Source organism: Uranotaenia lowii, chromosome 3 (genome assembly GCF_029784155.1).
Source record: "Uranotaenia lowii strain MFRU-FL chromosome 3, ASM2978415v1, whole genome shotgun sequence".
Taxonomy (NCBI): domain Eukaryota; kingdom Metazoa; phylum Arthropoda; class Insecta; order Diptera; family Culicidae; genus Uranotaenia; species Uranotaenia lowii.
This window is the reverse complement of record NC_073693.1, coordinates 272,735,580-272,807,668: the sequence shown is the minus strand read 5'-3', so window position 1 is coordinate 272,807,668 and position 72,089 is coordinate 272,735,580. Positions and strand designations below refer to the sequence as shown.

Below are 72,089 nucleotides of genomic sequence, written 5' to 3'. Positions count from 1 at the left end.
AAAGTGCTATGCAGATTAAAACAATATTACAATAAGACTCTTGAATTAAGATAATGGACAGGAGGTCAAAGTCATAAGAAAAATCAGTGTGAAATATATTTAACATTTTGAAATATGGATCGAAACACTTTGTGAAGTTTGTCAATGAAGTTTTAAAATTTTGAGTCTCGCTTATAGACGTTTTGTATTATAAAAAGCACGAGACCTGACGAATTTTCTCACTTATAGAAGTTTCGCGCTTATTCAGGTTCGTTTGTATTACTTTTGTGTTTTATTCATGCCTGTTTAATGTTTCATTTCATTCACTCTATTTTTTTAAATTTTGCGTGAATTCTTATCAGATTGTAGCTTTACCACAGAAAACAGATGTACAAGCTCGAAAAAAAAAACCATCAAAAAAGTGTGTAAAATTCCAAATGCTATCACCAAAAAACTACGTTAGAAACTGACTGCAAACAGTGTCATCTATTGCGCCGTTCAAGAGTTACAAATCAACTTTAAAGTGACCAGTTCTCGAAAAGGCGTAATCGTAGCCAAAAAACAAAAATTAGTTCAAAAAGGGTGTTGGGACTTTTACACAAGTTTGTGGGCTAGCTTGTACGTCTGTTCTCTGTGGCTTTACTTAATTGTGTTATGTGCGTATCAGTGCTGCAAATTTTCAGTGTCAGCTTTCAATATTCAATTGAATTTATTGCAGTGTATCGGCGCAGACACCAGATACCCAGACTGACCACTGAAGGCTGATTTTGGCGCTTGTTCCGCAGCGCTATCTACGGATTATCGTGAAACTAACGGCCACATACACAAAAGGAAAAATCTCGATATATCACACACACATTTGTATTGTGCTATTTGTTTTTCTACATCCTAGCGATGAACACGGTCGTTTTTGATTACCTACTTTTGATAGAAAAAAAATAACACGATATATTTCGAAAACCACTAAGAGCAAGTTCACTGGTTGAGATGGAGTTGGAAATTTCGAAGGTTTACATCACATCACAACACATTTGCCGTCCACCGGTGTTGGGAAAATCAGATATTCGAACAGTTTCGCGCTGCAAAATTTGTATCGTATAACACTTTTTGGCGGAGGGTGATAGAAAAACACGATGTTTTGCAACACCGAACCGAGTGATAGAGTCGGCGTTGCAATACAGTATTCGTGCATGAAACGCTTCGGTGCTGCCATCTAAGTTATGCTCAAAACCTCAGTTGAGGGGAAAATAAAGGAAATTGAGCAATTTCAGGATTTAAACATAAAGTGATATTTTCTTTTTTTTTAAATCTTTTATCACTTAAATTGATACGATTTGCAATGAAGTTAATCAACTCTTTCAAACTTACAGCCAATTTTTTTCATGCCCTTGCCAATCGAATACATTTTGAGGCGCAGAGATGCCAGATAGCTGGGTGAATAAATAAATTCTGTTTGTTTGTTTTGTTTGAGCGGTTTTCGGGAGTAGGTAATTGTTTCGTTTTTTTATTTGAAAAAGATATTCCGTCGGAATGTCCGATAACAAGTTCGGAACGCCGCCTTTAATGGATCCATCATCTTCAGAAAACGAAACCCTCGCTGTTAATTCGACAAGTGTCAATCAGATCAAACGTAGGCGTTGAATCGGGAGTGAAATTCAGCTTGTGTCTGAATTACCTATACTTTTTATACGTCACTTGCTTAATTATCACTTTGAAAATGATTTAGGAAGAGTTCAAAAACTTTATCAACTCATGTAATCAAATGCACTCCAATACAAACCCCTTATTCTGCAGAATACAGTTTAATATTGGAATGCATTATAACTTAAACAATACTTCCCAGCAAACCATTAAGCACTACTATAAGCTAAATATGAGCTGCATATCAGCATTTCAGTGTCTATTAGCTGTTAGAAACACTCACACATGCCAATAGGCACTGCGACATTCAAATGTCAAATAAGCCTTGTGTAAGCTAAGAGAGTCAATCTTAGTGCCAATAACCGGCTTCATGCATGACATTTTGAAAAAAAAAAACAACAAGTATTAGAAGAGATACAACAAGTGAAAAGAAGAAAAAATCCCCGATCGAGCTGCCTTCTGAACCAGAGGATTTTACTGACAATCAAAATTTTATTCGATTTCCTTACAAAAGTTGGTGATGGAGCTGTTCCTGCGGTTTTGGGAGCAGAATACGAAGCAGTTGAATCTAAAACTAGCCAGCAAAGGTACCGGTGGATCTCCCTCGAGCTGTTCAAAATTCTGTTGGACCAAGAAGATGTTGAATTGAAAGTGGAGAAAGTGGAAAGACCTACGAAAATTTTAAAGGAGGAAATGTCGGAACCATCGGATGTTCCGAAGAATACCATCCAACTGGCCCAGAAGAAGCAGAAAAAGTAAACAATGTGCATTGAATGATGAATTTCCTTTCTAAAAACTGATATAAGAAATATAGCGTTTGAAAAAATGTATTGTGCCATGAATCATTTAAATAAATTTATAGTTTTCCGAATGGATTGCATTGGTTGTTTTTCTCTTCGTTTATCAATAAAGTTGTAATTATTCACTTTTTGTAGCAACGTATGATATCATTTTTTGGAAACGGTTTAAGTATGACAATTTTTCAAAGATTAAGAAAAAAACTTAATAGTTCAAGCAGCAGAGGCGCTGATAAATGCTCTGTAGTGGTAGGTCGAGAGTTCAATTCCTGTTTCTGTATCAAAAAATGTAGTCGACTGAAAAATCCACAAATTGAAGTAAGATGGGATGAGGGAGATAGGAAAATTAATAGCTAAGGGGATAAAGGACAAAAAATAAACATTTTTTTTTTGCTTTTTTATCCAGTGGGTTGTACCCACTGGAAAAATGTTTTGACAGCTTTCTATAAGCCGTATATGAGCCGATTTGCAGGCCAAAAGTGGCATTTAATCAGCACTGAGGTAGAATTCGGAGCCATTCGGCTCTGTGAGGTATTTTCTATATATCACTATAATGCCAGATAAGGACCATGTTTTACGGCTTAATGGTTACTTGGGTTGTTCATACATATATATAAATAATAAAATTTTCATATTGACACTAGGTACTATTTCAAGTTAATGATCAAGTAAAATGAATTTGATTTCAATTTTCAAACGGTGAATTCAAAATAAAAAAAGTCAGGAAAATTACTGAAAAGCAAATTCACTTGGCATCGCTGGTTGCTTTCGATTTTATACCTTCGTATTCTATCACACCGGTGGACGGCCAACATTTTTGGTCTATATTTCACGATAGAAAAATTCCCATCTGTGCTACAGCTGTCAAAATTCCTACCACTTTTTCCCAACACCATTGGACTTGCTCTAAAGAACCGTTTCTGAATTGGAGCGCATTAACCAAATGTGGTTAGAATTCAACCATAAAGCTTATAAAAAATACATCGACTTCGACAGAAATGAAAATTGAATGAAAACTTGAGATTGTCTGCTCCACTTCCTTATTGCGTTGTGGTTGAAAAATAACCATTTTATGACATCTTTGGCTTCATTTGTGAAGATCACTGCACTTTCAACTGCAAGATTTCGTTAACCCCGAAACCTCCGTCAAGGGTGAGGTCAAGTTTCCCGAGTAGAAAAATATTGTGACAAACCCAATTATTTGTAAATAGTTATAAAACGATCTAGGACTTGTTGAGAAAACGACAAATGACATCGTAAAACATTCCACTGATTGTATATTGCAAAACTACAGTATATTGAATGTGGCTATAAATTATATTACTGTTTAGAACTGTTAAATCAGTTGAATGGACGAGATTCTTACAAAACCTTACCTGGCCGAAATGCCGCATTTATAGAGGTTTACAAAAACTGAATACAACAAAAGTAGAGGTGATATTTACAAAATTTGTAAAGCAATGTTTTATTAACAGAAGAAGGTTAATGAAAATCGCAACAACAAAATATACCATTAAGTCACCATCTACAACAAAAACCGGTGTCAGATTTTTATTTACTTTTTTCTCCATTAAATCCTAAAACTTCCTTTTCTATGCAAAATTTAGTCACATTCCAGAAATGTCTTCTTTTCCAAATATCTAACTAAACTTGGATATCGTACTAGCCCTTTTACCGCCCACTAGAAGAGGCAGTTGTGGAAAAAATATTTTTGGCTTCGAGATGATGCCTTTTTCGCAAATTTAGTACAATTTCTAACAAAGTGCGTTGGTTGACATAATGATGATTCCTGACAAACAATCTCAATTATCCGAGTCTGTTTAGTAAGAATAGCTTAGCTTTTCCTGTTCTGTTGTTAAGTTATTTTTTCATTATTATTTTTTTAGGTTAATTTCGAACCATTTTTTGAATATAGTACGAGTAATTGATTCTATCCATGGGTAAAATAAAACAAACGTGAACTCGTCACATAAATATCAAAACATTGAATGAATTCACTCACACAGCCATACGATATTTGACATTCCATAAAACGACAAGAAAATAAAAACGACTTTCGTTTGCATCAAGATAGCACTGTTCTTTTACCATTCAAAATTCGTTTTGGTGGTGTGGAAAAGCATTGAAATCGATATCTAAGTTTAGTTACAGCGAAGTTATTTCTTATTTACTGGGCATCAGTTAAGGAACATTTAAATGACCCTTATTCAAAATTATAGTTTTTTGAAGAATGGATTCATTTAGTAAACTAATTACTTTCGAAATATGGTTTTAACAAATCTTTGAATCAAAGAATTTGGTTGAATGTTAAAGTTGAAAACATTTCGGAAGCAAATAGAGAAATATTTGAAACATACATTTTGAAATATTCTAAATTCAGTGCAGTTTTTCAACAGTTTTTTTTTTCGAATAAAAGATGGGGAAAAAAGTCTAAAAGCATGATCGCTTTTAAGGTTAATTTTCCAGTCCAGTACAGAATTATACCAAAATATCGCGTGAGCTTTCATTACGTCGTATGAAACAAAATGTAAACAAACAGTTTTATAACGAAAAAAAAACAAAAATTGACTTAAACAAGTAGCAACTTCTTTCCATTTAGAATATTTGTATCATGGACAACATATTCTATATGTGAAATACAAATTTTAAAGTTGTTTTGATAACTTTTGAAGCAATTTTCGGTGAATTTTAAAGATGTTTCATACGGCGTAATGAAAGCTCACGCGAGATGGTCATTACAGTTGTTTTTTGACATTTCTCACGCACATTTGAGCATCAGGGAAAAATACCCGGTCGACAAACACGGTCGTTTCTGGGGTTATTTTTCCAAAAATTATAAGTTTTAGTGAACTACCAGCATTATATCACGAACACTTACAGCGGCAAATAGGATTAAAGATCTTATCAATACATTCATCACATTTAAATTATTCAATATATGTCAATAACTTATTTCACTCCTCAAACCTTTTTTTTGCCAGGAATTTACCACATCGTGACATTCTTTCCTACGACTTCTCAAACCTATCTAGATACGAGCCAAAAAACAGTTAAGATAAATAATTAGAATTCAAGTTTTTCAAGGAGTTATGTATAGTTTGTCTTTTTGGTCGCAGTCAACTTTTCATATTAAGACGAACAATTCCGAACTCAATGAATTATTTATAACAGACATTATAATTTTCATACTGTTACTCAGCAGGATAAATTAATTTTTAAATCAAAACTGAATCGCAAACGAACATTGCGTTTGTTTTTTTTTCCATCTCAATCGATCAACAGTCATTGTTTGTATAACATTCATCTCTTATAATACAGTAAATTAAAGTAATTCAAATGTTAATTGCATTGAAGACAAAAACGATAATGAAAATATTTGAGATAGAATTTCAAATACTGATAGGTGAATCAATCAAGACGGTTTTCATTTGGCTTGTTAATTATCAAGTGTAATTTTTTTTCTTGATGAAGCACAGTAGTTTCACGATGCCCCGACAGATGGCGTATGATTCTGGGCGACTTGTAGTTGTATGGATTCAAGCGCCACTGATCAGTCTGGGTATCTGGTGTCTGCGGTATCGGTCAGTTCAATTCCAACTGGATTCATACGAGAATGAACAGAAAGCTCAATCCCGAAAGCAGTCTGCACACTCATTCACCAATCGGAGACATCGATTGTTAGTATACATTCAGGCTCTTTGCAGGTTCATGAGACTAGCAAATCTTCATTTTCAGTTTCAGGCAAACAATGCTGATAGTGATGAAAGCTTCATTTCAATATCATTAAGTTTAGTCGAATGGTGACAAAGCTTGGGCGCATCGACTCGCTAGGCTTGCGGAAGAAACTATGTTCACGACGATCAACGATGACATTAATTATGAAAAAACCTTTCAAAATTGCGTTTTTATTTTAGTAGTCAGTCGCTTGCATGCGATGTCAATCTTTTATATTGAATTTTGTGGAACTTCTCAACATTTTGTTTTTGAATTTTTATTCTGAAACTTATCAAAACAAACTACGATTGCAGGTTAATATTGTGGAATACTTATGAATTTGCTAGTAAAATAATCCGAATGCAATAAAATTGATTAATTAATGAGGTGGTCAAACACTATGTGCAGATAATTCGTCATAAAAATAGACAATATTATTTGTCATTCAAGTCATTGTCGCCAAAATACTACCCTTGGGAAAGTTTTAGTCAACTCTACATCAGTAAGAAATTTCTAACCTACGAACCACCCGTCCCTCATCCGAGAAATCGTTTAGTCATAGCGGTTTACAAATTGTGTTTTCATTTCAAATTCCAATTGTAAAAATGGCAAAAACAAATGTCTACCGAAATTATCAGCAACTTTTGCTGACACTGATTGAATGCTAAAGCTGCATTCACTGATCGAATACAAAGAGCGAAAATCGCTATCGTAGCAGCCGAGTGAAACAAGTTTGTTCTGGTTCACGAATGAGCTTTCAACTGACTGACAGCTATATCGACAAAGCTTGACGAAAGCATGAGAATGACTGAGCCGATCAGAAGCTTTTGAATTTGTTGACGTCTCGGCTCCATTCATGTCAGCTTGAGCTTTCTACACTGATAGAAATTCAAAGTCATTCTCATTTTGTGCTTTCAGAAAATTGCAGCACTGGTGCGTATTAATTTTTGTTCCAAATGATTTAAATATTTGAAAAATTCAACTTTTAAACATTTGTACTACATATTTAAGAAAACAGTTCAGCTCTTCATACCCTTGAATGTTCCCAGATTTCCAACGCACTTATGATAGGAAAATCTGAATCCCATAAATCTGCAGAAGCGCGTTTGTTGTGACAGTGCCAAGCTGTCAAACCAATTTCTACGCCAAGCGTAACGCAACTAGAGAACCAAACCACTTGACACGTGTATGCATCCCATACATTTCCACCTCTCCGGGGTGAAAGAACACACAAATCGAACCCAAGCGAAGAGTCCTTTCTCCTTTTTCATCGCTAATGGGCTGTGACAGCATTTCTTTTCCAGCAGCATAAAACATCATAAAGCATACACAGCCAGCAGCAGGGCCACATATTTTAAGCTCGGTTTTTGCTTCTAGGTTTGAATCCGTACATTTTCAAGTAGGTATAAGGCAATGTGCAACAAATGGCGCCTTAAGATGCGCCGAAGCATTGAGGGTTGAAGGAAATAAAAATTTTATTCGTTTTCCGTGCCGTTCGATGACAACCGAAGGAAATTTTTATGACCTGGACACGTTTCTTGAGGTGATTAATACCTACCTTCTCTCTCGATTTGGTAACTGTACGTGGACCAAAACCGAAAAAGGATTAAAAAGAGTGGCCGGAGGCTGCGAGACAGGAATAGAAATAGTTTTGGTGATTTATGTCGCACCCTCAGTGTGTATGCTTCAGGTAAAATGGACGAGCGACTTCTTGTTTTACCTTAATTATTTGGTTTTCTATATTTAAAGCATTTTGGGACATCTATACATAAATTTGAAAAGGTAATCGATCATCCTGGGAAGAATGTTCGGACCATCTATGCATACAATGCATGTTGGAGTGATCCTAGACAAAAATTCTAAACTGATCGAAGTCAAGTCCAAATAAGCCACAAAAAATTGCAAACGAACCAATTAAAAATGATTTATCGAGCTCAGAAAGGATATAGACTTTAGTTCCCACAAGCTAAAAGACCATTCTTATTTCCGAGAATCTATCAGTGTTTCATATAAGGAGTTGACATCTCACTTGCAAAGACCTCCTTAACAGGAATTAATAGATTCATTCTGCTAATATTCTGCACTCAACCACTGAAAAGAGCAAGGGGTTCACATAATAAAAGCTTGACACTCTGTTATACTTTTTTATTATTAATAAATAGAATAAACGTGACAACCAATCACCTTTTATTGGCCCGTTTTTTCCTAATTAATAAAGCCCACTTTGGGGGCCGGAAATTGAAACCCCATTTGGCAAAATGGTTTGACAACTAATTTAGTGGATCGTAATTTACGCTTTTATTGGCACTTGATTATCACCGCTGCGCGCGCCTTATGGATTTCGCACAACAAATTAATGTTTTACAATCCGCCGCTAATCCCATAAAATTGAGTTAATCGAGCACGAAACGATGCTGGGCCGAAATGGGCGCGCCATACTGATTAGTTTTCGATTTGCGGTGCTTTCGTTGTGAGTTTTGTTGAACCTTGATTTTATATTGGGTATTTTACAGTTCAAAATTAATTGTGAAAGAGATTTTTAATGTAGGGGAGAGTGGGGTAATGTGAGCCACTCTGCTTCTTTTATTTATCAAGCTTAAAAAAACATAACTTACATAGTTAAACAAGCACCCACCAATTGCATCGGTGGGGAACCTAAAGTTCCTAAAAAAAATATGCTTATACGCTTATGATCTTTGTTTTTTCATGTTCTTTCACGTGAAAAATGTTTTTTTATTGAAACATCAATAAGTCACACAAATGCAACCAATTTGCAAATCATAGCTTGTGGGGAATCGTAGGCCACATTTTGTGGGGTATCTTGGGCCTCCTAAATTTTGGTGTTTTTATACACTTCAGAACCTTGAATACGTTTTTCCTTTATGTAAAGTTTTATTGTGCCAAATGACGAGGCATGAAACATATTTTGTCCATTTTTCCAATGTGATAGACAAGAACATAAATCCTATAAAAGGCATTTTGCCGAAACGTTAGCGAGCCAGGTTTTCGAAACCATTCGATCATTCATGACTCTTTTTATAATTTCCTAATCTCTATCTAGTCAATTTGGATTTCGTGGCCCACAATTCCCCACCATTAATCAAAACCCAGATTTTCGGAACTTGTGGAAATTAATTTATTTAAAAAATAAAAAATGCTTAATGATGATACTTCAAAACTGTAGAAAACTTGACAATTTCTTTTTTTCTTTTATCTTTTATAATGAAGAAGTTATAAAGCAAAGAAAAAAAGTGGCCCATGATACCCCACACTTCTCTAGTTTTTACTTACAGGGTGGCCAGCGAGTTTCGATTTGCAAATTCCCGGTTTATCCAATTGAGATTGAATGGTTTGCTCTGTTTCAAAATGCGCAAATTAATAAGTTTTTCAGGTTTTTTTTTTACCAAAAATGTAGATATTTTTATGCAAGTTGAACGCTAAAGTGTGAGAAGAATTTATTTTTTTAGTTTTATCTTGAAGCTCAAAGGTTTTTCATGTTAATTCCATTAGAAAATAATCCCAGGTGTCCTAACCTTAACCGAAAATTGTTACCTTCTTTACAGTCTTTCACACCATTTTCGCCATAGTATTATAAGGGAAATGCTTTTTTTATTTGCATGAGACAAAACTATATTTGATATGGTGCCATATTTATAATACTTTCAAATTTTCAAGTTGAAAAACTATATTTTAATGTAGAAATCTTGCTTCTGAATTCTGGAATTTGAAACATAATAATGCGCGATTAATTTCGTATAGAATAACCGATCCATAAATATACTTAATTTCAAATTTGGATTCATTATTCAAATTTCAATTTTAACTTCTGACGCTTATTTTATTTTCGGAATAAGAAATCTAGTTTTATTTTATAGCTTGGCTACTGATTGATATTCTAATATTTTTCTTCTAAAGTTCTTAAAACAGGATCCGATGAACTTTATTCATGCTAAGCAATCTGAAATTTTATTTTGGTTCTCATATTGAATACTGGATCATGTTTTCTATTGGATACCTATAAATTTTATTTGAACATGCGCTGAGTTCTAGATGCCTGAAACTATTTACTTGAATTCTGGTTAATTTATCTAAATTCCTTGTCTGGATTTCAGTCCTTTCTCATAAATGCATGCTTTTATTCGATTTTTCAATTTAAAATCCTATTGGATTAATTGAGAAATGTATACAGGAATCACACAAAAACTTGCTTTTTTGCAATATTTTCTCCCTTCTGTGCGTTTACTTATTAACAAAATAAAATGCTGGAATCTTATTTTATTTTTTTGTTTCCGAAATTTTTCCCGCGTGAGAAATTGTCCCAATCGTCCCCCGATTCGAGTTAAAATTGAACCACATTAGAAGACAATATTTTCGAAACCAAATAAGATAAGAACTTCGAGATTATGTCGGTTGTCGGAAATTTGAAGTTTGATTTTTGAACTTATGTTTTGAAAGTATTTGACAATTTGTAGTGTGTTAGTACATACAACACAAACAAAGAAATTAGATTGTTATTAAGTATTTTATCAATCAAATAAAAACTTGGTATGGTTATGATTATTTTTGAATTTTGGTAAAGATAACGTAAGCTCAAATCAAACTAGCTGAAAATAAGGAAAGTCACGTTAAAAAAAATCTCATCGTTCAATTTATATAAAAACATCATTTGATCATAAGCTCTTTGTAAAAATAGCTTTTCAGAATATTGGTTGACCGAGTAAGGACGGTTAACTTAATTCATATCTCTCTTTTATCGTTCTATTAACTTTCAATTTTTTTCACCAAATTAATTCGATATTTTTGTATTAACTCTTCAAAACAACTCCTCAAGTTTATAAATTTTCGTTAGATTTCTGCAATTTTTTTCTTGTTTCGTTTCAGCATAACCTGTGAAAAAAAATGAGCTCCTGATGCAGATTCGAACATCATCAATCCTGAATTTGAATTTAATTAAACTCTATAAAAATTAGGTAGGACCTAACGTTTCAATACTTCTCAGTTGTGAAATGGTTATTTAATTTAAAAAAAAATACATTCACTGCAGTGCATAATATACGTGAGCTGAGAAATAGTTAATGGTCGAGAAATTTTTCTTCGACGATTCTTTGCTTGACAAATGTATGGGCTAAGTTCAAAAATCTATTTTTTAAAAGAAATTCCCGACTTTTACCTGCATTTTACTCATGAATATAATATCACGACATTTTCCCCCTCTTTCTTCAGAATCCTGAAATAAACGACTATGGATTGAAATGAATGAATTTAAGGATTTGATAGTTTTATATATGGGAAAAAATAATTCATAAATAGTTTTCCCAGTTTTGATTTTAAATTTTGGATTCCCCCAAATCTTCAGAGGAGCTAAGCTTTCGGTTTTTTTAAAGTTTGTTTATATGTTCAATTCGCGCTCTCCAACGCATTGGAGAGCCGCAAATTCGACATCTTAGCGCTGCAAAAGGTATGCTGGAAGAGCTTCAGAGTACCAGAGTTGCGGCAAAAAACGCGCTTGGAACAGCTTTTATAGTGATGGAAAAGATGCAAAATCACGTGATCGGGTGGTGGTCAATCAACTCACGAATGTGCCGGTTGAGAATCAATGGCCGGTCTTTAACATCAGAATCGTCAACGTGCGGAAGTTCCGGTAACGACAAGGACGAATTCTACGCGCAACTGGAGCGTGGATACGACCGCTGCTTAAAACATGATATCAATATCGTTATCGGGGATTTTAACACTCAGGTCGGCCCTTAGGAAGAATAACCGACAATTGTAAGGTTTAGTGCATATCAGCTGACCAACGGAAACGGCCTCAGACTAACAGGTTTCACCGCCTCCAAACGAATGGCCGTACCCAGCACCGCCTCCCACACAAGTACACCTGGAGATCACCGTACCAAACGCAATCAGAGATCGACCCCGTTTTGATTGACAGCCGGAACTTCTCGAACATCATCGACGTCAGGTCCTGTCGAGGTTCCAACATCGAGTCAGACCACCTCGGTTAAATATCGCACGACTGAAGCAACCTGAGGTCGCATCAGACTACGCGCAATCGCTCCAACCAGTGCTGCCGACAGAAGGTGAGCTGAAGAAGTCCCTCACGAGGACTGTTGCTAATTGATAAACTTTAATTTCTGAACCTCTATCAGATTAACACTGTCAGTAACGTCAACAACCGCATTCTAGATCTTCTTTTGGTAAATGAAGAAGCGCTTGCTCAATGTTCTATTGAATCGCTAGTACCCTTAGATTCTCACCACCCTGCCACTGTCACCGCTATCAAAAACGTCCCTATACCAGACTTTCATGATAGCTAGCCTTCAAGTAGACTTTATTTCAAAAGGTCTACTCCACTCAGCTGAATGCAGCGCCGATGAACATCGATTGGATACCAATCTACCAGACTCACTATGTTGACGATGCTGTTTTACATTTCACGAGTACCTTGATCACTTTGTTTGAACAAGTTGTTCCGAAATCCACAGTTCCAAGAAAACCATCATGGTCCAATAGACATCTTCGCGAGCTGAAACACAGGCGAGCATCAGCATTAAAGCATAATTCCCAAAACAGCAACTGCTACACGAAATCTGCTTTTACTAAGGCTAGTAGTGAATATAGGAGGTAAAATCGAGTTCTATACTCAAGGTAATTACTACGCATGCAACTGGATTCAAAACAGCACCCTCAGAAATTTTGGTCTTTTGTCAACTAAAAGCGAATGAAGAAAGGCCTTCCCGAAGAAGTGTTTTTAGAAAGCTACAAATCCACTACTACTGCTGGGTTATGCGAACTCTTTGCAGGGACAGGGGCTAGCAACTCCTTTCGTTAAGTGGTTGCAATCATACCTCACTGAGAGGCACGTGTCGGTGAGGCTGGGTTTCAGCGAGGCATCAGCATTCAGTAATTGTTCCGGCGTGCACCAAGGCACCAATCTTAGCCCTCTGCTATTCTCGATATTCTTCAACGACGTGCTGATTACTCTAGCCATCGCTTCCACATGTGCTTACGCCAACGAATCGGACATCTTCGCCCCCATTGGAAAAAATCGGACTGTTAACTTCTGCAGAACATCATAGACCTTTTTAATACCGATTTTCAACAGATCCAGTCAACTTATCTGCTTTGTCGATGACATTGATATAGTCGGCAGATCATCTGCGGCGGTGAAAGACTTCTACCGCAAACTGAAACGCGAAGCAGGAAGGATTGGGTTGATGATTAATACGTCCAAGACGAAGTACATGCTGGCCTGCGGATCCGAGACCGACCGAACCCGCTTGTCCAGTAATAACAAGGTCACGATCGACGGCGACGAGTTGGAGATAGTCGAAGCTTTTGTCTATCTCGGCTCACTGGTGACCGCAGACAATGACACCAGCCGTTAGAGACGGCGCCAAATGATCAGCGGAACTATGGAATCTACAAACAACTACGGTCGAAAACACTTAGCTCTCGCACGAAGTGCAACCTGTACACGACGCTCATTAGACCGGTTGTCCTTTACGGGCACGAGACATGGTTATTGCTCGAGGAGGATCTGCGCTCACTCGGAGTATTCGAGCCCACGACGAACCCAGTTTCCAGAAGGTGACTGCTTGACACTTGGCTGGTGATTGTTTCCATCTTTCCTAGTCTTGGGATGCTTTACTTGGTTTCTTTCAGGCATATACATATGTTCTATGCGGTTGCGCTAGGAGGACAATGGTCACTAAGCTTGATGATGCCAATTTGGCACAACATCTCATATGAATTTTTCAACACCTCTAAGCCGGTTCTACTGGCATTTTTTTCGATTTCCGAATCAGTCAGGTTAAGTGTATCAAATATTTTTTTGTTAACCAAAAAAAAAACGTATCAATTCGTTGTTATAAAAGAATCAACTATTAGGTTTATGTTATCGACCGTTTTTGATGTTTATTCTTTAATTTTTGGCTATTTTTCGGTCTTGGATTTCAATCAAACAACTTTTATTTGTGAAATGCCCGACGTTTCGACCATTTTTGGTGGTCTTCCTCAAGGGTACTGGAATTTTATTAGTTTCAGCGAAGACTGGATACCTGAACGTTGGAAAAAACGAAATCTGACAAGAACAACCATTAGACAAGTGAGTTTACACTCTTTTAATCAGACTCTTAACAATGCTCATTGTAATTTTTGAAACTAATAAAATTCCAGTACCCTTGAGGAAGACCACCAAAAATGGTCGAAACGTCGGGCATTTCACAAATAAAAGTTGTTTGATTGAAATCCAAGACCGAAAAATAGCCAAAAATTAAAGAATAAGAATCAACTATCTTAAATTTGTTTAGAATTCCAGTAACACCAGAAAACTGTGTCAGTTTCAATTCCAGAAGCAAATAAGACTCCATTAAAGGTTCAGTATCTGTAACCCCAAGATAATAAAGTTACACTCTGCCGGGGTCCAGTTCCCGTTGACATTTCTGAGCTTTTAGGTTTGCCCTTTCGCCCACTTATACTAATTCTCTGGAAGCAAAACTATAGCGGGAAACCCATTTAACTGCATATATGCTAATCAGGTGACGATGATAGCCAAGCGCGCAACCGGGCAATCACAAGACCAAAACAACACTCTAATAAATTTGTTGACAGTCATCAGTAGGTTCGCGGGGAGGGGGAGATGTGGGGGCAGCTCCATGAACCTTAAGTTCAGAACTCGCGCCAAGAGACCACCAACAGACAAATTGGACCGACGACCGACGACCATATAAACATAATCGCCCTAGCTGAGTCTATAAAGTCGAAAACGAGACATTTCCCCAAAAATTCGTAAATCACCGGCAGGAAAAATCTTCCTCGCCAAACGATCGTCGCCGTTGTTGGCGGCTGCTTTGCTGAAAAAAGACACGAGATGCTAGACGCGAAGAGACGAGAAGCGTTGCGGCGCGGCGTGTGTTTGTTTGCTTGTGATACATAATCATGTCACACTTCTAAATCACGAGAACCGTTTTGCTGCTTAGATCGCGACCGTGAAATGAATCAGACAAGATCCGGTGACGACGGGTGTTATTTGTAGACTCGTTTTGTATCGTTTCTGTTTTTTTGGCATTGGCCAACACCACCGCCAGCAGTTGGGCCTTAATTGGAAGCAAGAATCAGAGGCGCGCGCGTAGGCGTTTCGTGTCTAGTCACGCTGAGAGTGGTTGGTTAACAGTTTGGTCATGCGGCTGTCCGTCCACCCACTTGTTGGGAATCTTCTCAGATACTTAAGTAGTGGCAGGAATTTCCCGATGGAACCACATGATGGATGCATAATGCGATCGGACGTCAAAATAGTTGCAGTTTACCATGCAAATATTTTTAACAAAATTGGAATTGCGGTCAGTTGATGGGTTTTTCAGCGATGGTTACGTGCAATACGGCACATCGTTTAGTTTGAAAAAATAAAAAAAAATAAACTAATTGAGAGGCGTATTTTGTATTGACGATCAATTCAGAATGATGTGATTCATTGTTGTCGAGAAAATCCAATCATTGATTTACAGCTAGGCCAATAAGAATCGAAGCTTAGATTAGATAAAGCATAGTTCATCTTAAATCCGCATTACGCATTGATGCATTAAAACGGCTCTATCTCAGAGCTATGCAAATAAAATAAAAATGTTATATACTCAAAATTTAGTTTTTCATTGCACTTTAAAGGAAAATAAAATATTCCGATGTGTTTTTCATGAAATCTTGAATTTTTCGACGAATACCACTCACCATAGTTTGGACACCTTGTTCGCTGACCTCAGCGGCCATTTTGTTTCACCATCTATTCATCTTTGTTGCATCCCGAGTCTTCCTATCATTCTTTTTTATCTTCTCCTTGACAATTGTGCAATATTTTACGATAGGGCGGAATTGAGGGCAGTTGGGTGGCTTGATGTCCTTTTCGACAAAATCCACCCCGTTGTCTCGATATCAGTGGCTGTAGTGGCAATTTGCCAAATCTTGCTAAAACTTTACTGGTCTTTTGTGAGATCTAATGTACGAAAGAATCCGTTTTCTCCTCCTCCTTGTACATTTTAGAGTCAATGGTTTTGTTTGTCACAAAAACCGGGGTTTTTCGCAAATACCTTGCCAGATCAATCACTTTCTTGCAAACCTATCGACAAAAACGAATTTGAACTTGCCGGGGACATCACCCCGACCAGTGGCTTTATCAAATTTTTGGCTGCCCAAAATCCATCTTCCCATCATCCATTAGGATGCATCCGTCGTACTTCGTTAGAACCTTGTTGTATAACTTCCGGGCACGTCCACTGGCTACTACATTCTGCTTCAATGTCCGGTTTGATTGCTTACTGGGTCGATAAGATCGTATTCTTTCGCGCAGACGAATCCTTCTGACAGTGCACCGGTCGTTGATCGTTCTCAACATCTTCAAATGTAGTTTCTGATCCTTAGTTCCATCCCCAAGTAACATAGATTAAGCCAAGTAGCATTAGGAAGTTTTATTATGGTTTTGTGATGGTATTTTTGAGGGCAGCTCGTTTTATGACGGATTAATTATGGCCTTGAAAAATGCTTATATTCTTGTTTCGACCATATGTTTTCAGATAGTTTTAAAAACGCTAATAAAGCTTTTATTAATCATAGATGCCGTTTTTTGATATACTTTAACCTATCTCATAGACGATTCTATTACAATCAATAATAGTATTCAGCGCTGTGCGATCTTAACAAGCTATTTAATGTACTGTTAAACGATTCGACAATTTGACATAAGATGATTACGATATTACTTAGCATAGGAATTGCATTATTAACAATTATTTATCGATTAAGATAAACTCAAGAAGTGACTTTGAATGACAAGTGCGAATAGATTGTTTAAATTCCATTATACGATGTTCCCACAATTACTGTAAGACCTTTCATGGAAATACAATGTCATCATAGATCGCAAGCATGAAAGATTGCTTAATTGTACAGTGGGATTTAATATTGAGCTTAACACAATTCTACTGCGATTCAAAACAACTTTATTAATCTTTCTATACGATTAACAAAATGTCATCGTATATAATGAACTATACAAACCATAAACGATAAAATATAACTATAATTCCAATCTAAACTGGATGCTTATACAATCTACAATGAACACTACTTTACGATTTCTGGTTATCTGGGTAACCGCCACTATATGGGTATTGGGTGAAAGGGCTACACAAGAACAAGTCGAATTAGTCCTTTCCGACGCTATCTAGAAAGCCGAAATGGCGGCTTCTGCTGAACTATGACATGCTGTAAATCACTGGAAATCAAATGAAACTCCCACAATTTGAGTATTGAGAGAAATAGCTAAACTAATAGAAGTCAAATTTCTCTATCTGACGCCATAATGAAACCCAAGATGGCGGCTTCTACTGAACTTTCAAATGCTGTAAATGAATAAAAATCGCATGAAACTCCCACAATATGACCGTGTGCATACCCAAGTAACCATAAGCACCAAAACATAGCCCTTAAACAACACTATATTCCCATATATAACTCTGAATTAATGCTTGTTTTGCACTATATGCGTATATAATGCAGAATTAATGCTTAAAAGGCGAAATAGCGGGCTGAATAAATGCTATTACAACATTACAACATAGCCTTTAATAAGCAATACAAATGCTGAATTAGAGCTTCATTTTTCTCCAACCGTATAAAAACATTAACAATGCATACCTTCTAATTATTTAATTGATTGGGAAATTATTCTTTGATTAATTAAAATAAACAAAAATTAAAAAATAAAATCATTATCTACAACATCGATCAACCTCGCCAGAACGAATTTAATAGACTCCCTTCGGGCCCGAGGAAAACCACCCTATGTTCCACTGAGAGATGTGCTGGCCGTGATAGACTTGGACTACATGTTCGAAATATACCTTTTCCTAAAAGCTATTGATCTTCGTCTATAATTCTTTTTATTTTCACATTTCTCTTTCTATCCTCCTTTTTCTTTAAAACTATGGAAAAAAGTGTTAAGTTGAAAAAAAACTTTGTAAAGACAAAAAAGACTTTGGCTCCTTAAAGCCTAAAGGTATGAGCCGTTTCAAATAGAGATATGATTAAAAAAAACAATCAATCAACCTGCTGAATGAAGGATTATGCCTGCTTAATGAAGGGTTCTGTGAAATGAGAAGTGATTATAATTGAATTATGAATTACCTTTGATGAGTCTCGCACCGAGGACCCCGCAGCAGCCTTCATCTTTCCTTGCGCCTTTACCATTTCAACCACTCTTGATGCTGATAAGGTAGGTGAAAAAACCCGTACTTCAAGTACTGTTCGGGTCACACCACTTTTTTATTGCTTCTATGCATTAATAAAGCTGATTTAAAACTAAAAAGCATTATGAATGTTGATATAATGCTAACTTTGAAATGTTGATTTAATGCTGATTAAGGGTTATGGCTGAATGCTTATGGTTACTAGGGTTTAGTGCTACAGTCTTAATGCTTGTTAACTTTATAAAGTAGCTCTATATGTGCATATAGTGCTATCATTAGTGCTAATTTTGTATTGCTTCTATGCATTATTAATGCTTATATAAAACTAAAAAGCATTATGAATGTTGATATAGTGCTAACTTGTATTAGAAATGTTGATTTATTGCTGATTGAAGGTTATGGCTGAATGTTTATACAGTTTCTTGGGTAGGCCTAGATGGGCCTAAATAATCTCGAAAGATCAATATTGAGACTTGATTTGTTTTTGACTGCAAGATAGTGTTGCCATCAACGACTTGAACGTAAAAAAATGTGATTTACTGAAAAAATATATGTTTTTCTGATAAAAAAATAACCTTTAATGTTCGTTAAATCATTTCTCGTCATGGTTATGAAAAAATGAAGCAGTTTGATAAAGAATTATCTCAAATGTCAAATTTCTTGAAGCTAGAGGAAAGTCTCTCAAAAACCCCTTTTGAAACCTCTACTGCCGTTCTAAGCAAGATTGTCCCATGTGGAAAAACGTGCAAACGAGAAAAACGCGATTGAAATATCCGCTATATTTCCAATTTTTCTCTAAAACTTGAAATTCACCGACAGTTTTTTCGTAGTGAACAGTTCAAGTTAAACATTTTACAATGTTTTGCCAAAAAAAATTACATTTCCTACAAAAAAAAAAACGGCAAATTAGAGCCAAAAATGCTCCGTGTGACACTTTTGCGTAGAATCAGAACGCATGCCGATGCTAGTTCTACGAAAAACTGTCACACGGCTACAATTTTTCTATCATTTTAAAAGCTTGCGTAGTTTATTTTTTTCCCAAAAACTCATGCTAAACCGTAATTTAAGAAATACGTTCCTCTTTGTTTATAAAATTGTATAATTGAGTATGGATCCTGTCAGTAGTGCCTACCGAAAAGTGTTTAGTGAAAATTTCTCAGAATAAAACACTCAAGGCTTCTCGCTCCTCCTTTGCTCTCTATTTTAATGTTCTTTTCAGTAAATAACATTAAATTCAAAAGTTTGAACTCATCTTAAGACAATTTTTTGATAAAATACGCATTTCATAGAATTTTCTCTAGTGTGACATTCTTGCGTAGAACTATCAACATATAGACAACCACCTTGATGAAAATTTCGTATAAGTTCTGAACAAAGTATACTTGTGTGTGTTTTTATTCGAAAGTTAACACTAAAAGAGACCGTTTCCAGCAAAAAAGTGCAAATGACCCAAAAGTCACATGGGACATTCTTGCTTAGAACGGCAGTCTAGAAGACTAAAAAACGCCTAAAAATACTGTTATCTCTTCAAATAGTTTGTAGAAGCATTTTTATTCACTTTTACACAGTAAATGTTATAAACAATTTGGATTTGGTAGAAAAACATAAGGGGTACTGTTCTTATTTCGCACTTTTTACATATTTTTGGTCCTCAAAGCCAATTGCTTCGTCCAAAAAAAGTAAACTCATGCTTGATTCATCCGTTGATCAATTTAAAACAAATTGAAGAAGAAAATTTTGAAGATTTTAAATCAAATTTTAACAAGCAAAACACATACCTAGTTGTACTATTCTTGTTTCGCTCACTTTAAAAGAGATACTCATCAGCCTAATCTGTCAGACGTTCCTAGATCGTAGTTTTAAAAAGTATTCCAAAACCTTTAATCGGGTTTTCAGATAAAATCAAACAAACCTAATGGATCAGAAAGTTGTTCAGTGAAATAAAAACAATGGGATGGACACCGATACTAACACTAAACTAGCGTTTTTTATGTCTATTTTTCACTTTCAATCAATCGTAAAACTGATGATCGAAATTACCAACAAAAAAAATGGAAGCCCCAAAAATGTCTCAATGCAATAAATCTTATCGAATTTGCCACAAAACACGGGCAAACTCGTAAATTACGACTTGATAGATGCTCGATTTCGCGGCTCTTGGGAGCGGCGCGTTTCTTCGATTGATGTGTGCGGATAGTTTTCAAACTGGTAAGTATCAAACGGTCGTAACTCCGAGGCCGTGATCTTGAAAACTCAATGGGCGTTAGAGAATTCGCGTCAAAATCGTTCATCGCATTTTCGGTTTATTTCGATTTTTTCTGATTCTTGTTCTGAGGGGAATTTTTTTTTGTTTTCCCCAACCGGCTTCATAAACACCATTTTTTGATGGATTCATTGTGCGTTGATTTATATCACATCTCTTGAGGGCGAAGCGCACGTTGTCTAGACATCGTTAATTTTTCGCACCCCATTCTAAGCTCAACGAGATCGAACATTATGCAAATGCTCTAAAACATTTTGTTGTTGTTTTCGATACCAACATTAAGTGTGCCGATAGTGTTGAGTTGGATATTATTACGAGCTGTCGACATTACACTTTTGGATTATTTTCTGGTGTTTATCTAAAGAAAAAAACTCGAATAAATTTCCACAAAAATGCCAATAATTTGAAAATGTTTAAAATGTTCATTTCAGATTCCATTTGAATTTTCCTAGAGACCTTCTCCAAATAAGAATGCCGTCAAAATTTCTTTTACATTTTCAATAACAAACTCGCGACACTATCAGAACATGAACAGAACATTTGAACTTCTCGTAAAAACCAGTCTATAAATTAACACATCTGTATCGAGTAGAGCGCCATAAAATTAATTTATGGAAGCACCAAAAGGTTCGGGGTTTCGGAAAAAAGGAGCGGAATCTTCAATTTCACTTCAGCCGAAGAAAAGTGTTGATATGTGCTCTTGTTTGTTGTGGGGAGGATTTTCTTTCAATAAAACACACTTTCTCACGGCTTATTAGTTGCTAATGTATCGAGAAATGGAAATTTTGGGTCCCTTTTCTTCGGAGCATCCCGCAACACATCTCAGGGAATGTGAGAAGACATACACCGCGACATGTGCACCAGGAAAAATTCCGGTGATGTCCCCCTTGTGCTTTACTCTTATTGGGACAACTGGCTTCTGATAATTGAAAACAAAACCAATGACACAACATAAACGCTTTGGTGAGGGGAATAATATTTCCTTCCTTGACATATAAAGGATATTGCCTTTTTTCCTACTCCTTAAGACAAAAACATGACACACTTTCCACTTCTCGCTCAAGCTACAGTTGGTGGTTGGAAGTATTTTCCACATTTTCCGATTTTTGGGATGAAAAGTTAATGTTTCGAGATGGAAAAATGAAGAAATAAACAAATAATTAACAGCATTCTTTTCGGAACGTCAAGACTGATGGGGTCGTAAGGGAATTGTGTTACTTCCGAGGTTATGTGTTGAAAGATCGAGTCAAAGTCAAGGGTACAAATAAGGTTATTTTTCACTCAGACTTTTCACTCGTAGACAATATTAGATTTCTTCAAAACAATTGAAAATAAAAATAAAAATTTTAATAACCCTGAATAAAATCAAATCGACTAAATGTTCTCTTTCAACATTTAATTTCCTCACAAACCTGGTCAGTTAGTTTTCAAAACAAATCACAATAAACTGCAACTTACGATATCCATTTTTGCTGCATCGGTATTCTTATACCGTTTTTTAAAAATACCCTTCGGCGCCGATCGGACATTCGGAATTGACTTGTTAACCAGTTTGTATTCACAGCTTTGATTTATTGAATTGCAATCGTTCCGTGTTGGGTTCCTTGTTCAGCCTTTTGGCACTTTTTGCATCGAGGATTCACGAATGATTTTAGTCTTTCGAAAAGACCCGGACCCGGATGAGCCTCTGATTTTTGGGGCTGCTGTTACTGCCGATTTTGTTTCAATCGGAAGGGCCTGGCCAATAAAATAAATATTAATAATAATACGTATTGTGTGCGGTGGCTAGGATGAAAAATTGATCCACATTTAAACTCTGCATGGTAATGTAGGGTATAGCTGAATGAAGTTATCAAATAAACATTCTTGGGAACAACTTTCTGAATATTAGGTGTTATGATGCCAATGTGGCTTGGTAATTTTATTACATAAAAAAACCTTTAAAATTAACTCCAAAATCCAACATTTTACCGGGGAGGAAACAAACATTGTGAGACTTTGTTGTTCTGAGTAGTCAAAGTTACTCGCAGTCTTTGAGAAAGTTGATTATTGGTGTAAAACTTTGAATTTAATTTTTTTTCTGTTGCAAAAAGTGAAAAAATCGTCAAAATGTCTTGTGATGGATTCTGGCACTAAATTCCGAAGGTTTAAAATCGTGGGATTTGGGATTCGGTTGAAAATTTTAAATTCAAGGCTGAATTCGAAAAGCTGACGTATCAGTCTAAAGTGAATAATTGAAATGTTTGGTAAAATCATGGACACTTGAAATAACCGAAATAACTTTCTCTCCAATACAAACATTAGCATTATATTTAAAAAAATTAAATCAGGGACCACAATTCAAAAATCGTATAAAAAATTTAAAGTCAGCATTGAAAGATCAGGAATAATAAAAAAGAGATTGAGTGCTTATCTAAACTCGTGAGACAAATTCTGATTAAATACCCAGCTTCACAATAAAATTTTAGTTGGAAAGTTAAAAGTCAGAAATGACAGAATTATGCTTTAGAAATGAAATGAAGCATTAAATTTAAAATATTTTGAAGAGTAAAAACGATAAAAAAAAAGAGTTTCTCCAACAATTTCTAATAAGTTTTGATAGAGATGCCAAAATGATACCATGTATTGGTATCAGTATTCTTTATCACAATTCAGAAACGGAGTTCAAGATCACATTCCAGATTAGAAAGATTTATTATAATTTCAAATTCATACCTAGAAATTGAAGTTTTTGATAACATTTAAATAACATTAAAGGTGTTTTTTTTAATTCTCCATGAAAACTCAAAATTATCATTGAATTAAAGCACATGAATTCAAAATTACATTTAAAATTGGAAATCTGTTGATGAATAAAAATATCAGATAAAAACAAAAAAGAATTGAAAAATTATAATTCGAAATCAAATTCAAAATATAAATCCGGTGTTCAGAATTTGGTTCAGTCATCTATCTAGGTAAGAATTAATAATCACACAATTTTTTTTAAAAAAAAGCACAGACATTGAAACTCAGGATTAAAAATGGAAAAAAAATAATCTGAATGAGAGCGTCCTAATTTTTAAGTCGAATCCCTTAGAAAACAACCAGAGCCATACTTTTAATCTAGTGAATCAAATGTTTGCAATCTTTTTACAAAGTTGAAAAAAATCAATGTTTTCAAAATTTGTTGTCTGATTTTAAGATATTCTAGAAAGAAATCTTCTAACCTGAGTTCAGGAAAAAGAAATTAAAGAATTAAGATTGATTCATTGATTGAAAAGTACAGTTTTTACACCACCTTTTTTACATTTTTCGTGGCCATGGTTTCAAAAATGAAAACAAAAATATATCCTTATGCGCAACGTATATCTTCTTACTTCAGCTTTATTGGACACTGAGTGACATTTGTTTTAGCATTTCGTAGCTGATTTATAGTATTTTTTACAAAGCCTGTTTTTCGGATTTTGAAAAAAAATTGTATATAAGGCATCGGATTATAGAAAATGAGTTTCAGCAAAACAACGCCAGAACACGATGTTTTCGGAAGTAAAAATTTTCTGCCACAAGTTTCGGGACAAAGGTTTTTAACCTTACACTAGTCCTCTTGATTTGTATTCATCATCTGTAGATAAGTTTATTCTCAACAATTTCAAACATTATTGAATCAGCTCAAAACAACAAAGCTGTCGGGAAATAGCATTTCTTAAAGAGATCACCTATTACTGCATGGACAATAGACTGAGTCGATTTGGGGTCATTTTTGAATTTCTCAAACCCTGGGGTCTAAAACGCTTTGTCTTGGTCCAAAACTCATCCATGATTTTTTGTAGAATTTTTAAGTAACGTTTACATGAGTAAATTTGAACTTTTAGGATTGTACGGGAAAATTGAATATTTTGTACTGAAAAATCAACATCATTTTTGTTTCTTCTGTAGAACCGGACCAGCTAATGGTTTTTGTGCCAATTTATAAAATTCCTAAAGAAAATTTTTCGCTGAACAATTTTGTCGAAGATCGTAACTTAGTATCTTATTAGGAAAAAAAGTTATTAGCTGTTTTACAGGGGTATGTCTTTTAGCATTGATAAACAATAAATTCAATTAGCTGGTCCGGTTCCACAGGAGAAACAAAAATGTTGTTGATTTTTCAGTACAGAATATTCAATTTTCCCATACAAAACTAAAAGTTCAAATTTACTCATGTAAACATTGCTTAAAAATTCTACAAAAAATCATGGATGAGTTTTGGACCAAGACGAAAGTTTTTATACCCCAGGGTTTGAGAAATTCAAAAATGACCCCAAATCGACTCAGTCTAATGAACAATGAACTCGCTGAGAAATTGTTTTTCGTCAACGGAAAGAACTTTATTGACCTCTAACTAAGCCATTTTAAAATCAAATTTGTTTTTTCAATAGTTTTTTATTGTTTAAATAGTGCTTGAAATGAAATATATTTTTAATATCTTTTTAGGGTTTTATGATTGTTAGTTTAATTTTTGATGTATTGAGATTGTTAGAATGCTTTTACAGTACTGAATTTTGCTAAAGAATGTGGAAAAAAAATTCGAGGACAAACATTTTTTTACCTCTTATTTTAAGTAGGGTAAATGATCTTGAGCGGAACTAGTCGAAATCTGAGCTTGAGCGGAACCATTTACTTTTCCTAAGATCTAGGCAAAGTTGATTTATGAATCTTATCGAAATGTTTAAAAAACACTTTTTTATACAAGATTTGTCATTTTAGCTAAAATTTATTAAATAACATAATGTTATTAGAAGCTTTAAAAACATGTACATTTCTGCTGCAATTTTTACCAATCAATACTATCTTTGAAAGTCAATTTATGTAACCGGACCGTTATAAACTGATTTTTAGTGAATACAATGGTAGAAAAATTCATAAAAATAGCATTATTCGGGTTTTTGTGATAAGTTTTCCATCAATATATTAATTAATCGCGTAGTTTTTAAAAGAAAAATATGAATTTCACAGAAATTTGAGCTAATTTTCATCACAGAATCTGTATCACAGGACACAGAATTTTTATGTATTCACAAAATTTTTGAATTTTGAATGGATTGCCAAGAGTATAGACTGATTTTTAGTGAATACAATGGTAGAAAAATTCATAAAAATAGCATTATTCGGGTTTTTGTGATAAGTTTTCCATCAATATATTAATTAATCGCGTAGTTTTTAAAAGAAAAATATGAATTTCACAGAAATTTGAGCTAATTTTCATCACAGAATCTGTATCACAGGACACAGAATTTTTATGTATTCACAAAATTTTTGAATTTTGAATGGAGTATATATAAAATTTAGGGTTTTAATTTTGAATTAGAGAAGTATGATATGTATTTCAATGTCAACTGATTGTTCTCAACTAAAATATAAAATTGATCCAAATTATTATGAATTTTCAGTGAAATAAAAGGAATTAGCATCACAGAAATCCATCACAGAATTTTTGGATAAAATCACAAAAAATCAAAATTTGTTTCTCAAAAACACCTGGATTTTGAACAATGTACAGTTTTAATAAGCAAAATTTGTAATCCCCCCCTTATGAAAATTTTTTCCAAGTACAATTTTAACCGTAAAAGGTGTTTAAAAATAAGTGTTAACAAACAAGTCAGAAATTGGGTCTTAAATTTAGTCTTAAACCATCCTAGGCTTGAGACATGTCATTTTACGACACTATTTGACGTTCACGAATGGAAACTAATTTCTTATTGTAAATTTCGATTTGCAATTCAATTAACCTTTTGTATTAAAACTTTAAACTTTAAGAAGTGTTACTAAACAAGATCAGAGTATGGAACGAGCCATTTCAACCTCAAAATTAATTAATCAAATACTAATTTCATACATCGACACGTTGGACACCATGTAACAGGTAGCAACCTCTCACGATGGTCCACAGAATTAGCAAAACAAATCTAAAATCTAATATCGTCTACTTTATCACAAAAAATATTGATTTAAGAAAAAAAATCATTTATATTATTAGAAATGTATGATATGATATGATATGATATGAAATAATTTTCCAGAAACCAATTTCAGCCTCAATCAAACAAATTATTTCTTGTTCCTCTCAATGCTCAACATCACATTTAAAAAGGTTTTGATAAATTACTCAAGGCCGTGAAATTAACATTTTTCCGAGGTGCAGTTAATTTAAACGTAGTTTTAACTAATTTGGTTGCCCTGAATTTGTATACGTTTTTTTATCAGCTTTTGTTATTGTAAGAACTTTTGAAAATAGGTTTAAAGAAGTTTAAGAAAGTTCTGCACTTTTTTGACAAAACTTCAAAACAGTAATAACGTCTTATAAGTTTTAAATCAATTATCAACTTTCCTGAAGACAAGTAATTTGAAGTTCTGTGGAAAAAGTTCTAGAAGTTTTCTATTTTTTCCCGTTTGTTCTATTTTTTCCATTTGTTGTATTATTTATTATTAATCCTTTTAAAATCAAAATGAATTTTAGATATTTTTAAAGCATAATTCTCATCGTTTGGCAGATTTCAACAAATTTATTAAATGAAATCAAGATTTTTTTAAAGTTTCTGCAGTAATGTCAATAATACTTATATCTAATCATATTTTTCTAAATTAAGGAAAAACCGTTGAATATTACTTTGTAGGATCATCATTCAAGTAATATTCCTTATTTGAATAAAAAAAAATCTGAATCAAATTTTTCTTAAATGTAGGTTTGATAGTTGATCAGTTATCAATGATTGATTTCACTTGAAACTGACACATTTAAAAACTCCTTATCACAAAAAATAAATGTGATAGTCCAAATTTGACAAAATATTCGAGTTTAAAACGCTAATACGTACCAAATCAATTATTTAAATATATGCATCAAAATGCTTCTCCCTTGAGTTATCAATAAGCTTCTTTAAATAAGATTTTATAATGGTAAGACGTGTTTATTGAAAAAAAAAATCATTCTTAAATGGAAAAAAATGTTTTTTTAATCTTTACATTTTATTTTAATTTTCAAATAAATGTACCGAATTTAAGGGTACAGTGTTTTTTCAATTTTGAAGTAAATTTACTGAATATTAAAGTCAAACTATTTTTATTTTTGGGAATATTTTAATAATTATGTCTATGTCTTTCAAGTCAGAATTCTTGGTTTTCTAAAAACATTAACCTTTTATTTTTTACCTAATTAAAAACTCAATTGCGATTTATTTGGTTTCGAATTTCAAAAACTCCAGCGGATTTTTTTAATCAACCCAGTTGAAAATGTGGAAATGAATGTAATTAATCATACTTACATAAGGGCCCAGCGCCGATTGACCGACGCATAGAGCTGAGATAAAAGATCCCCACTGCTAGCGACATTAAGATGAACAATAAATTACAATAATTATTTTCCTAACAATTTATCATGGTTAATTTTTTACCTGATCTGACATTTTTTCAATATTTGTTTTCTAAATATGTGTTGTGAGAATATGTATTTCAAATTTTGATACTAAACTGCTTACAATTTATTTTAAAGCCAATTTTCAGTTCAGAATAAGCAACATCATTTAGAAAATTTTATCAATGACTTACCGAAAATATCATCGATTTGAAACTTTCAAAGTTATTTTTTTTGGAAGATTTATTAATCAGTAAAATTTATAACTTTTTGAGTTTGTGTGATAATTGTGAGTAAAAAATGATACTAGAAATTCATTTGCTTATTAATTGTGCATTTTTGGTATTATTGTTATTTTTAGCTTAATTTGAATTTCAAAAACCACCTCCTCCCCCGCCCCATGGACGGGTCCTTCGCACGGGCCTGTTAGAGTTATTAGTATATTTATTTTAAATTATTCTACAAATCCGCTGAACTAAAGAAAAACTCTTTCGGATATAACCCCTATCCATACCGCTTGATCAACTTTTCCGAGCTGCGAATTGAGCCATTTAGTTCCACTGAAGATCATTTACCCTATGCTATAAGAATCAAACTGGAGATTAACACTAAACATACCCACCCTTTATACATATATACCTATACCGCGAAAGGTCAAATGACGGCAAACACCTTTTCTGCTCAAACTAAATTTTAGTTTTGGAATGCTCGTAATGTGACTCAAATACCATGCTCAGACAAAATTGAGCTACAATTATTTTTCTCGAAGTTATTCAAAGTCGAAGAAAAAAAATCGTAAAAAAATGCCTCGGGGAAAAGGCTATAAATCAGTTACTATGTGCTCGAAAAATTTTTACTTAATACATGAAAATACAGCTAAAATAAGATGATATACAGTACCGTTCATAATTGTATAGAAATTGGAAGAACGCGCACTGTTACTTCGACTTTGAACTTCCATAACTTTTTACTCTGATGATATTTTTTGATCTAATTTTTTGCGTTAGATACATCAACTATCACACTATTATATCACAAAATTTGAGCTTTCTTAAGTTTTTGTGGCCTGAGAATCAGTAATTCTACGAAAATCGGACTTTTTGGACTTTTCTCATTCAAACTGCAATATCTCAGAAACTACACTATATTTTTTATTGAAATTTTGTAGAGTGATTGTTGAAATATAAAGCTAGCATATTTGAAGTTCTAGAAAAGTTCTATCGATGGAATCAAAAGTTACGCGAGGTACAATAATTTAGGTATGAACCTAGAAATGCGATTTCTATAGAATTTTGGACGATTCACGAGAACAATATCTTTTCCATCCACATATCAGTCAAAAAATGTCTGGCAAAAGCAATGAAGAAAACAAAAAATGGAATAAACGATTTATTTATGTTTTGAAATCAGAATCTCGCGATATTGTTTTGATTTTGTGATTGAAATAGATTTACTGGTGGTTAAACATGAAATAGGATTTTTCTATGGAAACAAACGTCCAAAATTCTATAGAAATCGCATTTCTAGGTTTATGCCTGAAATATTGTACCTCGCGTAACTTTTGATCCCATCGATAGAACTTTTCAAAAACTTTAGACATGCTAGCTTTATATTTCAACAATCACTCTGCAAACTTTCAATAAAAAATGTAACGTAGTTTCTGAGATATTGTAGTTTGAATGAGAAAAGTCCATAAAGTCCGATTTTCTTAGAATTACTGTTTCTCAGGCCACAAAAACTCAAGAAAGCTCAAATTTTGTGATATAATAGTGTGATAGTTGATGTATCTAACGCAGAAAATTTGATCAAAAAATATCATCAGAGTAAAAAGTTATGGAAGTTCAAAGTCGAAGTAACAGTGCGCGTTCTTCCAATTTCTATACAATTATGAACGGTACTGTATGTTGCACATATGGAAATATCGTTTAAGTTTTTTTTAAAGATCATGCCCACAAACAATGTGAAAAAGTGGTGCAATAATTTCAATCAATCAACCGTATTAGCTGTTCCATTCAAAATTTGAAGACTGTACTATGAAAGGAAAAAAAGATACAGCTATTATCGTGAAAAAGGGAAATTTGAGAATGCTTCACAAAACTCGCTGTATTTTTTATAATTTTCAATGAAAATGCTTAAAATATGGCCTTAAGATGTAAAAATGTTTGGTCTAGTACCTGGACGAGTTTCCTCACAATCGACTGACGCGATCAAAAACGGGACCGGTTTGAAAATGAGGTTCTTTATCGCTCAACAGGAGGTTTCATCCTTTTTTGGACGAATGTTTGTATGGAAAATATCGTTTTTCACGAGAATAGTATCTTTTTTAACAGTCTTCAAATTTGTTGTTGCTTCTAACTTCAGCTTTCTTATGCACTAAGTGCAAGTTTTTTCGAGTTCTTAATAACTTGTTCATAACCTTTTTCACGAAACCTGGTTTTTCGATTTTTTTTCTATGACTTTGAATAACTTTGAGAAAAATAATTATAGTTCAATTTTGTCTGCAAAAAGTATTTGAGTCACATTGCGAGCTTTCCAAAACAAGAAATTTAGTAGAAATCGGTTGAGAAACAAGAGAGTTTTAGCGGAAAAGATGTTTGCCGTCATTTGACCTCTCGCGTTATAAATTGGTATACCACATTAGGCTGAGTCGATTTGGGGTCATTTTTGAATTTTTCAACCCTGAGGTTCAAAACACTTCGCTTTGGTTCAAAACTCATCCATGATTTTTTGCAGAACTTTTGAGTAACGTTTACATGAGTAAATTTGAACTTTTAAGTTTGTATGGGAAAATTGAATATTTTGTCCTGGAAAATCAACAGCATTTTTATTTCCTTTGTGGAACCGAGCCTGCTAATGGTTTTCGTGCCAAATTTTAAATTTTCTAAAGAAAATTTTCCGTTGAATAACTTTGTCTGAGATCGTAACTTTGTATCTTATTAGGCAAACAAATTATAAGCTGTTTAACAGGGGTATGTCTTTTAGAATTGATAAATGAAAAATTCAATCGACATCACTGCTGGGTGCCTAGTGAGGTATTGCATGACTATTTTTCATGCAATGGTTTGCGAGGCACAAGCAGTGATGTCAATCGAATTTATTGTTTATCAATTCTAAAAGACATACCACTGTTAAACAGCTTATAACTTGTTTGCCTAATAAGATACAAAGTTACAGTCCTAGACAATTTTGTTCAGCGGAAAATTTTCTTAAAGAAATTTATGAATTGACACGAAAACCATTGATTTTTCAGAGCAAAATATTCAATTTTCCCATACAAACTTAAAAGTTCAAAATCACTCGTGTAAACTTTACTCAAAAATTCTGCCAAGAATCATGGATGAGTTTTGAACCAAAACGAAGCTTTTTAGACCCCAGGGTTCGAGTAATTCATAAATGGCCCCAAATTGACTCTGTCTAATGCCACCTGCGTAATTTAAAAACATCAAAACTTAGAAAAATTATAAAAAAATACTTGCATTTTGTAATGGAAAAATTCCTGTAGAAAAATTAGCGAAAAAAATATGCAAGGCGTAATCATAATTTGAAGTTGAAATCCCGTCATTTGACCACCTCCGATTCGTTTAGTGTTAAGTGTTTGGATTTGCTATAAAGGTTCATTAGTAACATTTCAAAACCTCACTAATTATGTGGCAGTGAATTTTTGAATGTTGAAAAAGTTAAGGCAATTAAGACTGCCAAATTGAATTATCAACACGCGTCTTACAGAGAGCCGAAATTTGGTACAACTTTATTTCGGCAATCGTCTGCTAACCAGCAGCAGCAATCTAAACCAGACCACGCACTTCAAACCCAAAACGTCGACGTGTCGACGCAACCCATAAGGTGATTCTTTATGGTTCAATTTGCATACACATGGAGTTCAATAAATTACTGGCTTAGAAACCGCCACTTTGTTCGATGATTTGTTATGGGCCACATCTTTGGCCCGAACAAATCTGGCTGCTGGCTGGCTGATCAAGAAAGAAGAGCAACGGCAAGTTCTGATCAGACCAAGCCGTAACGAAGTTGTTCACGCATTGTTAGGCGTCCATCGTCGTCGTCGTTAGTTTAGGATTGTATTTTATTCGATTATACTCGCGCGATGCCCTCCGGGAAAGAATCGGCCGGATTTGTTCCACCGAAACTGCTGGAATTCGCGCGAACCGAGTGGCACGCCACGAAGTTATTGTTGTTGTGCGGAATCTACGGAACAGATCCGATGCCTTCCGGGCTATCATCGGTTCACACTTCGTTAGAACGATCGGCTGCCTGAAGTGTGTAGTGTAGGCCTCTAATAAGCGACTGATCAATGAGGACTGGCTTTTTAGGGCTGTTCCATCGATATGGTAGCAGCACTAATTTGTCATAAGTTCGAGAAAAATGTATATAATCCATTGATGGGCTGCCAAAGCAAAAATGTCTGGTGTAGGTTTATAGCTTTGTTGTTTCTTACAACAGAGAACCGAAAACAAAATTTATTGCTCAATTCCCGGGATCAAAAGGGCCTGGTGAAGACTCATTCAACTTTATCAGCCACCATAAATTCCCGAAAAAAAAGAACGTGATCGATTATCCTGTGTCCGGATAGGAACACACAAACTGTTGGCCATCGGATGATCCTTCGTGCAATCCATAAAAAATAGAAAAAGGACACTCCTCTCCCCCGGCTTAGAAGTGTAACATAAATTAGTCAGGAAGCCGTTTGTTCTGGTAAAACAATGGCTCATTTTTATCACCATCGACAGACCGAGGGGACAAATGATCTACTTCCTTCGGATCTCTTCGGGTCACGACATAACCTGAAACCCGAATAAAATACACGCGAACTGTGCTCAATGAAACTTTTAAGGAGTGATCCTTTTTTCGTATATACATACATGTGGGTTTCTCTTCTTTCCCAAGGCTCTTGACTCCGCGCCTGTCTGCCTGCGCGCCCATATCAATCGTGACGACACTCGACCGGAGCGATTATCTTCACAAGGATCTAACAAACTGCGTGGGATCTTTCAAACGTTCTGTCTTTTTCTCTTGCCTTTCGTTTGTAGGATGTATCTTTGTCCTAAGCCGTCGTGGCTGTTGGTTTGAAATTTGACCTAGCTAGGACGATTGATCCCATAAATTCATCATCTGGTGCGCTTTTCGCTTTGCGTGAAGTTCGCTTTTCGCTTTTGAATGGTGAAGAAGGCAAACGAAACACCGTCATTTGATGCAATGGCTTCAATTTGACGACTTTGGGCACTTGTATACCAAGTTGACGTTTTTGATGCTGTATTTCGAAAAACAAAATCAAAGAATATTATTTTGACCAAAATGAATATATCTGCTTACTATTTTTGGAAATTATTTCAACCCAATCTAGGTCTTTGGCCGGCTTGAACATGGACTTTGAATCACTAAACGTTCAGTTCATTTAAAGGTCATAGACTGAAGAGGAAAGTTTTGTATGGAAGTTGATATACAACGAGTGAAATTCACTTTCAAACATGCGTAAAGGTCTTATAGATAAAGCTTAGTTCTTTTAGAAATGGGACAGTTACGAATGCCTGTATCTCAAAAACCATTCTTTTGAACCAAATACTTTCTATGAAGAAAATGAAGGTAATGTTATGATATTTCATGAAAAAATTTGAAAAAAAATATTTACCGTTTTTTGTTAAAGAAATTTCTACTTTATTCTTGGTATCTCCCATTGGCCGGCGCACACTTTTTTCAGTCATGGTATTGATCAGTTTCTCCAACTTATACTTCGTAAAATCTATATTTTAGGTGGCTTCACCCTCCTTCTTCAATTTCTGATAATTTTTGGTCCAATACTTCTCTGGAAACTGGAAACTGGAAGCATTTAAGTGGATACAGTTGTTTCGAAATGAACAAATTTGATTATTTTTGACCACATTTTTGAACGTTTTTTTTTCGGTACCGGTTTTACAGCTTAAGAGCTTTGGAACTATCAAAAAATGGTTGTTTGAGGTTGGATTTCTATGAGTCATCACTAGGCAACACTTTCAGCTTATCGGAGAAAATTGTTTTGGATATTTCAGCGGTCTACCCTTAGTTTTTCGTTTATTGAAAATTAAAAATGCTGGTATGAGACTTGACTTCCCTGATGATCCTTAACCGTTGTTGCCGATCATTTTCTTCACTACAATGCTTGATTTGAACTTTGTGGACATTATTGACAGTGTTTGCATACTTATCCACCACAAAAACTCAGTAATTCTTTGAATAATCAACGGTTTTGTCAGCTATCAATTTGATAATGACGAACTTTAAAGGAAACTGTGCAAAATTATTTTTTTCTTTTTCTCTTACATCGTACATATCTCAAAAACGCGTAAATTTTAAATTTTGAAAAAAATAGGTCGAATAGTACTTTTTACAGGCAACAAAATGCTGTCAAAATTTTTAATATCCAATAACTAGTTAACGAGCTATTAGCAAATGAAAGTGTCCCATTTCTAAAAGAACTAAGCTTTAGCACAATTTATTTCAAGTTATGAAAATACTACACATGTCATCACAACAGCTATATAAAATCCTTTTTCCTAAACATTGTATTGGAGACATACAGGAAGGGCACAATCAGTTTTCAACGTTTGTTTATATTCTTTGGTTGAGAATATTGTTAATTAAGCTGGTAAACTATTAAACGGAACAGAATTCCTGGGATTTTTCCTGAAATATGTTATTAATTCCAAAGATTTAATTACATTGTGAAATTAAAAAACCATTTGTGACCCATAGCCGTAGGAATGGGGGGGGGGGGGGGGGGTTGGTTGTTAAACCACCCCCCCATGAGGGTCCAGAAAAGCAAACGAGGTATTCTAGTCTACATCCAAAATTTTAAATTCATAATTAAATAATAGAGCAAAATTATGTAGGTAAGAGTAACAATCTAATCCCAAAACCTCAAAAACCCATCCCAAATTCAAAATTCTGCTACAGTTTTTCAAAATTTTTTAACTTGTTCATAGAAATTCAGGTCTGAATATAAAATTTTAAATTAAATTGAACCCATTAACCTTCCAAAGCCGTTCGCTTAATATCCGTTTCGGGGAAATATGCGTGGTAATTTGATTTCGTTCTCCTGGCTGTAAATGTTAACCGATTTTGATGATATTATATTCATTGTGTAGGTAATTTATTCTAATTACTCAACATTTCAAAATAAAGTCGATATGTATTACCAGGTTTTCAGAAAATGGTTCAGAAAGTTAAAAGTCCGAAAAATCAATTTTATTTTTAAAATACTCATAACTTCTGACAGCTTTTCTGTATTTAATTATTTCATTGATGTTTGAAATTGTCAAGAATCCATCTATCCGACAATGTATAGATATGTTGGGGTCCAATGAAAGTTTTTACCGCTATGACAGATCTTCCGGTAGAAAAAAGTCATACTTTAAAAAAACGACATCCAGCTTTGGCTTTGCTTAGCTGTATTTCATTTTTCATTGAACCGAATTTAAAAACTCAAATTTTAGTTTTTTGGCGTTAATTTGATTATTATTTTCATAGAACATACTTGGTATGTCAAAACTACCAGTTCATCAGTATATTGGAATGATGATAATGATGTTTGAAATGTGCGCTTCGGGTCATATTGACCCGAACGGCTTTGGAGGGTTATGGAGGTTCTGGTTTCATATTCTCAAAACCACAACCGAATTTCCATTTTCGTATTCAGTTTAGGATTCTTGATTTTCAGTTCAAATAATCACAAGAAATACGAAAAGACAGGCTGCTTTTAAATCCCGGTTCAAATTTGCTTTTGAATTTCGTATTAAATTTGAGTCAAGTTTTTCATGCATTTTCAATATTTTTATAATAGGTTTCCGAATATGAAAAGAAAAAAAATATTTGTTTATTATTAAAATTCTAAGTTCTTGAACCAATTTTATGGATCTGCCCCATAGTGGAATGGTTATACTGACAGGTTAAAATAGGGCTTTTTCATTTATCTTGATTCTAATCAAATGGAAAAGAAACAAAAGCAGTTTCCAGTTCTCTGTTCTTGGTTCGAAATAAATGCAGTAGAAATGCTTATCCGAAGTAATCAGATAAGTGAAATCTCGGGTTACACCAAATTCAAGCTTTTAAAGTTTCAAAATGGCGATCCCATAAACAATTAAGATTCATAATTTGAAATTCATATTTGAAATTCTGATCCATAATTAAGACTCAGAATTTTTTTTTTGTACATTTAAGAAATCGCATAGGAATTCGGAAACAGATTCAAAGTTGCATTTTTTAATTCAGGTTGAGAATCCAGATTCAGAATGCAGATTCTAAATTCAAAAGATTTAAATTGTTAATGAGTTATACAATCAACAATAAATTGTTGAGGAATTCAAGAGATCATGATCTTTAAAATTTTTTCGCCAATTCAATTTCCAGATTTAATTTTTTTATTCAAAATTATGATGTACACACAATTTAGATTAAAAATCATAAAAATAAAGTAGAATTTGAGATAATTTTCTAAGTTAAAAAAGTTTCTGATCTTCACCTTAAAAATCTGCACAAAATTTTATAAATTCTCGGTGTATTGCTTAACAATTAGTAATTCCTTATACTTAATTTACTACAATTTGCGCTGCTTGGTTTAAATTAAGGTCATTCTCTGATTTGTGTTTTGGTCAAATAATAATTGTTATTGGTATTAATATTGCCACATTTCAAACATAAATTTGGTCAAATTTGCATCAAGCCAATTTGATCCGAAATATTTTTATCTCTTACTTTTATTTTTGAAAATTTGATTTATTTTTATCCATTGCTTAAATCTTTTAATTTGCAAAAGAGTTGGCAAGATTGGGCTTGTTTGATTTGAGCATAGAAGAAGTTTTTTCAAAAGAAATTGGAGGCTCTCCTAAAAAATACTTATTTTATGCTCAAATCAAATAAGCTTGATCCACCACACTCTTAAATAAATTCAAAGATTTTAATGATCGATGAGGTTTAGGACCAGTTTTCTAAAATTACGATTTAATACGAAAATATTAATGTTAAAGTACTTTAAAAAATCGTATAGGTAAATTCTATTTTTTTTCTATTCGTGGCTTGTTGGGCAAAACTCATAAATAAAAGTCAGTCACCAACAACCCCCCCCCCCATTAGTCGGTTCTTCCTACGGCCCTGTTGTGACCATTTCTAGAACTTTTGAAAGAGAAAACTGCAACGTAGGTTCTCTTGAAAGATCCATACATATGTATGTACTCAAGCGTACAAAGTTCCAAAAATGGCAGCTAGCATGCTTCAAATGCTTAAACCGCCAACCTCCAGAAGAAGTACTAAATGTATGCCATGACTGAGATTCGATCTCATGACCTCTGGCTTAGAAGACATACGCTCTAACCTCTAAGCGAAAGCCGCTGGCAATATAGGTTCTTAATAATGCCCTTATGAAAATTTGAATCTTAATTGACTTGTTACTATTGAAAAATTGATGTCAGGTCTAAAAAGGGTACATCAAGGACAAATGTGTTCTATTTTTGAACCTCTTGCCTATTTTCCGGGTTTTCCAATGAATTTTTAGGGTTGTAGGAAAAAAGATTGTACACTTTATATTCATCACTGCAATGGTTGTTTACCTATAAAATTAGGCGTTGCTGTAAAATGATGTAGTTTTTTTTTAATCTCTCTGATTTCTCGAAATACTTTGCACTAATTGAGCTGTCTGTTTTATATAAAGCACTTTTTTAAAAACGTTGGAATTTTTTTTAGAATTTATATGGCGAATAGCGGTCTGATAGGATAAATAAAGAATAAGAGTTCATTCTTGCTTAGGAGTGTCATGAATCTTTGCAAAAGAAAAGAGTTATTTACGACTTTCGGCATTTTAGGACGTAGGCTCTAGTTCCAAAGTAGAAGCACCCTATATCGAAAAATCTTAAAAAAAAAAACCAAAACAAATTCTATCGTTTTTTCTTTTTCAATAAATCCTCTCTCATGACTTAAAAAAATTCATAGCGAAGTTTTAATAATTCTAATTACTACTCAAAAAACAATTGCTGGTTTGGTCGAGAGGCTGAAGAATTTCATTGTTATATGGAGATCAGTAGTTCAATTCCCAAAATGTGTTTCCAAATTCCCAAAAAGCTACACCTACACTTAAATCAATCAAATAAACCAAAGTAGACCGAAAATCTGTCATCTGGTCATCAGAGCAATCTGTCAACCGAATTTTGTTTTCGGCGCCTAGAAGGTTTTAGATGTTCCCTTAGGGGCTTAATAGCATTCTCTTCAGCCACTGAAATGAACATCCAAGTTCGTTTAAGAACTTAAATTTTGGACTGATTCGCATTCTTTCAGACAGCAACGAAAGCTGATTAAGCTTCTATGAACCACTAATAATCAAAGGTTTGAAGAACCTCTTAGCTGAATGAAACTATGATTTCAAAGTAGTCGAAGATTCCTTTGAATTCAGCTACAGTAGCTACAGTATATTACATTTTCAAATACTGTAGCTGAATTCAAAGGAATCTTCGACTACTTTGAAATCATTCTATGAACCCTTTTTAAGGGAATTCTTCTCACTTAGGAGCAAATTTTTTGTCAAAAATTAAATTAAAAAATTACTTCTGGCAACATTGTAGAACATATTAAAATTTTGTGCTCAATATGGTTTTCAAACATGACACGTAGTTCCTCTAACCGGTATAAATATATTAAAAATGGAATGGAAGCTTTCAAGGAAATCTATCAAAATGTGAATCAAAATTTTATTTTGTTACGTTTTTTAAGTGTTGCCATAAATAATTTGGATATTTATGTGAACATTTGACCTTTTTTATAACATTTTTTATTTTTGTATTTTAAGGATGCGGTCGCCTTCGAATTGGTCAACTAAAGTGGAATTTTGACAGGTTCTATTTTTCTCTCGATAGATTAAGTTAAGTTTGAACTTCTAACTAAGAAGCAACTGACTTTTGGCATCCTTAAAAAAATAGTAGGGTTACCCTAACGAGGCTTGCCAGATACTTTCAGTAAAAAACGGGACATTTCACGAAGAAAAACACAGCCGGGACACAGCTGAAAAAAGCGGAACATTAAAGAAAATTTAAAAAAAAGCTTAACTGTGTAGTCAAACTTATAAGTTTACCATCAACTAAGGTTATTCATAGAAAGAACTCTAAATTTTTTTTAACGCAGATTGATTTTGCTCAGTTTTTCTTACATGACTTCTATTTACACGGTTTTTTGCCATATGCACCGTTATTTTCCGCGGTTCTCGCGAGTTATATAAACTATGAAAAATGCTGCTTACTTTGAGAAAAAAAATGTATTAGAAAGATTTTCTGTTTATCGCAGAGACTAAAGTCTGTTTCACATAGAATCTGGTCGCATCTTTTCATTTACTGCAGCGTCCCTAGTTGTCACGGCGCGAATCTATTGACAGTGTTTTGATCCGGATGGCTTTTTTACTTAGTGGTGAAAATTTCATCAAGATTGAAGCAGTCAGTCAAAAGTTATCGACGATGGAACACGAAAGGCGAGAGAAAATTCTGCACACTCACGTAGAGAAACCGACGTGGTCAGGGTAAAGATCGCGAAATTCCTGAAATATCTAAAATCGATTGTAAATTCGGTGCTGCAACGTTACTGGGAGACCCTTACGGCGGATCGAGCAAAACAAACCAGGCGTAAAAGTGGAACATATCACCGGAAGCTGCGAGCAAAGGTAATTTGATCAGTTCACAATAATCCTGGAATCTTCTTGCGTGATTTGGCGCAAAAGTTCAAGACGAACCACAGTACAGCTCGACGAATTTGTTTGCGAGAAGGCTTGCGGTCGTATCATGCAAGCAAACACCCCAACAGGACGCTGGAACAAAACCTGGTTATCAAAACCAGGGCTAGGAAGTTGTACGAGAAAGTGTTGACCAAGTAGAACGGATGCATTTTGATGGACGACGAAACTTACGTCAAAATGGATTTTGGACAAATACCCGGTAACAAATTTTACCTTGCGATGCGTAAAGGGAATGTTGCGAGTAGATTCAAGTATGTTTTTGCAGATAAATTTGCTCGTAAGTTGATGATTTGGCAAGGGATCTGTAGTTGTGGGAAGAAGACTAAGATTTTCATCACTGGGGACACAATGAATGGAAATGTTTACAAAGAAGAATGTCTCCAGAAGAGGGTTTTGCCATTCATTCGGTCCCACAAAGGTCCGGTGAAGTTCTGGCCGGACCTGGCAAGCTGCCACTACAGCCGGGATGTCGTGTCGTTAAGTGGTATAAGGAGAACAAGATCGATTTTGTTGAAAAAAGTATCAATCCACTAAACTGTCCGGATTTTCGTCCCATCGAGAAATATTGGGCAATAGTTAAGGGCAAACTGAAAAAATGTGGCAGAACCATGAAAAAACCCGCTCAAATGGAAAAGTGGTGGAACAAAATGGCGAATGAGGATACCAGCAGTACTGTGCAGAAAATGATGGGTGGTATCACAAAAAAGTTCGAAAATTCATCCGAAAAGCTGACGAATGGTTTTTATGTGTTTTTTCCTTAAAGTGCAATAAAAACCCTACAAAATGACATATGTACTTTTGTTGTATGTTATTTCTTTGCGGAGAAATGATCTATTTTATCCGACCAGATTCTATGTGGAACAGACTTTAAAGTTTGATTTTATCCAGTGTTAATCCAGACGTAAATAAATAAATAAATAATCAGTAAACTTTGTAAAAGTTTTCCAATAAAAAAGTGGGACATTTTAAGGAAAAAGCGGGACATGTCCCGCTTTTGCGGGATGGATGCCAACCCTACCCTAATGCTCATTTGATAATTGTTTATGATCGAATCTTGCAAGTGGTAAACACATTCGCTTTCCTACAAAACAAAATTGACCACAACTATCAATCAAATTTATGTCAACCTAATTGAAGTAAGTGCTCCACTAACTGCTCTAATGTGTGTTGTTTTGTGTTGTTTTAGAAACCCAAAAAAAAAACACAAGAATAAAAATGACAAATGATTCTGTTCGACATTAGCCAGTTGACAGAATTCCAGCGAAAACTGCTGGTAGCAAAACAAAACAAACTCCCTTGATCCTGAGTCTAGTCCGGGCGTAGTCGACGTTCATCCGACCAGTTCGTGGGATGTCCCTGGACCGCATGTGGGATTCGAGATGTCATACGTCACCGGAGACGATGTTTAATTGCTCCCGACACAATTGCCAATCCCGGGCGATTCCATTCTGGATAGGCAGCGGCAGCATCATCATCATTTCTATCTGGACGAATGGTTTTTAAGCAGCCAAGCCAAGCCAGGATGGCGTTTGCGACTTAATGGGACCCCATAAACAGGGGCCGTAAAAACCTCAATCCGATTTGTGTGCAGACAAGCAAGAGTAGTTGTATTACAACAACAATCGTCAGACACAAGACCACAGTTAAGTAGAAGATGTTGGATTAGTATGGTCCGGAATGGAATCGATTTAATAAAAGTGCAATAATTCCGCGCATTTGATTTGTGCTCTGTTGTGGCGTGAAGCTGTTGTCATTATACATAAGACGTCAAGGCCAGGGTCAGCCACGGAAGAACTCCCACGATGACGTCTGTCACTGATATCCCCGGCTGTAGACGCTGGAGTAGAGTTTATTTTTCGTTTGGAATAGGCAATCACATGGTTATTGATATCTTAAATGAGAGATGGTAATAAGAGCAAGACTTTGTGGAGCTAGAGAGCCGAATACCGATTGATGATATAATTTTTTTTTAATAATACCTTTTAATACAAGTTTGATATTTGTTATTTATTGGATGAATTGAAAATAAAATGTTTACTCTTAGATAAGTCATTTTGTATAAGCGAAACATCCAGTTAAGAACATTTAAGGATGTGAAAACGAACCGAAATCAGTTCAGCATTTAACATTATCTGCTGTTCAGGATAGTCGAAGCTTCTATTTTTGGAGTCCGTTGAGCAATAGTAAAACTGGTAAAACTGTGGAGGCGAATGGTTTGTTTATGCTGTTGTCCACAGTTTCATCTTTTTTTGCCTTTCTAACAGAAAGGTTTGGTTATCGGTCGATTTGAGAGATCATTAATTATGGGTCTTAGACATACCTTTATAGGTACCTATCGACTCAGCTCGACGAGTTCTGTTGATGTCCGTGGATTTGTATGTGCCATTTTAAAAATGTCTAGAACGTTTTTGCGAAACTGGGCTGCACAATTAAAATGATTTTAGTCTCAAAAGAATGCATTTTTTTTTCTACACAACCCTTTCAAAAACGGGAAAAAAACAAAATAGTTGAAACCGTTTTCTTTACCAAATACATATCATACTTATTATGGCATAAAAAAAAGTTGCTAGTGGCGCCTCGAAGCAGCAGCACCAGCAATCATTTATAAATTGAAGATAATCAAAATAAAAAAATAATATTTTTATTAACTCGAGAATTGAACCAAAACCCTTCAGATCCCAAGTTGCAAGCGCTATCCAATAAACCATCGGCACGCTTGATTGAAAGCGGCTCAAACTCAAATAGGTAAAAGGCATTACTAAGACGCACCGTGGTCTGGGCAGTTTCTCAGTCTGCTGGGGCAAATACGGCAACAGTGTTTATATCTTACACTTCTTGCTTTTCAATGCAGCAAATGGCGGATGGGCGTTTCCTTCAGAGTCCGCCATGCCTATAGACATTATAATTTCATTTATGAAATTATAGTGTCTAAAGTCATGCCGGGTGTCAACAAAATGCAGAGCCGTACAGGAAACTGCGTTGGGGGGGAATTTATATGAAGATCTTATGACCCTCGTTTTTTTTACTCGTGTTGAAGAATGAATTTATGTTTTTTTTTTCATTTCTACATACTCATACATAATTTAGATTCAATTTCAGATGCAGAATTCAGATTCAGTTTTCAAATTCAGGATACAGGTTTAGGAATCAGAATTCAGGATTCAAAATTCAGAATTCAAAATTCAGATTCAGAACTCATATTCAGATTCAGAATTTAGATTCAGAATTCAGATTCAGAATTCAGATTAAGAATTCAGATTCAGAATTCAGATTCAGAATTCAGATTCAGAATTCAGATTCAGAATTCAGATTCAGAATTCAGATTCAGAATTCAGATTCAGAATTCAGATTCAGAATTCAGATTCAGAATTCAGATTCAGAATTCAGATTCAGAATTCAGATTCAGAATTCAGATTCAGAATTCAGATTCAGAATTCAGATTCAGAATTCAGATTCAGAATTCAGATTCAGAATTCAGATTCAGAATTCAGATTCAGAATTCAGATTCAGAATTCAGATTCAGAATTCAGATTCAGAATTCAGATTCAGAATTCAGATTCAGAATTCAGATTCAGAATTCAGATTCAGAATTCAGATTCAGAATTCAGATTCAGAATTCAGATTCAGAATTCAGATTCAGAATTCAGATTCAGAATTCAGATTCAGAATTCAGATTCAGAATTCAGATTCAGATTCAGAATTCAGATTCAGAATTCAGATTCAGAATTCAGATTCAGAATTCAGATTCAGAATTCAGATTCAGAATTCAGATTCAGAATTCAGATTCAGAATTCAGATTCAGAATTCAGATTCAGAATTCAGATTCAGAATTCAGAATCAGAATTCAGATTCAGAATTCAGATTCAGAATTCAGATTCAGAATTCAGAATCAGAATTCAGATTCAGAATTCAGATTCAGAATTTTTGTAAATTTATTTTCGGCATATCGGTGAAAAATTTAGATTCATGGAGAAAGAATATCAGAATTAAAAATTGATGAAGCTGGATGTTGCGAGGTAAAGTATGGTGTACGTTAATAAATTTTCCTTGCAAAAATGTTCTTTCGCTCTTTTCATCATCCGTAAAATTTCTCCTCACTTTATCAATTTTCAATTCTGGAATTGTTTCTCCAAGAATACCAATTTGCACAGTTTTTGATAAATTTGCGATGACTTAAAGATCATTACGCATGAAAACACGATTTTGTTTTGTGAAAACTTTTTTTCACAATTTTTCTGAAATTAAGTTTGCTGCATACTTTTAGGGGTAAAACCATACTATTAAAAGTTGTAAAATCCGAAATCATAAAAAAAAATTTGGATGAAAGAAATTTCAATGTTGAAAACCGTGTGATGCAAAACAATCAAAATGAGATTTACAAGATTAAGAATTCAGATTCAGAATTCAGATTCAGAATTCAGATTCAGAATTCAGATTCAGAATTCAGATTCAGAATTCAGATTCAGAATTCAGATTCAGAATTCAGATTCAGAATTCAGATTCAGAATTCAGATTCAGAATTCAGATTCAGAATTCAGATTCAGAATTCAGATTCAGAATTCAGATTCAGAATTCAGATCCAGAATTCAGATTCAGAATTCATATTCAGAATTCAGATTCAGAATTCAGATTCAGAATTCCGATTCAGAATTCAGATTCAGAATTCAGATTCAGAATTCAGATTCAGAATTCAGATTCAGAATTCAGATTCAGAATTCAGATTCAGAATTCAGATTCAGAATTCAGATTCAGAATTCAGATTCAGAATTCAGATTCAGAATTCAGATTCAGAATTTAGATTCAGAATTCAGATTCAGAATTCAGATTCAGAATTCAGATTCAGAATTCAGATTCAGAATTCAGATTCAGAATTCAGATTCAGAATTAAGATTCAGAATTCAGATTCAGAATTCAGAATTCAGATTCAGAATTCAGATTCAGAATTCAGATTCAGAACTCAGATTCAGAATTCAGATTCAGAATTCAGATTCAGAATTCAGATTCAGAATTCAGATTCAGAATTCAGATTCAGAATACAGATTTAGAATTCAAATTCAGAGTTCAGATTCAGAATTCAGATTGAGAATTCAGATTTAGAATTCTGATTAAGAATTTGGATTAAAGATCAACCTGGAATTTGAAATTGGAACTTATATTCAAATATTAGACTAAGTGTTGTAACTCAAAATTCAAACTTTAGAATCAGAATAAGATTTCAGATTTAGTTTACAGAATGAGATTAATCATTTAATAGTCATATTACTTTCCCCTCCTTTTGTGGGAATTTTTCCTCTATGCATGGTTGAGCTCTAAAAAAGGTATCATGCTAGGGCACGCGTCACGGCTATCCATCAATATTGTAGTTGGTTTTACTTATTCAGTAAAAAAAAAGCATAAAAAAACAGTAAGATTCGAACCGTGACCAGCAACGTGAAAGTTCTGGTTGCTACCACGGCACCATTTCAGCGTGTTATAAATCTTGGAAATTCTACTGTTTAAATACCATTCTTTCCATACATAAAATGAGCTCCCCAAAAAAACGTATCAGGCATCATTTTTTTATATTGAGATTGGAATTTTTCGTGTTTGAATATCTGAAATCATACTTATATGATTCAGAGGGAAGGAATCTATCATGTATATTCTATATTATTTTATATATTTCCAAATATAATTTAAACTCTGTTAGAAAGGCTCCAATCCACTGTTAAGTGTATTAAATCGGGTTTTTTCTAATGTAGGAATAATTGAAGTCTTTCGTTGAACTTGTACCTTATTCAGAAGAGTTACGCATTGAAACAAAATATTGTGATGTTTGCAAGAGAAAATTCAAATAGAAATTAGATGTGTCATCCAACTTGCCAAAAGTTTCATGCGATGAACTCTCGAAAATATACTAAGGCCTTCTACAGAAGCTTAAGGCACAACTTAAACGTTAGGTTCACATCGATACTTTTAAGTCCTATAATCGAGCTGATAAGAAGAATTTAAATCTTCTACTGCATGATTTATGAAAGTAGTTAATTTTTTTTAACGGTGGAAATAACATTTTTTCCAACTAAGAAATGCATGCAAAAAAACAATTTTTTTTTTCAATTGCTTTTATCTTCTTCTTTTATCAACACAGTCAAAATATGTAAGCATCCTGGAAAATGGAAAGACTTGCGTCCTTCATTTATCTTTTCATCTCTGTTACATAAAACTTGCATTGCAAAAATAACTACGGCTATGCCAACCATGTGGTAGGTAAATACCGCAAAAGATTCTGGAGAAGAGGAATAAAGCGTGGAGTGCCCTACCAAATGCTTCATATGGATTGTATACCTACAACATCATTTGGAGATTGCTACACTTATATCATTACATTTTGTAATATGAAAATTTTACTACATAAACTTTTAAAAAAGTGCACGGAAAAAAATAAAAAGGTAAAATTTACCGAGATAAAAAGGTGAATGCGTGTGAAATCCAAAAAGGTTTCTTTCACCTCACCGAGGTGAAACTTCCCTCACAACGAGGTCCTGCATCGAGCAAACAAATATAAGAAATAGCAATAGCATGCGCAATACGTGGAAATAGGAACAGAAAGGTAAATTTAGCATGAGATTCAATTTTGTTGTGCTGTTTCCCATTATAAAATTATATTACAGGTTGGCCTACTGAGCTACAAAGTGTTTTCTTCATCAACCAGTATTATCGCCCAGCTGGCTGGATGAGCCGAATGGAAAAGTGACGGAATTTGCTAATTGTAGGAGGATTCAGCGGCCATGGTGATGCGGAAAGGCACGAAAAAGGCAGCTTGGATATCCGAGAGGATGCAAAAGTGTTTTCATCCGACAAAACGGAACATTCAAGAAAAAAAGAAGTTCAACGAGCCGGATCGTCGGAAGGAAGAACATTATTCAAATTTTATTTGGTGACTAACCAGAACAGCGAAAAAAAAGACTTTTAGACAGTGAACGAGACACTGTAGAATGTACCTTTTTGCATGAATCCCAAACAGGTAAAATTTACATTTTTTCTAGGTGAATAGAAAAATGGTACAATTCACCTTTTGCTGGGTGATTGAAAAAAACGTAAAATTTACCTCGATAGAGGGGTGGAAAAAATTACCCTTGTTACTCGGAAAATTTTACCTTTTTGTTATTCACCGTGTAGAAAAAATTGGATCTTACCAAATAAGTCGTAGTTGTTATCGACTTCTTCTTATCCGAACCGGCGCGATCGTTCTTTCTGCACTCCTCCAACCAGGTTTCAGCATTCTGATACAAAACACCAACCATACCGGGAACTTCCGCCGGTCACTTTATTCAATCCTTTTCCACTGTTTAGTTCTAAAATTGTAAGTTTAACATTAAGTTAGTTGAAATATTAGATGGACGAAAACAAAAACACGTGCTTCGTCCAAAAGTCATGGCTTCCTTCTCCCCGATTAAACATGAAGATAATTCTAAAGTTTTGTTTTTAACTATTATCTAAGATTTAAAACGTTCAAATCAGGTCTCCGCTCTAAAATTTGGATATATAGATATCTTTAAAATCAAATTACTGATTGAAAAAATCAAAAGGAAAGTAGGTAGATAGAAGGAAATGATAGAAAACAATTCAAGATAAAATTAAAACATCGCATAAAGAGAAAAAAGTGTATAAACCACGAAAAAATCACTATCTTCCCTCCTAAATGAACCAAATCTATATTTCCACTTTCTTTTAGTGAAAATGTCCGGAGAATCGATTGGACAGCTTACAAACGTAGATATAGTGCCTATGCAACCTCTAATTCCCCTATATTTTGTAAACAATCCAGAAAAACGCTGATTTGGACTTAAAAATTTTGTACAAAAAAAGACATATCTTGTGTAATTTTTTCCAAGGAATAGAATGGAAAACCACATAAATCAGAAAAAGGAGTTTGGGCTAATTTTACCCTAAACTCTCCTATGTGTTTTATTTAATTATAAAAAAATGAAGTTCGGGCTTGAAATTTTTTGACTTAATGGGACTTATCTTGTATGATGTTTTCCGAGAAATCGAATGAAGGTTGTTTGAGCCACCGCACACACATCGAAATTTAAAATGGCTGTTAATTGAGGGTAATTCGGTATCAAATTTTGAATACTGCGAATGCGCCAACATCACTGTTTCGAGAGAAAACGTGTTCAAAGTTTTACAGCTCCGTAAGCTCCCAGCCCCAGCAACAATTTTATTTTGTTTTCTCTGTTTCTCGAAAACCAAATATCCTTCAGTTAAAGTTGTGCATTCGAAATGTAGAGCTCTGAACGTACTTTATCACCCAGCTGATAACTCCATTTGTTCACATTTGGCGCATTCGCCCTATTCAAAATTCACTACCGAATCATCCTATATTTTTCAAATATTTCTGAAATTTTGTTTCAACGAAATGAAACTTATTTTAGGTAATTTTTTCCGAAGAACCAAATGAAGGCTATTTGAGCCGCCGCATGCATCGGAAACTGGAGTTATGGCTGTTTTATCCTCAATTCTCTTACATTTTTTAAAATTTTAAAGAATAGCATGTACGGAATTGAAAATTTTGAATCAAATGAGACTTTTGTTATGTGGGGGCAGGGGCGGTCCTAGAGTTGGCTCTTGGGGGGGGGGGGGGGGGGGGGGGGTTTGTATAGTTATAGGTGTGTAATTTAAATAGTTTGAAATCAGAGAAAAATAGTAAAAACTTTTAACAAATTTTCTCAATACACTTGTTTTGATATCTTTTTATAAAACAATCTGCGAATCTTAGATGCTCACTGCGAATAAGTGTTGATAAAAAGATTATTTTCGTAATTTTTACAATTGGTTAAAATTTTAACTTTCAGTATTCTTTAAAAAAAATTCCGATATAAACGTCATTTCACAAATGAAAATTAAACACACATTTTCGTAGAAGTAAACGTAAAAAAAAATCTTCAAGTTATCCACAATATTTTTACTGGGCATCAATCAGCGTAAGACCCTCACCAAAATTTTAATGATTCTCATTTTGCAACAATTCCAAAACAATTATTCAAAAAAAAGTGTTCGTTAATAATTGCTTTGAATTAAAAACTGAATATTTAATTATTTTTCTGAAGCATTTTGCTGAATCGTTGTTCGAAAGTTTCGAATTATTATTAATTCTTGTTCCAATTCTTCAATTTTTAAAAATAAATTGAATTCTAAATAAGATCATCAAAATCATATTTTTCTTCACGCACTCAATATTTCCAAACTTTTTGTATAATGTTTGAATAAAATAAAAGAATCTATATATATAAAAAGCAATTTCTGTGAGTTTGTTTGCTTGTTTGTTTGTTTGTTTGTGCTCTATAGACTCAGCCGTCTTAAGAGCTAGAGAGCTGAAATTTGGCATGGATACTCATTAGGACCAGGAATGATGAAAAATGTTTTTAGATTTTCGGATGACCCCTTCTGAAAGGGGTCGTCCATACAAGACAAATATTGTTTTCGCGATATTGACTTTTTTTTCGTCGGATTAGGATGGAAATTTGCACATAGGGGTTTTGAGAGATCAGAAATCGATTCCAGGTATTGAATTTTGTGTCAGGGGTCGGCAAAAGGGGTCGTCCATATAACCTATTCTGTGTTTTTAATATATTGACGTTATTATGCATTGGATTGATATGAAAATTTGCACATGAGTGTTTTGAGGGACGAGCAATCGATTACAGGTATTAAATTCAGAGTCAGGGGTCGGCAAAAGGGGTCTTCCATATAAACTTTTTAATGTTTTTACGATATTGGCGTTATTATGCATTGTATTTAGATAAAAATTTGCAGACGGGGATTTTAAGGAACGGACAATCGATTCCAGTTAGCACGTTTTGTAGAAGGGGTCGGCAAAAGGGGTCGTCCATATCAACTGTTCAATGATTTTGCTATATTGGCGTTATTATACATCGGATTGTGATGAAAATTTGCATAAGAATAATTTGGGAAACGATCAATCGAATCCAGGATTCAAATTCAGGGTCAAAGGTCGGCCAAAGCGGTCGTCCATATTATTACTGTTTTTAGCGAAATTAATGCTTACATAAATTGGATTAAGATGAAAACTTGGTACGTTGGATTTTCAAGGAACTAGTACCTAATTGATTTCAAGAGTCGAATTTTAATTCAAAGGTCTGCGAAAGGGATCGTCCATATAAACTGTTCAATGTCTTTGCGGTATTCATGTTATTGTGCATTGGATTGAGATGAAAATTTCCTCATAGAAATTTTGCGAGACGCTCAATTGTTTCAGGTTTCGATTCTCGAGTCAGGGGTCGGCAAAAATGGTCGTCCATATTATCTGTTCACTGTTTTTTGCTACATTGGGGGTTATTCTGCGAGTCAAGTGACGTGACTCACAAAGTTTCACTTCTTTATCTTGACTCTAGGAAATTTTTCAGAAAAAAAACGTGAGTATGAATGAGCTCCAAAAATCGATCACAGGACATTTGAGCTGAAACTTCTAGCCTAGAGTGGTTTCTGGAGTCGGCACAACGATGTTAAATTTTGCACATCACGTCACGTGACTCTCAGAATAAGACCCATTGTCTTGATTATACATTGGATTATAATGAAAATTTGCTCATGGGAGTTTTACAGCACATGTAATTGATTTCACGTGTCCAATTTTGACAAGGAATCAGTAAAAGGGTTCGTCTTAATATTTTCGATTTTTTTTTTGCAATAATTACGTTGTTAGGCATCATATCGAGGCAATATTTAAACACGGGAATTTCGCAGGACGAGGAATCGATTACGACTTTCTATTAGACGACAGAAAAAGGGGTCGTTAATATTAACTTGAAAATATTTAAGACATAATTTCGTTGTTATGCATCCATAAAAGACAAATATTCGTACACGGGTGTTCTTTTCGACGGTCAACGAATTTCTTATTTTAAATTTCCGTTTGATGGACAACAAATAGGTCGCTTGCAAATTCTGTTTAGTACTTTAAGCAACTTTTTGGTGAAATTGCGTCTCATTTAACAACCAAATACAAAATCATCAGCTTTTAAGTTAAAAACGAAACGAAGTTCGTGCGGGATCAGCTAGTATTGAATAAAGAGTTAATTTCTGAAAGTTAATACTCTTTCAATATTTCAGTGAAAAGTCATAATCAATTGCAATTGAAATAACCAAACTTTCAGATTCAGAATGGATTTTTTAACCTAAATTATTAAACTGGATTTCTACTCAAAAGTTTAAATATTATTGTGTAGATGAGCTTAAAACAGTATCGGCGATATAATTGGTGTGAACCCTGAAATCTAGCTGTGTTGGTCAAAAATAAGAAAAAAAAAACTTCCGAATGTTCAACTTGAGCGATTGCCTTGTTTCCGAGAAAATAGTCGGGGATGAAGGAATAATTTAATTTCACCTGGGAAAAATAAAAAAAAAATTGGCAAGTTTTTGTAACCTATGCTTTATAAACTGTTTTTGGAAATAAAATTCTGAACTCATTTTTTTATCATTATCATTATTATTTATCCATCACCTTTAGTTTTAAAAGTAGTATTTTAAGTATTTTAAAAAAATTGAAAAGAATCATAAGAGATGTACCAAATAATGCTAAATAGTGAAAAACACTATTTTCTGAGCTTTGTATAGGATTCGGAGCATAACTGATATCAAGTTTCAACCAATAATCTAAGTTTCGTATATTTAATGTCATTTTTCATTACCATAAAGTCCCCATGACTGAAATTTATTTTTATAATTTAATCATAATTTGGTTTCAGGACAACTTTATCGTAACAATTTCTTACTTAATTCACCTTATTTTGAAAGTTTTAAATTAAAGAATGGATTTTTTTTTATTAAAACTTTGGATCATTATAAAAATAGTTTAATTGTGATAACGGCTCAAAATGCACAACGTCCTCCGAGCCAAAGGGGGTACAAGTGCATTAAATTTAATGAAAGACGTAAAATATAACAGTAAACGAGTCTTCGAAAGAAAAATAATTGATTAATTAAAAAAAATTATTTCAAGAAAACACATTTTGAATTTGATGTGTTTGACCATTTTCCATATATTCATCTAAAATTTTTATTTCTTTTCCAATCGTAAAAGTATGTAAATTAAAAATATAAAAATCGGAAAAAATCCAAATTATGAAGAATCAATATATGATAGAATCAATAAATTAAAATAGATCATTTTTGCAACGTCGAGGCCAATACAATAAAAGCTAATTTTTTCAAAAACGTTCCAAAATAAGAAATAACAACAACAAAAATCTAATCTGTCTAGGTGGTCATCTGGAGAAGGGAGGTAGGGGTTGCCGAATATCAACATTTGTGTACGGAGAGAGAGAGAAAGGGGTAAACATCTTGTTTTTTTTGTCCACGTGGTATCTGAACTAGGATTGGTCGATCTTGGATCGATTCTTGGGAGATCGATCTTTTCAACTCCGATTTTCGATTTTTTGGATCGATTCTTTGGCCAGGAAAAACCGATTAGATCGGTGTATTTTCGATTCGATCTTTCGATCTTAAATAGGGGAAATAAGGGCATAATGGCCACCTTCAGGAGGACGCTTATTTAACCGTAGAAAACAGGTACAATGTGTGAGTTAGGTACATCATTATTTCGGGTTCAGACACTAAAAAAGTCAATTTCATAACTGGATAAAACTTGAAAAAAGAAGATATAAACGTTTAAAAATGCATTTTAAATTTTTGTGCCAAAATCTGATAATCAGTCACTGTGGAGGCAGTATGAACACCATCAATCGGGGCACGATGAGAGTTTTCTGCCGTAGAATCTAGCAGCGAATTTAACTTGATGTAGTCAACTGAACTATAAGCTATAGCTTGACTTGTTTATATCTGACGATTCACTTATTGGTAAGGTGTCGGAGAGATAATCAGAAAACTCGAGTTCGGTTCCTGGTCGAGGAAGTTTTTTTCATGATCAGTTGAAAATAGATTTAGATATTCTTAATTCATTTTAGTACAATTTTGCAAATTATTTCCAATCCCTTTTAATTGGGTGCAGGAAGGTGTTTGTGATTGATTAAGATTAAAAAAAATGCTAGAATTTGCTGTTCTTAAGAAATAACAGCGATTTTCTAAAAAATACTTTTTTTCAACAAAATTAGTAAATTTGATTTTTGAATATTTTTTTTTGCCACATATTTTGTTCGATAACTCTCATATACATTAAAAAAAATCTTAATAAAAATATCTTGAAATAATTTCTTTTGATTTCTAGAACACTTTCTGTCAGTACATTACTTAAGAATATCATAGCGTTTCCGAGATATTGGAATTTTGATTACAGTTGTTTTTAAACATTAACTCCGGTTTACCTTACATAAAAGCGCTTGAATTTTTTTTACTTTCCATATGTAGAAAGATTATACCAATTTGAAATGTTGTGTCTTTTGCATATTTTTAGTAAAAAGCAGTTCCCTCTTGTTACAAATAGAAAATATCGATTCATCGGAGATCGATCTTCAAGCTCCGATTTTTTGAATGGATCGATCCCAGAACCATTCATCTTGGAGATCGATATTTTCCCGAAGATCGGACAATCCTAATCTGAACGGCACCAAAGGCAATTTAACACTTAAAGTCTCAAGTTTTTTTACTTCTAAAAAAGATCGAGATATGTTGATCCATCAAACATGGAGCCAAACCGATCTGCAATAACTTGTAAGATAACAAAGTTATGGTCAAAACAAGTTTGCAGGTATTTATTGAACATACCGACTATTTGGCGAACATTATCAAAAAATGATCAAACTACGGCTAAAGTTTTAAAGAAGTTAGTTTGAAAAAACATTTTCACTAAATATCCAAAAACGAAAAAAAACTCATCAGCATTAAAGATAACTTATCAGATTAGCGAAACGTTGTTTGATGACAGAGATACGCACGAAATTAAATTGCATGTTTCGCATGATCCCAAACTTTTTGTCGATACACCATATTAAGGAGTGAGCCCAAACTTTTGATCGATAACTTAAGTAGCTAATTTATCTATTTAAAGCAGTATGCAAATTTTAAGCACCAAATTAAAAAAAAAATGTGTTTTGATTAGAGATGTACCGAATATTCGGTCGGCCGAATATTCGGCGCCGAATACCGCCGAAAAACCGTTAAGCCGAATATCCGGCTCACCGAATAGTTGACTTAAGTATTCGGCCGAATAGGCCGAATATCTACTACAGACTTGAAAATATTTCAAATAATATTGGATAATTTATAAAATATCCAAAAGTAATGTTGTAAAAGCTACACAATCATTAAAAACTTATGGTTTCAGCTAAACATCTAGGATGTATCCGCGTACCTTTCACTGTAGATCGTACAGGAGAATGCTGTTCAGATTTTCTGGATATATTCAGGCTTGTCCAAAAATCCAGTAAAGAATCCAGATAAGTCAAATCTGGCCGGGATGTTAAGATATTGTTCAAAACTTCCTGAGTTTCGCTCGGGTTTATCATGATTATTTGCTAAATCAAATAAAAAACTCAAATTCCTCTTTAGAATTTTTTAGATTCTGTGTTCAATAACAATTTTTCCAAAATTTCAGAATATGCTTGAATTTTGCCCTTTTTTTAATTTTGTTTTCAAAAATCGTCTTGAATGCCTGACCGTGCGAATACGTGTGGTTGAAAGTATAATATGCTTAAGGTTGAAGATCATCTATCTTTTCAACAACTATTTTGAAGATATCCTGCTCAAATTTGACCTTCATCTAATTCAATATCAGAGAAGCATTTTCAAATTTCTTGGCTCCTGTTTCGACATGTTTTATCCCAGATTTCACATGAAGGCAATCTCTTTGGTGATAAACGCTCCAGAAGCGACTAGTCATCTGGTGTCTTTTCAGTTATTGGTCGCATTTTTAAAATCAGAAAAACCCCTACTTAAAAAATATATTGTAATACATTATCCGATAATATCGTCTAGTTGAAAATAATCGACTGAAAATATTAGGGGCACTAATATGGAAGAAATAGCAAGCATTGAAATAATCGCTTAAGTTTTTTTCATTAAAAACTCAATATAATATTCGACCGAATATTCGGCCGAATATTCTTTTGGCCGAATAGTTGAAAAGGTCAATATTCGGTATTCGGCCGTTCGCCGAATACCACTATTCGGTACATCTCTAGTTTTGATATTAATGAAAAAAGATTCAAATGGAATTCAAATTTATAAATTCGGTCCACCCAACCCTGAGCTAATCGGGTTTAAATATAAAGTGCGATTTTTAGGAAATTTTCCAACTTTAAGCCAAGTTTAAGTGATGATGACTGCGATATGGCCAAACAAATTAGTTTTTTAAAGGGGGTGATCCCAAACTTATGGCCGGAAGCGTGTATGGTCAGCAAATTCGAATTCAACGCTGTAATTACCTCAACAAAAGTTATTTGGAGAAATTTGATCCAGGGAATTGCAAGTTTCAGCTGTTTTAGTTTTGCGAACCGACTTTTTTTTTTTTTAAATTTTAAGCTATTAAGTAATAAATAAATTCAACAAACCCCCCACGGAGTGGGAAAATTTGAGAAATCGAAAGTACACCTACTAAGAAAAGTTCTAAGTTTTTATATAAAATCCAGCGTTTGCGAGTACTTCGTAACGCTTTTTGCCGCTTGGGGGGGGGGGGTGATCACCCCGATCACCCCCCCCCCTCCCCATAGGACCGCGCCTGTGTGGGGGCTGTTTGAGCCACCACACGTTTTGTAAAATACAGCTATGGTTGTTTTTACCCTCAATTACCCCATGTTTTTTAGTTAATTTTAATATTTTTAATATTTTGAATCAATGGTTTTTTTTCGAGGAATCGAATGGAGGCTATTCAAGCCACCGCAGACATTGAAAACTGGAGTTATGGCTGTTTTACTCTCAATTTCCCAACATTTTTCAATCAATTCAGAAAATAAAGCTTGTTCGCACAGCAAAATATAGGAACAAAAGAGAACTAATTGGGTCGATTTATTTTTTCCAGGAATCGAATGAAGGCTATTTGAACCACCGTACGCATCAGAAAATGGATTTATGGCTGTTTAACTTTCCATTCCCATACTTCTGTCAAATATGAATGAGAATAAGGCATTTCCCCACTTGTCAAACGAACAGCTGATTTTCCATGTTTACATTTTCTCGGCATATCGTGGTAGGGTAAACATAACAACAACATTACGCATGTTCAATGACGTAACGAAATAAAATTGGCAATGCAATTGAAATGTTTTTGCAAGCGCACCTTGGTGAGGAGAATTTAATTTTTTTATTTAATTAATTGTAAATTCATAACAAGTTGAGACATGAAGGTGTGTTAATGATTTTAATTAAAGAAGTTTTTCAAAGAAAGCATTGAACAGTGCTTACTATCAAAGATCAAAATGGTGACCAGTTGGTGTTTACATTTTTCAAAACAAAAACAAAAAGTTACCCTACCACAAACTGTCTCAGGAAATACTCTATTATATTATGTGGTTTTTTTTCGAGGAATCGAATGAAGGCTTTTTGAGCAACCTCACGCATTGGAAAATGGAGTTATGGCTTAACTATATGATAAACGTAGGGCAGTCGAGGATAAAATCAGCCATAAGTCCCTTTTTTGAAGCGTGCGGTGGCTCAAATAGCCTTCACTTGATTCCTTGTAAAAATTGACAGAAGATAAGTTTCATTGGATTCAAAATTTTCAAATCCGAACATGCATTTTTCTGAATTAGTTTAAAAATGTAGGAGAATTGAGGATTAATACAGCCATAACTCCATTTTTCGATGCAAGCGGTGGCTTAAACAGCCTTAATTCGATTCCTCGGAAAAAAACACTCAAAATAAGCGCATTCGGTTAAAAAAAAATTAAGTCCGAACATGCTTTTTCTGAACTATATTAAAAATGTTGAGAATTGAGGATAATACAGCCATAACTTTAGTTTCCAATGCGTGCGATGGCTCAAACAGCCTTCTATTCTTCGGAAAAAATCGCACAAAATTGGTCTCATTTCATTCGAAATTTTTAAGTCCGAACTTACTTTTTTCATAATTAATTGAAAAATGTAGGGAATCGCGGGTAAAATCAGCCATCACTCCATTTTCTGGAGCAATCGGTGGCTCGATAAGATAATTAGTTCTTGCAAAAAGGAAAATTAAAGAATTAATAAATTTAATTGTAAGGTCCACTGAGGAGGAGCGAAACGCCAAAAGTAGCTCGAAACGTTTGGACCAACTGGCAAGTAATGTCGTTTGATTTTTCGCCGAAAAAAGTCGATGAAAACAACAAATAATTATTTTTTTGATTGGAAAAAAACTCTTTTAAGATAACGAAAAAAAGTTTATTTTTATTTTTTGGTTTAAAAGTTATAAAACTAGACTGAGCATTACATCAAATTCTGTATCTTATCAAGTATTCGTTTATTTTGTCAGAATGGTAGTTGTAATAGGGGGCCATTCAGATATCACGTGGACAGAAAAATGAGATTTTTGACACCCCCCTCCCCCTCCGTGGACAAGCGTGGACATTTGGTAAACCCCTACCCCCCTCCCCGGATGTCCACGTGGACAGGCTTGAAATTGTTTTATTTCAAAAACTCGTTTGACAGTTAGAAAACATTACTTTTTGCCTATTTGTTATTGGAATGGCTGATAAAAAAGAAAGAAAGAAATAGCATTACCTGATATTAAATAATTTTGAAAATGTTAAATTTCTATAAGTTATCATATTTATTACTTGCTTTCAAGTGGTTTTTAATTGTTTTGACTTAAACTGGAAAGCTTTGTAATTTAAAGATTCAAACAGTAAGTATGTCCACGTGGACATGACCCAAACCCCTACCCCCCTCTCCGTGGACAAGCGTGGACATTTTCATACTCCCCCCCTCCCCCTAAGTTGTCCACGTGGTATGTGAACGGCCCCTAGCAATCTATTTGTTTTTAAAAGTTTATAAACCAAATTTAGTTTGAACAACATTTTTTTATTTCAGGAATTATTGCATTGCGGTGCATTGTAAACAAATTTAGACCCTAAATCCTAAAAAACATTGAAGCCAAGAATCCAAGAAAAAATGAGTTAAAATTGGGCTTGGTTCTTCGAATTCATTGGTGTTTCTTATTATTTCCAATACTCGTTTCTTGGCGTTTTTTTCTTCATTTGAAAAAATATAATGAGAGTATCGGAAAATGCTTATGAAGAAACGAGAAATCTTGGATCTCGAAATCTCAAAAGGTCGTGTTTGGATTTTGTTTTCTTAAGGTCCTAAAGTTTAGGATAAGGTAGGTAATTGGATTTCCAATTCCTTAACGAAAAATTAGAGAAATTATGTTTAAGGAGCTTCAAATGAAATTTCCTCGATCACCTCGATCAAATGAAATCTCCCCAATTCAATTTGAAAGCATTTCAAATCCCCAAACTTGCCTACAAATCTCGAGGTGCGGGAGGCTTCGTTCATGGTTTAACCCGTCGTATCGACAACCGATCGAATCTTCTTATCTTCTGGAATGTGTTGCAAGTCGGCATGTTATCCAACACCCTTTGATTAGAGATTCCAAAACGGTCAATGGGCGCGGGGGGTTTCGACGAACTCTGGTTCTGTTTTTTTGGCCGCACCTGATCAGCTCCACCGTCGTGACAAGTTTTCGGCACAACGCATCGATAAATTTTGCCCGTTGCAATCAAATTAGGGAGGGATGCGGCCCCAGGTCTTTAGGTGATTTATGGTTCCAGTTCCGGATTGGCTTGCGGCTGCGAGCTGAGCGAAACGAAATTCGTATTCACACGTGCTTATTTTTTCTTGGAACGGAACGTTCCTGAGATAATGAGGATGATGGGAAGTTAGACGGTTTATTGGTTCGGATGTTTTTTGATAACAGGAAGAAACTGACCAACGCTTTGGGATTTTGTTCGAAATTCGATATTTTTGTTTAATGGTTTCCAGCAATTTTTGGGATTCGTTCATTCATATATTTTTAGGGTGTTGACCAGTTGTTAGAGCTGTGAGTTATGAATGAACTCACTGGAAACGATTTGCAAATTTATGCTAATCGTATGGAATTTAAAAAATAAAATTAAACAGTCTTTCTTATTCGCTTTCAGTGATTCAACAACATTTTAACAACAACGCACTTCATCCAAAGTGTCTTGATCGTAAAAATTACGAAAGTAATCCTAAATGAGCAGTATATTACCGATCCATTAATGTACAATGTCAGCTTTCGAGAAAAAAGAGGTCAAATCTGCGTGGATGATGCTTTCGGTTTCATTCGACTTCGGAAACTTGTAAACATCGTTCTCCAGCTGATTTCCGCGCCTCGCCAGGGATTCTTGTACCGAGGTGACAAAATGTCAGTGCTTTTAATTTAATGCTCGCTTTCAGACGAAGTCGAGGCATGACGCAAGAACATGGTTTGTCGTCCAAAATAATTTCTGTCGCAAAATGATCGTCCTTGCCGAGTTGAGTACCCACAACAATATATCAAGCTGAGAGTTTCGCACGATTTTTCGTTTCTCTCTCGACAAAGTAGATCATTGCAAATTCCTTGTTTTTTTTAAACATGGAATAATTAATTCAGAAGAAAGCTAATCCGTTTATCAAAACCATAATGGATTCGCGCTGAATGAAAACATTTGGCAACATCGTAAACCATAATGGGTGTCCAAGGAACGAAACAATTCAAGCTACGCATAACTTAGTGTTTCCAAATCACCGGACATGCGGCGATTAGCATAGCAGACAAATATATCATAAATTTTGCGCATAGAAGCGCGCCCTGGATGGTACGCATTTTGCGATTCGCAGCAGGATTTTCACGCAACAAGTTGGCAAGAAAATATGTCCTATATGTTGGCACGTTTCTTTGTGATGCAGAATTTATTTACGAAAAATTTGAATATTGAGAATTATTGCGAGATAAATTTTAAGAAGAAAACTGATTAGAAAATCTTAATTTTTTTGTAAAAGTAAATCCATCTGAGATATGATTTAAAATTTGTTTGTTTGAAAGAGTATACGTAATCTCGATTAGGCATCCTTTTCAATCAGAGAAAATTTTGATTTCGGAAAATTTTTCAAAAGATGAAAATTAAACGTCGAAAAATTCTCATTTTTTATTGTGAATTTGAATCCATTAACAAACATTCTTTCCTGTCTGAGAATTTTCTCTAGTACTAGTCCTTGTCCTAGTCCTTGTCCTAGTCCTTGTCCTAGTCCTTGTCCTAGTCCTTGTCCTAGTCCTTGTCCTAGTCCTTGTCCTAGTCCTTGTCCTAGTCCTTGTCCTAGTCCTTGTCCTAGTCCTTGTCCTAGTCCTTGTCCTAGTCCTTGTCCTAGTCCTTGTCCAAGTCCTTGTCCTAGTCCTTGTCCTAGTCCTTGTCCAAGTCCTTGTCCTAGTCCTTGTCCTAGTTCTTGTCCTAGTCCTTGTCCTAGTCCTTGTCCTAGTCCTTGTCCTAGTCCTTGTCCTAGTGCTTGTCCTAGTGCTTGTCCTAGTCCTTGTCCTAGTCCTTGTCCTAGTCCTTGTCCTAGTCCTTGTCCTAGTCCTTGTCCTAGTCCTGTCCTAGTCCTTGTCCTAGTCCTTGTCCTAGTCCTTGTCCTAGTCCTTGTCCTAGTCCTTGTCCTAGTCCTTGTCCTAGTCCTTGTCCTAGTCCGTGTCCTAGTCCTTGTCCTAGTCCTTGTCCTAATCCTTGTCCTAGTCCTTGTCCTAGTCCTTGTCCTAGTCCTTGAACTAGTCCTTGAACTAGTCCTTGTCCTAGTCCTTGAACTAGTCCTTGAACTAGTCCTTGTCCTAGTCCTTGTCCTAGTCCTTGTCCTAGTCCTTGTCCTAGTCCTTGTCCTAGTCCTTGTCCTAGTCCTTGTCCTAGTCCTTGTCCTAGTCCTTGTCCTAGTCCTTGTCCTAGTCCTTGTCCTAGTCCTTGTCCTAGTCCTTGTCCTAGTCCTAGTCCTTGTCCTAGTCCTAGTCCTAGTCCTGTCCCAGCAGCTGTGGGACAGCTCAACGAGAGGAAGGTGGACCCATCGTCTGATCTCGCACATCGGGAGCTGGATCGGAAGAAGGCACGGTGAAATGGACTTCTATATGACGCAATTCCTGACTGGTCATGGATGCTTCATGAAGTACCACTACCGGTTTGGACATGTGGTTTCGCCATATTGCTGGCGACTTTAACGCGTGGGCCGATGAATGGGGTAGCCGCCTCACAAACCCCAGAGGTCAAATTCTTTTAGAAGCCCTGGCGAGGCTTAATGTGGATCTGGCCAACGTAGGGAATACCAGTACCTACCAAAGTTGGAACGGGAGCGAGTCAACCATAGATGTCACCTTCGGTAGCCCGGGGTTGGTAAGCGATTGGATGGTGAGCGAGGCCTACACGAATAGCGATCACTTCGCGATTCGGTATCGGCTAGGCTCAAGTACGCGGACAGGTAGACGCGAGTCTCGTACAGGAGAACGCCTCTGGAAGACAACGCAGTTCGACCAGAACGTCTTTGTCGAAGCGTTGCACTGGGAGAGGAACCTGGACAACCTGTCCGCGGAAGAACTGACGAGGGTTCTAGCTCGCGCTTGGGATGCTGCGATGCCGAGAAGGGCCAAGCATAAAAGCACTAGGCCACCCGTCTATTGGTGGACGGAGGAAATTGCGGGTCTGCGTGCCGACTGCCATAGGGCAAGGCGCAGGATGCAGAACGCAAGGACCCAAGAAGAGCGAACGGAGCGTAGGCCACTCTTCACAAGCGCGAGATCGGCCCTCCGCAGGGCCATCAACGCAAGCAAGAGGGCACGTTTCAAACAGTTATGCCGTGACGCCAACGACTGTCCATGGGGTGATGCCTATCGGATAGTCATGGGCAGAACTAAAAGTGGGGGTGCACCACCTGAAACGTGCCCCGATAAACTGAGAGTCATCATCAATGAGCTGTTCCCACAGCACGATGTTACCCGCTGGCCAACAGTCCCGTATGACTGGGACACCAGCGCCGAAGAGAGGATAACGGTGGAAGAACTTCGCGAGATCGCCAAGTCTCTCCAACCGAGGAAGGCCCCCGGACCGGACGGCATTCCGAACATCGCGGTGAAGGCTGCGATCAGGGAATTCCCCGATATGTTCCGAACATCGTTGCAACGATACGTGACGGAACGGGTGTTTCCTGACACGTGGAAACGGCAGAAACTTGTTCTTCTGCCAAAGCCGGGTAAGCGTCCAGGAGACCCATCGGCATATCGGCCGATCTGTCTACTGGATACAGCGGGTAAGGTCCTGGAGAAGGTGATTCAGAACCGACTTCAGAGATACACGGAAAGTGAGGGCGGACTCTCGGGGAAACAGTTTGGTTTCCGTCGAGGTCGCAGCACCGTAGATGCCATCCGCTCGGTCATCGAGGTAGCGGACAGAGCCAGGCTGACCAAGAGGAGAGGGCTCCGCTTTTGCGCGGTTGTCACTCTGGATGTGAAGAACGCCTTCAACAGTGTCAGTTGGACAGCGGTTGCGTCGTCGCTCATCCAAATGAGGATCCCGGCATATCTGTATAGGCTTGTGGAAAGTTACTTCCACAATCGCCAACTGCAGTATATGACCGGCGAGGGTTTGCGAACACAAGAGGTTTCAGCGGGTGTTCCACAGGGGTCAATACTCGGCCCGGTTCTGTGGAACATCACTTACGACGAACTCCTACGAACGAGCCTCCCATCGGGAGCCGAACTCGTAGGATTTGCAGATGATGTAGTCCTCTTGGCGAGGGGCTCCTCAACAGCGGAGGTTGAGCTACTGGCCACGGTAGCTATCCAGGAAGTGGAACGCTGGATGCACTCCAAGTGCCTGCGTCTAGCCCACCACAAAACCGAGATGGTGCTTATCACCAACCTGAAATCACCCCAAACAGGTACCATTGCCGTTGGACCGTGCAACATCGTGTCCAAACGCGCAATCAAGTACCTAGGGGTGATGATTGACGACAGGCTCAGCTTCACGAGCCATGTCGAACACGTGTGCAAGAGAGCGGCAATGGCCACGGCCGCACTCACACGAATGATGCCGAACTCCTCGGCTATCCTAAGCAGTAAAAGGCGGAAGCTGTAACCTGCAGCGACTTAGCAGCGTTCAGCGGCTGATGAACCTGCGGGTTATCAGCGGATACCGGACCATGTCGTCCGAAGCCGCCTGCGTAGTAGCGGGTGTTATGCCCATCTCGGTTTTGCTAGAGGAGGTTGTCTATTGCTACGACAACAGAGACACGCCCAACGTTCGAGATCTCGCCAATGAGGACTCGATGTCCAACTGGCAGCAGCTGTGGGACAGCTCAACGAGAGGAAGGTGGACCCATCGTCTGATCCCGCACATCGGGAGCTGGATCGGAAGAAGGCACGGTGAAGTGGACTTCTATATGACGCAATTCCTGACTGGTCATGGATGCTTCATGAAGTACCACTACCGGTTTGGACATGTGGCTTCGCCATATTGCCCAGATTGTGGTGACGAAGAGGAAACACCCGAACATGTGGTGTTTGTCTGTCCGAGGTTTGCGGCGGTACGTACCTCCATATTTGCCGCCTGTGGGCCTGACACGACAGCAGATAACGTTGTACAGAGGATGTGTGCGGATTCCAACACTTGGCATGCGGTCAGCGATGGGTTCACCCGGATCATGACTGCCCTGCAGAGGAGCTGGAACCAACGGCAGTCCGCGAACGGTGTAGGATGACTCCATCGGCGGGGAGCATCTGAGTAGTGTGCGTCCGATCCCCTGATCGAAGCTACAAAGATAAGGCATCATCTTCTGCGTAGCGGAGGTCAGGGGTGCGCCGCGAACGTGTGTAGGATACCCCATCGTCGGGGGGTATCCGAGTTGTGCCGCTTCCTAAGAGGGAAACTGCGGGGATAAGACTTTACCTTCCTCGTAGTGGATCTCGAGGGAAGAGGGTTAACCACTGTCGGGGGATACCCACGGGTAGAGAGGCTCTCGACGCCGGGCGAGCCACTCGAGTCGGTGTAGGATGTCGTCACCGTCGGGAAACATCCGAGTCGTTGCGTTCCAAGTCCCGAATGTGTGCCGTGACAGGCGCGAGTCTAGGATAAGCTGCTCTCGATTTGGCATACAACGGGCAGGAAAATCCGCGGGCCAAAAATCTTAGGGTTGCCAACCAAGGGGGATAAAGTAGACCGGACAACGGTCGGAGTAGACTGACCCCATCGACGGGGGGCTGTCGAGTAGAGTGCGTCCGACCCCACGGTTTGAAGTTACAAAGATAAGACAATACCTTCTGCGTAGCGGATGCCGTGGGTGCGCCGCGTTCGTGCGTAGGATGCTCCACCTTCGGGGAGTATCCGAGTAGAGCGGTTCTCAACGACAGAAGCTGCGGGGATAAGACTTGACCTTCTTCGCAGTGAAATTCGTTGAGAAAGGGTTATTCCACGTTCGGGGAATACCCACGGGTAGAGTGGCTCTCGACGCCGGGTGAGCCATTCGAGTCGGAGTAGGATGACGTCTTCGTCGGGAATCATCCGAGTCGTTGCGTTAAGTCCCGCGCGTGTGCCGTGACAGGCGCGAGTCTAGGATAAGCTGCTCTCGATCTGGCACACGACGGGCAAGGTGGCAAACTTCGAACCCTGAAGATAAGAGGTCGGGCTTCGAGTCGTTAGAGGAGAGGTCAGGCCTCAAACCTTCAGGCGGAGAGGTTTGTGTGGTCAACCCCGAGTCTTTATGATAAGAGGTCGGGTCCCGAGTCGTAAGAGGAGGGACCAGGCCCCTTACCAACAAGAGGTGGGGTACAAGTGGTCACCTCGAGTCATTACGAGGAGAGGTCAGATTTCAAGTTGTAGAGGAGAAATCGGGCCTTGAATCGTGCAGAGGAGAGGTAAACCTCGAGTCGATGCGAGGAGGGGTCGGATCTCAAGTCGTTAGAGGAGAGATCAGGCCTCAAGTCGCGAAGAAGAGAGGTTTGTGTGGGAATCTCGAGTCATTGCGAAGAGATGTCGGTTCTCAAGTCGTTAGAGGAGAGTTCAGGCGTCAAGTCGTAAGGATGAGAGGTATTGCTGAAAGTGGTCTCGTTAATGAGTATTGCCTTGGAGCGCACTAGCGCGAATAGACCTCTCACTATTGAAGTATAGTGTACTAAACAGTTCTAGGTGGGAACCAGGTCTGCGGCCCCAGGTGGAGTTTAGGGAGTAGGGGGTATGCACGGAGTATATCATGAGTCTTCCCATTGTACCCATGGACCCAGAGTAGCAAACTGGGGGGACGCGGTGGCTCGCCGTGCCTTGGAATACAATCCGTAAACTGGGATTTACCACCTGTGATTACCAACTAAAAAAAAGTCCTTGTCCTAGTCCTTGTCCTAGTCCTCGTCCTAGTCCCTGTCCTAGTCCCTTTCCTAGTCCCTGTCCTAGTCCTTTTCTAGTCCCTGTCTTGTCCCTGTCCTAGTCCTTGTCGCACTTCCTGTCCTAGTCCTTGTCTAGTCCCTGTCCTTGTCCCTGTACAATTCCTTATCTTAGTCCCCGTTCTAGTTCCTGTCCTAGTCTTTGGCCAAGTCCCTATCCGAGTACATATCCTAGTTCCTGTCCTAGTCCATTTTTTGTCCCTGTCCTAGTCCCTGTACAAGTCCCTGCCCTAGTCCCTGTCCTAGTCCTTGTCCTAGTCTCTGTCCTAGTTTCTGTCCTAGTCGCTGTCCTAGTCTCTGTCCTAGTCCCTGTCCTAATCCCTGTCCTAATCCCTGTCCTAGTCCTTGTCCTAGTCCCTGTTCTAGTCCCTGTCCTAGTCCTTGTCCTAGTCCCTGTTCTAGTCCCTGTCCTAGTCCTTGTCCTAGTCCCTGTTCTAGTCCCTGTCCTAGTCTCTGTCCTAGTCGCTGTCCTAGTCTCTGTCCTAGTCCCTGTCCTAGTCACTGTCCTAGTCCCTGTCCTAGTCCCTGTCCTAGTCCCTGTCCTAGTCCCTGTCCTAGTCCTTGTCCTAGTCCCTGTCCTAGTCCCTTTCCTAGTCCCTGTACAAGTCCCAGCCCTAGTCCCTGCCCTAGTTCATGTCCTAGTCCCTATCCTAGTCCCTGTCCTAGTTTCTGTCCTAGTCCCTGTCCTAGTCCCTGTCCTAGTCCTTGTCCTAATCCTTGTCATAGTCCCTGTCCTAGTCCCTGTCCTAGTCCTTGTCCGAGTCCCTGTCCTAGTCCCTGTACAAGTCCCTGTCCTAGTCTCTGTCCTAGTCGCTGTCCTAGTCTCTGTCCTAGTCCCTATCCTAGTCCCTGTCCTAGTCCCTGTCCTAGTCCCTGTCCTAGTCCCTGTCCTAGTCCCTGTCCTAGTTTCTGTCCTATTCCTTGTTCTAGTTTTAGTCATCCTGTTTTTGTCTGAATTTGTGCACCTTTTCGTCTAAACTTTCAGACATATTTTTAAGACATTATTTAGGCTATCCATGAGGCTCTGGGCGTGCTCATCGCCTTTTTCCGTGACCCAGTGATCTAAATAACATGATCTTTCTGCTAATTACAGATTTGTACCAATTATCATATAATTTGCACCAATTTAGCAATGGTTATCCGATCCTCGGTTGCAGCGTTACTGAATCCGATCCCATAAACTTCGGTGACACTTTGCGGTGAAAAGATCACTATCAACAGGTAGGTAGGTAGCAAGTAATACGGATTCGATCCTCAGCTTCTCAGCAGGGTGAGCTCCCCACATGATGACATTATCTTGAATCTTGAGGCTTTCCTGTTGGGAGAAAAAAGCTGAACAAACGGTGGCACGCATTTTCAGCACAAATTCCAATCCCTTGAACCGAAAAAGGTAAACAGTCATGTGTCGTAGATTGCGAGTATCGTTTGATTCGAAGAAGTCCTTCGAAAAGACGTTTAAATCTAGGTTTTACTGTAACGTACAGAAGCACTTCGGTGACGGATGAAGCCCGAGAATTATTTATGCATAAATTTTTGCTAATCTTTTCTGAATTTGGAAGTTTCTACCGTATTCGATATCGGCGACTGATCCCAAGATTTATGACGATCAATAGAAGCAGAAAATTTTTCGTCGTTTTTTATTGACTTCGATTTTCGGCAACTTCAAGCCTTCTCTTCTAGCCGGTTTATCTAGGTTTCGAAATCTTCAAATGGAAACATTTCTGTGAGAACTGAACCGCGATTCACAGTTCATGGGTCGTTTATGAATCTTATTTAAATTGTCGAAGAAGAGACTTTTATTGAGGCCTACTAATAATTACCCGTAAATGGTAATAATACATTTTTCTTTAAGATAAACCTCCTTCAAATGTATGTCTTAAATTCAAATTCAACGGAAATGAACAGACTTACCTTCCACTTTAAAGTGTGATCAGCTTCTAGTTAAGTTCAAGTATCATGTACCCATAATGTGTGTTCGCAATTGGCGTTTGTAACAAGCCGCCTGGTTTTGAAGCGATCCATACATAATTAGTGATTTTGCATAAATTAGCTCCAACGGCGCCCATCAGAAGAAAATGGCGACAAATTTGCACCTCTCGAGTTGCCACGTTTTAAGCAGAGGAGAGCCTCGCTTGTTCGCTCGTAATGTGACGTGAAGATATGTGTGGTGATAATGTTGTCCGACATGGGACGTTCTAATTAAATCAAAGTTATTAACGCGGCACTTGAACTGGATAGACGAAAAGGCTTGAGCTAGTTTGTGACAGATGTGGACGACCCCAGATGTTGATGTTGATATAATTGAAACGTACCTGAAATTGATACAAGAAAAACACCAATTAGTTCAATACCACTGAAATATTCTTGAAATGAAATTGAATTAAAAATAACACATGTAACAATAACAGGTTTCATTTAAAGATTTCGAAATTTGTATTATAAATTTGCTTATTAATGTGTAAAATACCCTGCAAACATCTGAGGAATATCAAGAATCCATTTTAAATAACGACTAATTTTAAAATTCCAAATTTATTTAGAATATTCAAAAATATAAAATGCAGTTGTCTGTAGTTGATCATACAGTTTCGTGCAATGAAATTCGGAACCACAAAATAAAATTCAGGTTCAAACTAAAGATTGAAATTTTCAAAATCGAACAAAAACGAAATACATTTTTAAAATTGTAATAATGGAAGCAAACTTGTGACGAACCAATCCAATTAATATGACAGCGATACCCGAAATAATTATATTCAAATTCAATACGATTAAAAATGCCTCTTTCGCCGACCCCCGAAATAAAATCTGAAGGGTAAATATTGTAGATTTCGTTAATGAACTTAACAGAACGAGATTAAAAGTCAAGTTGAATCATTTGATTCTTACTTTGTCAGTCCAAATGCAGTAAACGTTGAAAAACTTCAAAGAGTGAAAGTTAACAGAAAATTCATAATATTTTACAATAGAAACTTCTGATTTTAGAAACAGCAATTCAAAACATCAACAAGCATGAGGATAGATATTAATAGAAAAAAATACATTTGTGCTAATTTTTGTTATATTTATAAACAGTTAAATTAAAATTATTGAACATATGTACTGTGCACTTAGAATATGTTATGAGCCAAACCAAACCAACGCTAGCACAACTGTCCATCAAAGCATCTAGCATAAGGTTGCCAGAATTTTTCCAGCACATATTCGGGGCCGGATAAATCCGGGCTATTTTATCTAAAAACCAGGCAAAATCCGGGCATTGGTATAAAAATTGACAACCAAAAATCCAAGCAATATCTGGGCAAATTTGGTCAAAACCCAGGAATTACTCAACAAGAATTAAGAAAAAAAAAATCGAAAAAAATTTTTTTTCATCAAAACTCAACAGCAGATTTATTTTTAAACGAACACAAACACATACAGGATCTCAATAAAACTTGATGTTTCCTCGAAGAGATTCCTTTTTTTCTTAACTCTAAGCGTACATCTTTCGAGGATATGATGGCTAGCATCTTACAAATGCTAAAACCACCAACCCACAGAAAGTGTACTATGTATGCCGTGACCGTGATTCGATCTCATACCCGCTGGCTTAGGAAACTTGAAAGCTATCCGCTACGCCACGAGCTGCGGCAAATTATCATTTTAAATTAGAAGAGACAGGAATTCTCCATAAAATTGTGTTCATTTCTGATTTCAATTTTCAAATTTGGGCGGAAAGCAGATAACGGACAATCAACATGATATTTTTTAAAGGTCGCTTAACAGCTTGAATTAGTAAATTATTCACTAAATGCAATGAATAATAGAAATCACGTTGAGGCGTTGTATACAAAGTTTAGCAAAGGATTTGATCGTATAGATATATCGATGCTACATTAAAAGCTGCAAAAAACTGGAGTTGACTGAGGACTTCTGAAATGGCTTGAATCTTATTAAACAAATAGACAAGAAATAATAAAATTCAATAGAAAGAAATCAAAACCCCTTGAGTTACTTCAGGTGTTCCACAAGGCTCACATTTTGGACCTCTGGTGATTTTCCAAATTTTCAAAACTCAGTCAATAAAAAGAAACGTAAATATCTGGTGAAAAAACGTTCAGAAGGGGAGAGGAGGGGGGAGGGGGGGGGGGGTTGATGTTTGAGATGCTGTTCAAATGAGTCTTTAATATTTGCTGTTCCTCCTCCTCCTCATGCATTTCAGGCATTCCAGAATAAGTGTTTTTATTTCAGAAATATATGAACTTAGAGAAGACCAGTGGACTCTTTCATCACATTTTCTCTATTAACTTATTTCGGTATCCTTTAATACAACTACATAATACACCCTTTAGAAAAACAATCTACGAATCTTTAATATTTACAGCGAAAAAATATTGATGAAAAGATAATTTTTGTAATTAGTATATGTGGTAATTTCAAAATTGCAATTTATGAACTCTTGTATGAATTGCTCATTATAAATGTCATTTTACAAATAAGAATAAAACACACACCTTTGGAGAGAAAATGTAGAAATTTTTTAAGTTACCCACAATACTTTTTTCTGAGCTCTTCCATATCAGTGCTAGGCTCACAACAAAATTTTAATGAGTTTTATTATGCAACTACACATTTGAAAAACCAAACATTTAATGAAAGTGTTTAGTAATAATTGCTGTGAATTCAAAACTGATTGTTAAATTCTGATTTTTTTTTCTGGAGGTTTTTTCTGAATGATGAAATTTAAAAACATCGTATTATTATTACCTATAAATTTTTGTATAGATATTAATTTTCATAAATTTTCTCTTGAATTTCAAACTCATATTAGATTTTTTAATATTTTAACTGAAACAAATGCAATAGTAACAAATTGGTAATAAATGATTTATGTAAAAAAGTGAAAAGGCGAATTCACATTATTTCCATTTTTTTTGGTTAATTTTTAAACATAATGAGTTATTGATATTCAAAACTATTTTTTATTGCAAAGTCCTTATCAATTGCAGAAAGAATTTTCTATTTAAAATATAGCTTGAACTATATGCTGGAAATTTCAGGCAAAAACTTAAAAATAGGCACATTTTTGGAGCCTATGTTTTAAAAACTGATTTTGGGAATTTTTTGCGTCCTGAACTTGATTTTTTGTCAGACTTTCTCTACCACCTCTAGTTTTAGGGAAGAAGTTTTAGAATTAATCAGTTTAAAGTGAAATCAACCATTGTACTCTAGTTGTGTCAAATTCCCGATCGATACAGATTCTGCCTAGATAGATAATCTTGTGTCTTGTGTCTATTTTTAATTTTTAGAAAATTAAATAGATATTGATCATACAATTTCTCATATCACAAAAGGAAACTTTGTTAAGTTTAGTATTTGATAGGTACTGAATTTTTTTTATCTATTTAGCAAATTAAGTATAGATGGCAAAGCGTTTTGATTTTAGCTTAAAAGATATACAAGATTTATTTTACAATTCCCGTAACGGCGAAAAATAACAAAATGAATACTTCTATAATTTTTACTCCGAAGTAAAATTTGCTCAAGGTTTCGAAAAAATTGATCATTAAGTTAATGCCATCATTTCCGAAAAATATGTTATATCATTACCAAAAAAGTGCACAAATTTTTTAGCTTAATTTTCACCTTTATACCGAAAACAAATGCTGATAGAAAGAACTTATTGAAAATCAGATCTCACATTCCTTGCACTTCTGATAAATGTAAATTATTTTGCCTTATTTTATTTGTGAATATGTATTTCGATTTGTGGACATGATTTAAAATGTATATCGCCAAAACACTTATTACTTCATGTTTAAACATATTGTGAACATATGTGAAAACTCTAAATAAACGCAATTTGTAGTTAAAAACTCACACACAATCCCTTTTTGATGCTGAAATTTTTGTGTTTTAACGCTCTAACTTGAATTCAGAAATCTAGAGAAAAACCTGCATTTTTTCATCTTGGTATGGGTATTTGATATGATAGATTTGAAACGAAATAAAATTAAAACGAATTCAAAATTTAAATATCGATAAATTTTATAATGTGATTCTTTTGAATTTCATAATAATTTTGTTTATGATGGTAAATTATGGGTGAGAGAAATTCGTATATAAGAAACATTACCTTGACTTAGAACTTCAATTATTTTTTTGCAATCTGTTTAGGAAACAAAAATTTCAGTTCTGATACTCAGTTATAATTTTTTTTAAATTTTATATATGTATATGAGACTAGCATTTTATTCTAAAATCAAAGATTTTTTTGAAATATTTGGTTTATGATTCTGGATTTAAGATTTTCCCTCTAATTTGAATATATCGTAAAATACACAAAAATAGTAATAGAGAAATTCAAATTTACTGTTTGTCATTAAGCACAGAAGGCTAAAAGCATCGATAATAGTAAGTTTTTGTTTGGACTAAATTGATTTTTTTTAACGTTTTCTTTCAAAAACAAAAATATTCTCGAAAGATGGACAATGTTTCTGCACACATTTAGGGGCACAAATTATAAATATTTCTCAATATTTTTTGACGTCAAAAACAAATAAATTTTACCTTCATACAACTCCCTAAGTCCTCGTACTGTCCCTATGTTTTTTTTCTTCAAACTTAACCATTTGATGGGGTTTTTAGCCATTTTATCTCTACGGGTTTTTCCATGGAAAATGACCGACCAAAAATCATCATCAAATGACCATAAAAACAACACTTAAACTTAACCTAAACCAAGAAAAAAGTTGATTTTTCACATAAAACAACCCGTTTGCTCCTAAATGCTTAAATTTGATCAGGAAAGATATTTGTTTGTGAGCTTTCAAAAGATCAGATATTTTTAGATTTTAAAATTATATTTTAGGTTAAATAAAAAATCTCCTAATACAAACCAAATTTAGCTTATTTGTAACTCAATTTACAGGCTTTCAAACGTAGTACACAGTTTTCAGATATTTTAACATTATACTAAGTAAATGATGATTTTATCTGCAAAAATTTCATG

General features: G+C 35.7%; 1 protein-coding gene across 1 annotated transcript; it reads left to right on the top strand.

Moving 5' to 3' along the window:
- Nucleotides 1-32,107: 32,107 nt before the first annotated feature.
- LOC129753423 (keratinocyte proline-rich protein-like) lies at nucleotides 32,108-66,050 on the top strand. Its single transcript, XM_055749246.1, has 2 exons — nucleotides 32,108-32,256; nucleotides 65,306-66,050. Exons 1-2 carry the CDS (start codon nucleotides 32,108-32,110, stop codon nucleotides 66,048-66,050), a joined length of 894 nt encoding a protein of 297 aa, XP_055605221.1.
- Nucleotides 66,051-72,089: the final 6,039 nt, after the last annotated feature.

What these genes read in the sequence shown, in the direction of transcription:
- LOC129753423 (XM_055749246.1), top strand. Translation starts at nt 32,108, where the DNA reads ATGCCCTCCGGGAAAGAATCGGCCGGATTTGTTCCACCGAAACTGCTG. An exon ending in CTATCATCGGTTCACACTTC is followed by an intron (nt 32,257 to 65,305) that starts GTTAGAACGATC and finishes TCCCTGTCCTAG; the next exon opens with TCCCTGTACAAGTCCCTGCC.